Source organism: Heterodontus francisci, unplaced genomic scaffold (genome assembly GCF_036365525.1).
Source record: "Heterodontus francisci isolate sHetFra1 unplaced genomic scaffold, sHetFra1.hap1 HAP1_SCAFFOLD_1314, whole genome shotgun sequence".
Taxonomy (NCBI): domain Eukaryota; kingdom Metazoa; phylum Chordata; class Chondrichthyes; order Heterodontiformes; family Heterodontidae; genus Heterodontus; species Heterodontus francisci.
In genome coordinates this window covers 30,178-102,266 of record NW_027142051.1, presented here as the reverse complement: position 1 = coordinate 102,266, position 72,089 = coordinate 30,178, and the positions used below count along the sequence as shown (strand labels likewise).

The following is a 72,089-nucleotide window of genomic DNA, read 5'->3' as shown; positions in this document are numbered from 1 at the left end:
AGTGGATAATATTCCAGTTAATTGTTAAATTAGATGTCATCACTAATACACAGGTGATAATATTCCAGTTAATTGTTAAATTAGATATCATCACTAATACACAGGTGATAATATTCCAGTTAATTGTTAAATTAGATATCATCACTAATACACAGGTGATAATATTCCAGTTAATTGTTAAATTAGATTTCATCACTAATACACAGGTGATAATATTCCAGTTAATTGTTAAATTAGATATCATCACTAATACACAGGTGATAATATTCCAGTTAATTGTTAAATTAGATATCATCACTAATACACAGGTGATAATATTCCAGTTAATTGTTAAATTAGATATCATCACTAATACACAGTGATAATATTCCAGTTAATTGTTAAATTAGATATCATCACTAATACACAGGTGATAATATTCCAGTTAATTGTTAAATTAGATAGTCATCACTAATACACAGGTGATAATATTCCAGTTAATTGTTAAATTAGATATCATCACTAATACACAGGTGATAATATTCCAGTTAATTGTTAAATTAGATATCATCACTAATACACAGGTGATAATATTCCAGTTAATTGTTAAATTAGATATCATCACTAATACACAGGTGATAATATTCCAGTTAATTGTTAAATTAGATATCATCACTAATACACAGGTGATAATATTCCAGTTAATTGTTAAATTAGATATCATCACTAATACACAGGTGATAATATTCCAGTTAATTGTTAAATTAGATATCATCACTAATACACAGGTGATAATATTCCAGTTAATTGTTAAATTAGATATCATCACTAATACACAGGTGATAATATTCCAGTTAATTGTTAAATTAGATATCATCACTAATACACAGGTGATAATATTCCAGTTAATTGTTAAATTAGATATCATCACTAATACACAGGTGATAATATTCCAGTTAATTGTTAAATTAGATGTCATCACTAATACACAGGTGATAATATTCCAGTTAATTGTTAAATTAGATATCATCACTAATACACAGGTGATAATATTCCAGTTAATTGTTAAATTAGATGTCATCACTAATACACAGGTGATAATATTCCAGTTAATTGTTAAATTAGATATCATCACTAATACACAGGTGATAATATTCCAGTTAATTGTTAAATTAGATATCATCACTAATACACAGGTGATAATATTCCAGTTAATTGTTAAATTAGATATCATCACTAATACACAGGTGATAATATTCCAGTTAATTGTTAAATTAGATATCATCACTAATACACAGGTGATAATATTCCAGTTAATTGTTAAATTAGATATCATCACTAATACACAGGTGATAATATTCCAGTTAATTGTTAAATTAGATATCATCACTAATACACAGGTGATAATATTCCAGTTAATTGTTAAATTAGATATCATCACTAATACACAGGTGATAATATTCCAGTTAATTGTTAAATTAGATATCATCACTAATACACAGGTGATAATATTCCAGTTAATTGTTAAATTAGATATCATCACTAATACACAGGTGATAATATTCCAGTTAATTGTTAAATTAGATATCATCACTAATACACAGGTGATAATATTCCAGTTAATTGTTAAATTAGATATCATCACTAATACACAGGTGATAATATTCCAGTTAATTGTTAAATTAGATATCATCACTAATACACAGGTGATAATATTCCAGTTAATTGTTAAATTAGATATCATCACTAATACACAGGTGATAATATTCCAGTTAATTGTTAAATTAGATATCATCACTAATACACAGGTGATAATATTCCAGTTAATTGTTAAATTAGATATCATCACTAATACACAGGTGATAATATTCCAGTTAATTGTTAAATTAGATATCATCACTAATACACAGGTGATAATATTCCAGTTAATTGTTAAATTAGATATCATCACTAATACACAGGTGATAATATTCCAGTTAATTGTTAAATTAGATATCATCACTAATACACAGGTGATAATATTCCAGTTAATTGTTAAATTAGATATCATCACTAATACACAGGTGATAATATTCCAGTTAATTGTTAAATTAGATATCATCACTAATACACAGGTGATAATATTCCAGTTAATTGTTAAATTAGATGTCATCACTAATACACAGGTGATAATATTCCAGTTAATTGTTAAATTAGATATCATCACTAATACACAGGTGATAATATTCCAGTTAATTGTTAAATTAGATATCATCACTAATACACAGGTGATAATATTCCAGTTAATTGTTAAATTAGATGTCATCACTAATACACAGGTGATAATATTCCAGTTAATTGTTAAATTAGATATCATCACTAATACACAGGTGATAATATTCCAGTTAATTGTTAAATTAGATGTCATCACTAATACACAGGTGATAATATTCCAGTTAATTGTTAAATTAGATATCATCACTAATACACAGGTGATAATATTCCAGTTAATTGTTAAATTAGATATCATCACTAATACACAGGTGATAATATTCCAGTTAATTGTTAAATTAGATATCATCACTAATACACAGGTGATAATATTCCAGTTAATTGTTAAATTAGATATCATCACTAATACACAGGTGATAATATTCCAGTTAATTGTTAAATTAGATATCATCACTAATACACAGGTGATAATATCCAGTTAATTGTTAAATTAGATATCATCACTAATACACAGGTGATAATATTCCAGTTAATTGTTAAATTAGATGTCATCACTAATACACAGGTGATAATATTCCAGTTAATTGTTAAATTAGATATCATCACTAATACACAGGTGATAATATTCCAGTTAATTGTTAAATTAGATGTCATCACTAATACACAGGTGATAATATTCCAGTTAATTGTTAAATTAGATATCATCACTAATACACAGGTGATAATATTCCAGTTAATTGTTAAATTAGATGTCATCACTAATACACAGGTGATAATATTCCAGTTAATTGTTAAATTAGATATCATCACTAATACACAGGTGATAATATTCCAGTTAATTGTTAAATTAGATGTCATCACTAATACACAGGTGATAATATTCCAGTTAATTGTTAAATTAGATATCATCACTAATACACAGGTGATAATATTCCAGTTAATTGTTAAATTAGATATCATCACGAATACACAGGTGATAATATTCCAGTTAATTGTTAAATTAGATATCATCACGAATACACAGGTGATAATATTCCAGTTAATTGTTAAATTAGATATCATCACTAATACACAGGTGATAATATTCCAGTTAATTGTTAAATTAGATGTCATCACTAATACACAGGTGATAATATTCCAGTTAATTGTTAAATTAGATGTCATCACTAATACACAGGTGATAATATTCCAGTTAATTGTTAAATTAGATATCATCACTAATACACAGGGGATAATATTCCAGTTAATTGTTAAATTAGATATCATCACTAATACACAGTTGATAATATTCCAGTTAATTGTTAAATTAGATATCATCAGTAATACACAGGTGATAATATTCCAGTTAATTGTTAAATTAGATATCATCACTAATACACAGGTGATAATATTCCAGTTAATTGTTAAATTAGATATCATCACTATTACACAGGTGATAATATTCCAGTTAATTGTTAAATTAGATGTCATCACTAATACACAAGTGATAATATTCCAGTTAATTGTTAAATTAGATATCATCACTAATACACAGGTGATAATATTCCAGTTAATTGTTAAATTAGATATCATCACTAATACACAGGTGATAATATTCCAGTTAATTGTTAAATTAGATGTCATCACTAATACACAGGTGATAATATTCCAGTTAATTGTTAAATTAGATATCATCACTAATACACAGAGGATAATATTCCAGTTAATTGTTAAATTAGATGTCATCACTAATACACAGGTGATAATATTCCAGTTAATTGTTAAATTAGATATCATCACTAATACACAGGTGATAATATTCCAGTTAATTGTTAAATTAGATATCATCACTAATACACAGGTGATAATATTCCAGTTAATTGTTAAATTAGATGTCATCACTAATACACAGGTGATAATATTCCAGTTAATTGTTAAATTAGATGTCATCACTAATACACAGGTGATAATATTCCAGTTAATTGTTAAATTAGATATCATCACTAATACACAGGTGATAATATTCCAGTTAATTGTTAAATTAGATATCATCACTAATACACAGGTGATAATATTCCAGTTAATTGTTAAATTAGATATCATCACTAATACACAGGTGATAATATTCCAGTTAATTGTTAAATTAGATATCATCACTAATACACAGGTGATAATATTCCAGTTAATTGTTAAATTAGATATCATCACTAATACACAGGTGATAATATTCCAGTTAATTGTTAAATTAGATGTCATCACTAATACACAGGTGATAATATTCCAGTTAATTGTTAAATTAGATTATCATCACTCATACACAGGTGATAATATTCCAGTTAATTGTTAAATTAGATATCATCACTAATGCACAGGTGATAATATTCCAGTTAATTGTTAAATTAGATATCATCACTAATACACAGGTGATAATATTCCAGTTAATTGTTAAATTAGATGTCATCACTAATACACAGGTGATAATATTCCAGTTAATTGTTAAATTAGATATCATCACTAATACACAGGGGATAATATTCCAGTTAATTGTTAAATTAGATATCATCACTAATACACAGGTGATAATATTCCAGTTAATTGTTAAATTAGATATCATCACTAATACACAGGTGATAATATTCCAGTTAATTGTTAAATTAGATATCATCACTAATACACAGGTGATAATATTCCAGTTAATTGTTAAATTAGATGTCATCACTAATACACAGGTGATAATATTCCAGTTAATTGTTAAATTAGATGTCATCACTAATACACAGGTGATAATATTCCAGTTAATTGTTAAATTAGATGTCATCACTAATACACAGGTGATAATATTCCATATAATTGTTAAATTAGATGTCATCACTAATACACAGGTGATAATATTCCAGTTAATTGTTAAATTAGATGTCATCACTAATACACAGGTGATAATATTCCAGTTAATTGTTAAATTAGATGTCATCACTAATACACAGGTGATAATATTCCAGTTAATTGTTAAATTAGATGTCATCACTAATACACAGGTGATAATATTCCAGTTAATTGTTAAATTAGATGTCATCACTAATACACAGGTGATAATATTCCAGTTAATTGTTAAATTAGATGTCATCACTAATACACAGGTGATAATATTCCAGTTAATTGTTAAATTAGATGTCATCACTAATACACAGGTGATAATATTCCATTTAATTGTTAAATTAGATATCATCACTAATACACAGGTGATAATATTCCAGTTAATTGTTAAATTAGATGTCATCACTAATACACAGGTGATAATATTCCAGTTAATTGTTAAATTAGATGTCATCACTAATACACAGGTGATAATATTCCAGTTAATTGTTAAATTAGATGTCATCACTAATACACAGGTGATAATATTCCATTTAATTGTTAAATTAGATATCATCACTAATACACAGGTGATAATATTCCATTTAATTGTTAAATTAGATATCATCACTAATACACAGGTGATAATATTCCAGTTAATTGTTAAATTAGATATCATCACTAATACACAGGTGATAATATTCCAGTTAATTGTTAAATTAGATATCATCACTAATACACAGGTGATAATATTCCAGTTAATTGTTAAATTAGATATCATCACTAATACACAGGTGATAATATTCCAGTTAATTGTTAAATTAGATATCATCACTAATACACAGGTGATAATATTCCAGTTAATTGTTAAATTAGATATCATCACTAATACACAGGTGATAATATTCCAGTTAATTGTTAAATTAGATATCATCACTAATACACAGGTGATAATATTCCAGTTAATTGTTAAATTAGATATCATCACTAATACACAGGTGATAATATTCCAGTTAATTGTTAAATTAGATATCATCACTAATACACAGGTGATAATATTCCAGTTAATTGTTAAATTAGATATCATCACTAATACACAGGTGATAATATTCCAGTTAATTGTTAAATTAGATATCATCACTAATACACAGGTGATAATATTCCAGTTAATTGTTAAATTAGATGTCATCACTAATACACAGGTGATAATATTCCAGTTAATTGTTAAATTAGATGTCATCACTAATACACAGGTGATAATATTCCAGTTAATTGTTAAATTAGATGTCATCACTAATACACAGGTGATAATATTCCAGTTAATTGTTAAATTAGATGTCATCACTAATACACAGGTGATAATATTCCAGTTAATTGTTAAATTAGATGTCATCACTAATACACAGGTGATAATATTCCAGTTAATTGTTAAATTAGATGTCATCACTAATACACAGGTGATAATATTCCAGTTAATTGTTAAATTAGATGTCATCACTAATACACAGGTGATAATATTCCAGTTAATTGTTAAATTAGATGTCATCACTAATACACAGGTGATAATATTCCAGTTAATTGTTAAATTAGATGTCATCACTAATACACAGGTGATAATATTCCAGTTAATTGTTAAATTAGATGTCATCACTAATACACAGGTGATAATATTCCAGTTAATTGTTAAATTAGATGTCATCACTAATACACAGGTGATAATATTCCAGTTAATTGTTAAATTAGATATCATCACTAATACACAGGTGATAATATTCCAGTTAATTGTTAAATTAGATATCATCACTAATACACAGGTGATAATATTCCAGTTAATTGTTAAATTAGATATCATCACTAATACACAGGTGATAATATTCCAGTTAATTGTTAAATTAGATATCATCACTAATACACAGGTGATAATATTCCAGTTAATTGTTAAATTAGATATCATCACTAATACACAGGTGATAATATTCCAGTTAATTGTTAAATTAGATATCATCACTAATACACAGGTGATAATATTCCAGTTAATTGTTAAATTAGATATCATCACTAATACACAGGTGATAATATTCCAGTTAATTGTTAAATTAGATATCATCACTAATACACAGGTGATAATATTCCAGTTAATTGTTAAATTAGATATCATCACTAATACACAGGTGATAATATTCCAGTTAATTGTTAAATTAGATATCATCACTAATACACAGGTGATAATATTCCAGTTAATTGTTAAATTAGATATCATCACTAATACACAGGTGATAATATTCCAGTTAATTGTTAAATTAGATATCATCACTAATACACAGGTGATAATATTCCAGTTAATTGTTAAATTAGATATCATCACTAATACACAGGTGATAATATTCCAGTTAATTGTTAAATTAGATATCATCACTAATACACAGGTGATAATATTCCAGTTAATTGTTAAATTAGATATCATCACTAATACACAGGTGATAATATTCCAGTTAATTGTGAAATTAGATATCATCACTAATACACAGGGGATAATATTCCAGTTAATTGTGAAATTAGATATCATCACTAATACACAGGGGATAATATTCCAGTTAATTGTTAAATTAGATATCATCACTAATACACAGGTGATAATATTCCAGTTAATTGTTAAATTAGATATCATCACTAATACACAGGTGATAATATTCCAGTTAATTGTTAAATTAGATATCATCACTAATACACAGGTGATAATATTCCAGTTAATTGTTAAATTAGATATCATCACTAATACACAGGTGATAATATTCCAGTTAATTGTTAAATTAGATATCATCACTAATACACAGGTGATAATATTCCAGTTAATTGTTAAATTAGATATCATCACTAATACACAGGTGATAATATTCCAGTTAATTGTTAAATTAGATGTCATCACTAATACACAGGTGATAATATTCCAGTTAATTGTTAAATTAGATGTCATCACTAATACACAGGTGATAATATTCCAGTTAATTGTTAAATTAGGTATCATCACTAATACACAGGTGATAATATTCCAGTTAATTGTTAAATTAGGTATCATCACTAATACACAGGTGATAATATTCCAGTTAATTGTTAAATTAGATATCATCACTAATACACAGGTGATAATATTCCTGTTAATTGTTAAATTAGATATCATCACTAATACACAGGTGATAATATTCCAGTTAATTGTTAAATTAGATGTCATCACTAATACACAGGTGATAATATTCCAGTTAATTGTTAAATTAGATGTCATCACGAATACACAGGTGATAATATTCCAGTTAATTGTTAAATTAGATGTCATCACGAATACACAGGTGATAATATTCCAGTTAATTGTTAAATTAGATGTCATCACTAATACACAGGTGATAATATTCCAGTTAATTGTTAAATTAGATGTCATCACTAATACACAGGGGATAATATTCCAGTTAATTGTTAAATTAGATGTCATCACTAATACACAGGGGATAATATTCCAGTTAATTGTTAAATTAGATGTCATCACTAATACACAGGTGATAATATTCCAGTTAATTGTTAAATTAGATATCATCACTAATACACAGGTGATAATATTCCAGTTAATTGTTAAATTAGATATCATCACTAATACACAGGTGATAATATTCCAGTTAATTGTTAAATTAGATGTCATCACTAATACACAGGTGATAATATTCCAGTTAATTGTTAAATTAGATATCATCACTAATACACAGGTGATAATATTCCAGTTAATTGTTAAATTAGATGTCATCACTAATACACAGGGAATAATATTCCAGTTAATTGTTAAATTAGATATCATCACTAATACACAGGTGATAATATTCCAGTTAATTGTTAAATTAGATATCATCACTAATACACAGGTGATAATATTCCAGTTAATTGTTAAATTAGATGTCATCACTAATACACAGGTGATAATATTCCAGTTAATTGTTAAATTAGATATCATCACTAATACACAGGTGATAATATTCCAGTTAATTGTTAAATTAGATTCTTTTTTCTTTTTCTTTTGGGCCTCCTTATCTCGAGAGACAATGGATACGCGCCTGGAGGTGGTCAGTGGTTTGTGAAGCAGCGCCTGGAGTGGCTATAAAGGCCAATTCTGGAGTGACAGGCTCTTCCACAGGTGCTGCAGAGAAATTTGTTTGTTGGGGCTGTTGCACAGTTGGCTCTCCCCTTGCGCCTCTGTCTTTTTTCCTGCCAACTACTAAGTCTCTTCGACTCGCCACAATTTAGCCCTGTCTTTATGGCTGCCCGCCAGCTCTGGCGAATGCTGGCAACTGACTCCCACGACTTGTGATCAATGTCACACGATTTCATGTCGCGTTTGCAGACGTCTTTATAACGGAGACATGGACGGCCGGTGGGTCTGATACCAGTGGCGAGCTCGCTGTACAATGTGTCTTTGGGGATCCTGCCATCTTCCATGCGGCTCACATGGCCAAGCCATCTCAAGCGCCGCTGACTCAGTAGTGTGTATAAGCTGGGGATGTTGGCCGCTTCAAGGACTTCTGTGTTGGAGATATAGTCCTGCCACCTGATGCCAAGTATTCTCCGAAGGCAGCGAAGATGGAATGAATTGAGACGTCGCTCTTGGCTGGCATACGTTGTCCAGGCCTCGCTGCCGTAGAGCAAGGTACTGAGGACACAGGCCTGATACACTCGGACTTTTGTGTTCCGTGTCAGTGCGCCATTTTCCCACACTCTCTTGGCCAGTCTGAACATAGCAGTGGAAGCCTTACCCATGCGCTTGTTGATTTCTGCATCTAGAGACAGGTTACTGGTGATAGTTGAGCCTAGGTAGGTGAACTCTTGAACCACTTCCAGAGCGTGGTCGCCAATATTGATGGATGGAGCATTTCTGACATCCTGCCCCATGATGTTCGTTTTCTTGAGGCTGATGGTTAGGCCAAATTCATTGCAGGCAGACGCAAACCTGTCGATGAGACTCTGCAGGCATTCTTCAGTGTGAGATGTTAAAGCAGCATCGTCAGCAAAGAGGAGTTCTCTGATGAGGACTTTCCGTACTTTGGACTTCGCTCTTAGACGGGCAAGGTTGAACAACCTGCCCCCTGATCTTGTGTGGAGGAAAATTCCTTCTTCAGAGGATTTGAACGCATGTGAAAGCAGCAGGGAGAAGAAAATCCCAAAAAGTGTGGGTGCGAGAACACAGCCCTGTTTCACACCACTCAGGATAGGAAAGGATATAAATTAGATATCATCACTAATACACAGGTGATAATATTCCAGTTAATTGTTAAATTAGATATCATCACTAATACACAGGTGATAATATTCCAGTTAATTGTTAAATTAGATATCATCACTATTACACAGGTGATAATATTCCAGTTAATTGTTAAATTAGATGTCATCACTAATACACAGGGGATAATATTCCAGTTAATTGTTAAATTAGATGTCATCACTAATACACAGGTGATAATATTCCAGTTAATTGTTAAATTAGATGTCATCACTAATACACAGGTGATAATATTCCAGTTAATTGTTAAATTAGATGTCATCACTAATACACAGGTGATAATATTCCAGTTAGTTGTTAAATTAGATGTCATCACTAATACACAGGTGATAATATTCCAGTTAATTGTTAAATTAGATATCATCACGAATACACAGGTGATAATATTCCAGTTAATTGTTAAATTAGATGTCATCACTAATACACAGGTGATAATATTCCAGTTAATTGTTAAATTAGATGTCATCACTAATACACAGGTGATAATATTCCAGTTAATTGTTAAATTAGATGTCATCACTAATACACAGGGGATAATATTCCAGTTAATTGTTAAATTAGATATCATCACTAATACACAGGTGATAATATTCCAGTTAATTGTTAAATTAGATGTCATCACTAATACACAGGTGATAATATTCCAGTTAATTGTTAAATTAGATATCATCACTAATACACAGGTGATAATATTCCAGTTAATTGTTAAATTAGATATCATCACTAATACACAGGTGATAATATTCCAGTTAATTGTTAAATTAGATATCATCACTAATACACAGGTGATAATATTCCAATTAATTGTTAAATTAGATATCATCACTAATACACAGGTGATAATATTCCAGTTAATTGTTAAATTAGATGTCATCACTAATACACAGTGTATTATCTATTTAATTGTTAAATTGGACATGATAACTAAAACAGTGTCTAAAATATCCCACTTAATTTTGACGTTACATGTCATCCCTAATCCACAAGAGTTCCCCAAAAGCTGGTTTGGGAATTAGGGGTACACTTTTTATTGCAAGTTGGGGCTTCCCCACAACCTGGCACATGTGAACAGTTTTACAGAACTCCACCACATCTTTGTAGAGTTGTGGCCAGTCAAACTGCTGTCTTATGCAGGCTTGGGTTTTTCTGATGCCGACATGTCCAGCCATTGGAATTCCTGGGTTATTCTCTGTATTTCCTTATGGTACCTGGGCAGAACCACTATCTGGTGAACCACTGTCCACTCTTCATCCGCAGGTCTCTAAGGAGGTCTCCACTTCCTCATCGTCACCTCATTCTTTAAATAGTCACACTCTGGAACTCCCTCTGCTTCTGTTTAACTTTAGACTGTCTTTGCTAACTTTTTAAACATTGGGTCAGCTTGCTCAGCCTCGACCAAGGAAGATCTGTTTAACACATCCTTTTTGTCCTCTGAATTCCCAAAGAAGGTTTCAGATAACTAGATAGGAGGGTCATCAGTCTGCAGTGTCAGTTCATCCTCCTCTGATGGAGCTTGTTTGACCATGGACCATCACAACACAAAGGCAGGAAAAATGTCAGTGGCCTTCTCCTGTAACTGCTCTGTCTCTCTCATCTATTTTAGTCTCTTGAAAACCACTGGAGAAGCTAGCACCTTCACCCTGACCAGATCATTACCCAGGAACAGGACCACCCTGTCTACAGGTAAATTAGGGACAATCCCCAGGGTTACCAGTCCTGAAACAAAGCTGCACTCTAGGTATATTCGATATGGAGTCCTGGGCATTTACCTTCCCCAATACTGATGACTAATACTTGAGCGTTCGATGCCCTCTCTGGGGGAGAGTTCATGCATTTTCCCAGCAGGAGGGAATGGGTGGCCCCTTTATCCCAAGTATGGCTTTGGGCTTACTTGCTGCATTCGAGGGGTATTTGGTCACTTTTCCTTAGGATACAAAATCCTGCTATCTCGCAGGGATTTTCTTAAATTTTCCAGCACTCTCTGTGTTGGGCATACTGGGTCTTACTGCCACAGTTAAAGTCACAGCCTGGTCTTCTGTGTTTCCCATCAGGGCCCCATTTCCTGAACTGGTCTGGTGTATCCTGATTAATCCGACAGATTTTCACTGTAACGTCCAGCAGTCAGCTCGGAGGTGATTGTTACAGTGGAAACACACAGGCTTTTGGGCGTCACTCCTGTTCTCAGCATTGTCTGCTCTGGCCTAAGGAGGACCCGTTGTGTTTCCACCTCTCCCTTCTTGCTCATGGCTGTTTTACTTTATTCGTTCATGAGATGTGGGCGACGCTGGCTAGGCCAGCATTTATTACCCATCTGTAATTGCCCTGGAGAAGGAGTTGGTGATCTGTCTTCTTGAACCGCTGCAGTCCATGTCGGGTAGGTACACCCACAGTGCTGTCAGGAAGGGAGTTCCAGGATTTTGATCCAGCGACAGTGAAGGAACAGCGATATAGTTCTAAGTCAGGATGGTGTGTGACTTGGAGGGGAACTTGCAGATGGTACTGTTCCTATGAATTTGCTGCCCTGTCCTTCCAGGTGGTGGAGATCGCGGGTTGGAAGGTGCTGTCTAAGGAGCCTTGGTGCGTTGCTGCAGTGAATCTTGTAGATGGTACATACTGCTGCCTCTGTGCATTTATGGTGGAGGGAGTAAATGTTTGTAGATGGGGTGTGACAATCTGGAGCGTTGCTTTGTCCTGGATGGTGTCGAGCTTCTTGAATGTTGTTGGAGCTGCACACATCCAGGCAAGTGGAGAGTATTCCATCACACTCCTGACTTGTGCCTTGTAGATGGTGGACAGGCTTTGGAGAGTCAGGAGGTGAGTTACTCGCTGCAGAACTCCAAGCCTCTGACCTGTTCTTGTCACCACTGTATTTATATGGTTACTCCACAAGCAAATGGACCGCTGGGTGTAGCACTACCTAGAACTGTACTCCAGGGAGAATGTTGTCACTGAGACTGCCTTCAATGCAGCCCAGTCTCTGCCAGTCATGGTTGAGCTGGACGTACAGCCAACAAAATCGGAATCAGTGATGCCATTGATTCTCTAGCCAGCGGAAAAGCCCCTGGGAAGGACGGAATTACCCCTGAAATCATCAAGACTGCCAAGACTGCTATACTTTCAGCACTCTACGAACTGCTTTGCCTCTGCTGAGATGAGGTAGCAGTCCCACAGGACGTGCGCGATGCCAATATCATCACCCTCTAAAAGAACAAATGTGACCACGGTGACAGCAGCAACTACCGTGGAATCTCCTTGCTGAGCATAGTGGGGAACGTCTTCGCTCGTGTCGCCTTAAACAGGCTCCAGATGCTGGCTGAGCGTGTCTATCCTGAGGCACAGTGTGGCTTTCCAGCAAAGAGATCCAACATTAACATGCTATTCTCCCTTCGCCAGCTACAGCAGGAATGCCGTGAACAACAGATGCCCCTCTACGGTGTTTTCATTGATCTCACCAAAGCCTTTGACCTCGTCAGCAGACGTGGTCTCTTCAGACTATTAGAAAAGATTGGATGCCCACCAAAGCTACTAAGTATCATCACCTCATTCCATGACAATATGAAAGGTAAAATTCAGCATAGCGGGGCCTCATTAGAACCCTTTACTTTCCTGAATGGCGTGAAACAAGGCTGTGTTCTCGCACCTACACTGTTTGGGATTTTCTTCTCCCTGCTGCTCTCACATGCGTTCAAGTCTTCAGAAGAAGGAATTTTCCTCCACACAAGATCAGGGGGCAGGTTGTTAAACCTTGCCCGTCTTAGAGCGAAGTCCAAAGTCCGAAAAGTCCTCATCAGGGAACTCCTCTTTCCTGAAGACGCTGCATTAACATCTTATACTGAAGAGTGTCTGCAGAGACTCATCGACAGGTTTGCAGCTGTCTGCAATGAATTTGGCCCAATCATCAGCCTCAAGAAAACGAATATAATGGGACAGGACATCAGAAATGCTCCATCCATCAATATCGGCGACCATACTCTGGAAGTGGTTCAAGAGTTCACCTAACTAGGCTCAACTATCACCAGTAACCTGTCTCTCGATGCAGAATTAAACAAGCGCATGGGAAAGGCATCCACTGCTATGTCCAGACTGGCCAAGAGAGTGTGGGAAAATGGCGCACTGACACGGAACACAAAAGTCCAAGTGTATCAGGCCTGTGTCGTCAGTACCTTGCTCTATGGCAGCGAGACCTGGACAATGTATGTCTGTCAAGAGCGACGTCTCAATTCATTCCATCTTCACTGCCTCCGGAGAATCCTTGGCATCAGGTGGCAGGACCGTATCTCCACCACAGAAGTCCTCGAGGCGGCCAACATCCCCAGCATATACTAAGCCAGCGGCGCCTGAGATGGCTTGGCCCTGTGACCCACATGGAAGATGGCAGGATTCCCAAGGACACATTGTGCAGCAAACTCGTCACTGGTACCAGACCCACCGGCCGTTCATGTCTCCACTTTAAAGACGTCTGCAAACGCGACATGACGTCCTGTGACATTGATCACAGGTCGTGGGAGTCAGTTGCCAGCGATCGCCAGAGCTGGTGGGCAGCCATAAAGGCGCGGCTAAAGTGTGGTGAGTCGAAGAGACTTAGCAGTTGGCAGGAAAAAAGACAGAAGTGCAAGGAGAGGGCCAACTATGTAACAGCACCGACAACCAATTTTATCTGCTGCACCTGTGGAAGAGTTTGTCACTCTAGAATTGGCCTTTATAGCCATTCCAGGCGTTGTTTCACAAACCACTGACCACCTCCAGGCACTTATCCATTGTCTCAGAGACAAGGAGGCCAAAGAAGGAGTTCAGTTGCTGGTCCGTGGTAACCCCAGGATGTTGATAGTGGGGGATTCAGTGATGGTAATGCAAATGTATGTCAAGGGGAGATGGTTAGATTCTCTCTTGTTGGAGATGATCATTGCCCAGCACTTGTGTGGCGCGAATGTTACTTGCCACTTAGCAGCTCAAGCCTGGATATTGTCCTAGTGTTGCTTGTTTTCTACACGGACTGCTTCAGTATTTGAGGAGTCACCAATGGTGCTGAACATTGTGCAATAATCAGCGAACATCCCCACTTCTGACCTTATGATTGAAGGAAGGTCATTGATGAAGCAGCTGAAGACGGTTGGGCCAAGGACACTACCCTGAGGAACTCCTGCAGTGATGTCCTGGAGCTCAGATGATTGACCTCCAACTCTAATCCTGTTATATTTTTCAGGTTCACGTGCAAAATGGTTGGCACATGGTTTAGGATTTCGGCTTTCCTAGCTTTTGGATGGATAGTAATCCCTTACTGCTCAGTTCTGTACAGAAATGTAGTTAGGCCACACTTACAATATTGCGTGCAATTCTGGTCGCCACACTACCAGAAGGACGTGGAGGCTTTGGAGAGGGTACAGATGAGGTTTACCAGGATGTTGCCTGGTCTGGAGGGCATTAGCTATGAAGAGAGGTTGGATAAACTCGGATTGTTTTCACTGGAACGACGGAGGTGGAGGGGCGACATGATAGATGTTTTCAAAGTTATGAGTGGCATGGACAGAGTGGATAGTCAGAAGCTTTTTCCCAGGGTGGAAGAGTCAGTTACTAGGGGACATAGGTTTAAGGTGAGTGGGGCAAAGTTTAGAGGGGATGTGCGAGGCAAGTTCTTTACACAGAGGGTGGTGAGTGTCTGGAACTTGCTGCCGGGGGAGGTGGTGGAAGCAGGTACGATAGCGACGTTTAAGAGGCATCTTGACAAATACATGAATGGGATGGGAATAGAGGGATATGGTCCCTGGAAGTGCAGAAGGTTTTAGTTTAGGCAGGCATCAAGATCGGCGCAGGGTTGGAGGGCCGAATCGCCTGTTCCTGTGCTATACTGTATTTTGTACAATCCTCAACTCTTCAACGAATAGGGCATTTAACCTGCCCCAAGTTACTTCACTCTGGGTTAGGAAGGTACTGCCTCAAATGTGGACATTTTAATACTCCAGCAGTGAAAAACCCATTAAAACTTTATTGAAGTTTTTGAAGTTTTGCTAGGGAACCATTTGGTTCCCCATTCCCAATTTCCCAACTGTCTTTGGTTTTTGATCCCAGATGCGAGCCCCAAATTTATGTTACACTTCAGGTGAGGAGGGGTCGAAAGGCTCCCGTCTTGTCGCTCTCCTTGTTCGATGCCACAGGCTTTATTCCTTTTTAAATAGTGCATGTGTTTACCAATTCAGTGAGTGTTTAATACTTCAAGTGCTAGGATCATAAAAGAATCAATCAGGCAGGTTTTCTTTAGTTTAAACAAGAAAGAGGTTATTTTATTGTACTGAAAATCAAATACCGATTGAAGTAAAATAGTAAACTCTGCTTCAACTTTCATACACACACACACACACACACACACACACACACACACACACACACACACACACACACACACACACACACATCACACGGACACACAAATAGGTTACAGAGTGATGGAGAATAGTTTGGGTTGGATTAGAGTCCAGAAGAAATAAAACTAATGTACAGTTTGTGGGGTCTTGTAATTCATTTTTCCTCTGACTGAATTCATGGTTCCAAAGTCTCTGCCTGGTAGAAGTGGACATGCAGCTGGTCCGCCTGGTTCAGGGGTTTCTTGGAGACAGTAATGCTCAGTGGCTTTCTTCCTCGGTCTCTGTAGCAATGGTGGACTTGGATGTTCTGCAGTCACAGACAGATTACAACATTTACAATGTTACCTGGGGAGAGAAAGAGAGCGTAAGACAGCCCAACCAGGGTCTTGCATGGGTTAGCTTGCAAAGCTTGTCTGCTGTGTGTAACAAAAAGTTACAAGTTTACATAGACTGGGGTAGGGGGGAGGGAGGCTGTCACATGGTCTATCAGTACCTTTCTTCCTTTAATGAGTTTCAAAGTCTAAGAATCCCAAGTCTCTCTCAAATTATATTGTAAATGTTTCTCCTGCAGGTACGTCTCCGCGAGTAAATGCTGCAAGATGGCTTTGAATGTCTTGCTAATGAGGGTGATCCCAGATAATCTACTCAATTGTTCAAAACATTGTCGTGGGTGGGAGCTTTGAAGACATACATCTCCACTTCGATGTCCTGGAATGTGAGGTATTTCAATGCAAATTGTGGTGGCCATCTTGACTACCAGCTTTTTAAATGTTAAATGCAGGATTCCAGCTTTCCAATTTCAAAGTTTAATGTTGGTTTCCAACCAGTGAATTAAAAATTCTCATTCAGCATAGCATGTTTTCTTGGCAGGAGGTATTAGAAAGGCGTGCTGCACTTCAAGATGTTAATACAAAAAGAATCCTGGTTGCTGTGGGAAATAAGAGTGGAAATTGTGAAGGAACGAACCATAGTTTTCCTTACACACAGGGATGGTGCCAAAGGACTGGAGAATTGTAAATGTTACACCATTGTCCTAAAAAGAGTGTAAGGACAAGCCCAGCAAATAGAGGACAGCCAGTTAAACCACGGTGCTGGGAAAGCTTTTAAAACAATAATCCAAAACAAAATTAACTGACTGGGACAAATGTGGATGAATTTAGCCTCACCAAAGCCTTGTTTCAATGCAGCAAGACACCCTTTCTCCTGTATTTCAATCCTCTCGCTATGAAGGCCAACATACCCGGGGACTGCTGGGTAGGGGAAAACTATTTATTTGGGCAGTTTTAAAATCTTTGTCTTTTGCGAGGAGCAGCCTTGATAGAACGGGGTGCGGAGCGGACTTTCAGCTGAGCGGTCAATTTCAGTAAGTTACAAGTTAATCCCTTTTTTGTTTCGGAGGACCGGGGACTGCTGGGTAGGGGAAAACTATTTATTTGGGCAGTTTTAAAATCTTTGTCTTTTGCGAGGAGCAGCCTTGATAGAACGGGGTGCGGAGCGGACTTTCAGCTGAGCGGTCAATTTCAGTAAGTTACAAGTTAATCCCTTTTTTGTTTCGGAGGACCGGGGACTGCTGGGTAGGGGAAAACTATTTATTTGGGCAGTGGCAGTACCCGAGACACTACACGTGTAGTGTCTCCCACCCACCCTCCTCCTCTAACCAAAAAAAAAAGGACTCTAGGGTGTTGATAAGGTAAGCTTTTTATTTAAAACTTCAGTCCGTCGGATTGCTAAGCGAACAAGTTTTGACTTTTTTTTTTTCGTTTGGTTTTTCAGTAGATTTATTGGGAATCTAGAATAGTGGGAATGGAGGTAAAGGCAGTTGTATGTTCCTCCTGCAGAATGTGGGAGGTAGGGGTCGCCAAGAGTGTCCCTGCTGACTGCATCTGTGGGAAGTGCACCCAACTCCAGCTCCTCGCAGACCGTGTTAGGGAACTGGAGCTGGAGCTGGATGAACTTCGGATCATTCGGGAGGCGGAGGGGATTATTGACAGGAGTTATAGGGAGGCAGTCACACCTCAGGTAAAAGAAGTAGGTAGATGGGTTACCGTCAGGGGAAGGAAAGGGAACCAGCAGGCAGTGCAGGGATCCCCTGTGGCCGTTTCCCTCAACAACAGGTATACCGTTTTGGATACTGTTGGGGGGGACGACTTACCAGGGGTAAGCAATGGGGTGCAGGTCTCTGGCACAGAGTCTGTCCCTGTTGCTCAGAAGGGAAAAGGGAAGAGGAGCAGAGCATTAGTCATTGGGGACTCCATAGTTAGGGGAACAGATAGGAGGTTCTGTGGGAACGAGAGAGACTCACGGTTGGTGTGTTGCCTCCCAGGTGCCAGGGTACGTGATGTCTCCGATCGTGTTTTTGGGATCCTTAATGGGGAGGGGGAGCACCCCCAAGTCGTGGTCCACATAGGCACCAACGACATAGGTAGGAAGAGAGATGGGGATTTAAGGCAGAAATTCAGGGAGCTAGGGTGGAAGCTTAGAGCGAGAACAACCAGAGTTGTTATCTCTGGGTTGTTGCCTGTGCCACGTGCTAGCGAAGAGAGGAATAGGGAGAGAGAGGAGTTGAACACGTGGCTGCAGGGATAGTGTAGGAGGGAGGGTTTTGGTTTCCTGGATAATTGGGGCTCTTTCTGGGGTAGGTGGGACCTCTACAAACAGGATGGTCTTCACCTGAACCAGAGGGGTACCAATATCCTGGGGGGGAGATTTGTTAGTGCTCTTCGGGGGGGTTTAAACTAAATCAGCAGGGGAATGGGAACCTAAATTGCAGTGCCAGTGTACAGGCTGTTGAGAGTAGTGAGGTAGGGGATAAGGTTACAGGGACGCAAGAGGGCACTGGCAAGCAAGAACTTGGTTTAAAGTGTGTCTACTTCAACGCCAGGAGCATCCGGAATAAGGTGGGTGAGCTTGCAGCATGGGTTGGTAGCTGGGATCCTGATGTTGTGGCCATTTCGGAGACATGGGTAGAGCAGGGGCAGGAATGGATGTTGCAGGTTCCGGGATTTAGATGTTTCAGAAAGAACAGAGAAGAGGGTAAAAGAGGGGGGGGGTGTGGCATTGTTAATCAAGGAGAGTATTACAGCGGCATAAAGGACGTTTGAGGACTCGTCTACTGAGGTAGTATGGGCCGAGGTTAGAAACAGGAGAGGAGAGGTCACCCTGTTGGGAGTTTTCTATAGACCTCCGAATAGTTCCAGAGATGTAGAGGAAAGGATAGCGAAGATGATTCTCGACAGGAGCGAGAGTAACAGGGTAGTGGTTATGGGGGACTTTAACTTTCCAAATATTGACTGGAAATACTATAGTTCGAGTACTTTAGATGGGTCTGTTTTTGTCCAGTGTGTGCAGGAGGGTTTTCTGACACAGTATGTGGACAGGCCAACCAGGGGCGATGCCACATTGGATTTGGTACTGGGTAATGAACCCGGCCAGGTGTTCGATTTAGATGTAGGTGAGCACTTTGGCGATAGTGATCACAATTCGGTTAGGTTTACCTTAGCGATGGGCAGGGACAGGTATATACCGCAGGGCAAGAATTATAGCTGGGGGAAAGGAAATTATGACGCGATTAGGCAAGATTTAGGATGTGTAGGATGGGGAAGGAAACTGCAGGGGATGGGCACAAACGAAATGTGGAGCTTATTCAAGGAGCAGCTAATGCGTGTCCTTGATAAGTATGTACCTGTCAGGCAGGGAGGAAGTTGTCGAGCAAGGGAGCCGTGGTTTACTCAAGAAGTTGAAGCGCTTGTCAAGAGGAAGAGGGCGGCTTATGTTAGGATGAGACGTGAAGGCTCAGTTAGGGCGCTTGAGAGTTACAAGCTAGCCAGGAAGGATCTAAAGGGAGGGCTAAGAAGAGCAAGGAGAGGCCACGAGAAGTCATTGGCGGATAGGATCAAAGAAAACCCTAAGGCTTTCTATAGGTATATCAGGAATAAACGAATGATAAGAGTTAGAACAGGGCCAATCAAGGATAGTAGTGGGAAGTTGTGTGCGGAATCAGAGGAGATAGGGGAAGCGTTAAATGAATATTTTTCGTCAGTATTTACAGTAGAGAAAGAAAATGTTGCCGAGGAGATTACTGAGATACAGCCTACTAGGCTAGATGGGATTGAGATTCACAAGGAGGAGGTGTTAGCAATTTTGGAAAGAGTGAAAATAGATAAGTCCCCTGGGCCAGATGGGATTTATCCTAGGATTCTCTGGGAAGCCAGGGAGGAGATTGCAGAGCCGTTGTTGTTGATCTTCAAGTCGTCATTGTCGACAGGAGTAGTGCCGGAGGACTGGAGGATAGCAAATGTTGTCCCCTTGTTCAAGAAGGAGAGTAGAGACAGCCCTGGTAATTATAGACCTGTGAGCCTTACTTCGGTTGTGGGTAAAATGTTGGAAAAGGTTATAAGAGACAGGATTTATAATCATCTTGAAAAGAATAAGTTCATTTGCGATAGTCAGCACGGTTTTGTGAAAGGTAGGTCGTGCCTCACAAACCTTATTGAGTTTTTCGAGAAGGTGACCAAACAGGTGGATGAGGGTAAAGCCGTGGATGTGGTGTATATGGATTTCAGTAAGGCGTTTGATAAGGATCCCCACGGTAGGCTATTGCAGAAAATACGCAAGTATGGGGTTGAAGGTGATTTAGAGCTTTGGATCAGAAATTGGCTAGCTGAAAGAAGACAGAGGGTGGTGGTTGATGGCAAATGTTCATCCTGGAGTTTAGTTACTAGTGGTGTACCGCAAGGTTCTGTTTTGGGGCCACTGCTGTTTGTCATTTTTATAAACGACCTGGATGAGGGTGCAGAAGGGTGGGTTAGTAAATTTGCGGATGACACGAAGGTCGGTGGATTTGTGGATAGTGTCGAAGGGTGTTGTAGGGTACAGAGGGACATAGATAGGCTGCAGAGCTGGGCTGAGAGATGGCAAATGGAGTTTAATGCGGAGAAGTGTGAGGTGATTCACTTTGGAAGGAGTAACAGCAATGCAGAGTACTGGGCTAATGGGAAGATTCTTGGTAGTGTAGATGAGCAGAGAGATCTTGGTATCCAGGTACATAAATCCCTGAAAGTTGCTACCCAGGTTAATAGGGCTGTTAAGAAGGCATATGGTGTGTTAGCCTTTAATAGTAAGGGGATCGAGTTTCAGAGCCACGGGGTCATGATGCAGCTGTACAAAACTCTGGTGAGGCCGCACCTGGAGTATTGCGTGCAGTTCTGGTCACCGCATTATAGGAAGGATGTCGAGGCTTTGGAGAGGGTGCAGAGGAGATTTACTAGGATGTTGCCTGGTATGGAAGGAAGATCTTACGAGGAAAGGCTGAGGGACTTGGGGTTGTTTTCGTTAGAGAGAAGGAGGAGGAGAGGTGACTTAATAGAGACATACAAGATAATCAGAGGGTTAGATAGGGTGGATAGTGAGAGTCTTTTCCTCGGATGAGGATGGCAAACACGAGGGGACATAGCTTTAAGTTGAGGGGTGAAAGATATAGGACAGATGTCAGAGGTAGTTTCTTTACGCAGAGAGTAGTAGGGGCGTGGAACGCCCTGCCTGCAACAGTAGTAGACTCGCCAACTTTAAGGGCATTTAAGTGGTCATTGGATAGACATATGGATGTAAATGGAATAGTGTAGGTCAGATGATCGGCGCAACATCGAGGGCCGAAGGGCCTGTACTGCGCTGTAATATTCTAATTCTAATTCTAATTCGAATACCATTTTCCTCCTTAACTGCCTGCTGAACCTGCATGTTTACTTTCAGCAACTGGTGCACAAGGACACCCAGGTCTCACTGCACCTCCCCCTCTCCAAAGTTATCGTCGTTCAGACAATCTGCCTTTCTGTTTTTGACACCAAAGTGGATAACTTCACATTTATCCACATGATACTGCATCTACCATGTATTTCCCACTCACTCAACCTGTCCACATCACACTGGAGCTTCTCTGCATCCTCCTCACAGCTCACCCTCCCACCCAGCTTTGTGTCATCTGCAAACTTGGATATATTACATTTGCTCTTACTGTTTGTTTCCTGTCTGCCAACTAGTTCTCTATCCATGTCAGTACCATACCCCCAATCCCATGGGATTTAACCTTTGCACGCTAATCTCCTGTGTGGGACCTTATTGAAAGCCTTATTAAAATCCAAATACAACACATCCACTCGTTCCCTCTTATCTATTCTATTAGTTACATCCTCAAAAATTCCAGTAGATTTGCCAAGCATGATTTCCCTTTCCTAAATCCATGCTGACTGTGTCCGATCCTGTCACTGTTTCCCAAGTGCTCTGTTATTACATATTTTATAATGGACTCTAGCATTTTCCCCACTACTGATGTCAGGATAACCCCTCTATAATTCACTGTTGTCTCTTTACCTCTTTTTTTAAAATAGTGAGGTTACATTGTCTACCCTCCAATCCATTGTAACTGTTCCAGGATAGAATTTTGAAGACTGACCAGCAATGCATCTACTATTTCTGGAGTCACTTGCTTAAGTGATCAGACCCACCGGCCGTCCATGTCTCCGTTATAAAGACGTCTGCAAACGCGACATGAAATCGTGTGACATTGATCACAAGTCGTGGGAGTCAGTTGCCAGCATTCGCCAGAGCTGGCGGGCAGCCATAAAGACAGGGCTAAATTGTGGCGAGTCGAAGAGACTTAGTAGTTGGCAGGAAAAAAGACAGAGGCGCAAGGGGAGAGCCAACTGTGCAACAGCCCCAACAAACAAATTTCTCTGCAGCACCTGTGGAAGAGCCTGTCACTCCAGAATTGGCCTTTATAGCCACTCCAGGCGCTGCTTCACAAACCACTGACCACCTCCAGGCGCGTATCCATTGTCTCTCGAGATAAGGAGGCCCAAAAGAAAAAGAAAGAACTTGCTTAAGTACTTTGGAATGTAGATTATCAGGCCCTGGGGATTTATCAGCCTTCAATCCCATCAATTTACCCAACACCATTTCCCTATTAATACTGATTTGTGTCCTCATTTGAGAAGAAAGAACCAAAGTATGTATTTAATTGTTCTGCCATTTCTTTGTTCCCTATTACTTCCAAACAGCATTTGATGAAGTGTCACTTAACAGGCTTGTCGATAAAGATAAAGCCCATGGAATAAAAGGGACAAAGTTGTCTGCATGACAGGAAGCAGAGAGAGGGGGTGAAAGGTTGTTGTTAGAACTGGAGGAAGTTTCCCCCAGGGGTCGTTACTAGGTCTGTAACTTTTCATGATCTATTTTAGCCACTTGGACTTGAGTGTAGATTAGAGATACAGCACTGAAACAGGCCCTTCGGCCCACCGAGTCTGTGCCGACCATCAACCACCCATTTATACTAATCCTACACTAATCCCATATTCCGACCACATCCCCACCTGTCCCTATATTTCCCTACCACCTACCTATACTAGGGGCAATTGCTAATGGCCAATTTACCTATCAACCTGCAAGTCTTTGGCATGTGGGAGGAAACCAGAGCACACGGAGGAAACCCACGCAGACACAGGGAGAACTTGCAAACTCCACACAGGCAATACCTAGAATTGAACCCGGGTTGCTGGAGCTGTGAGGCTGCGGTGCCAACCACTGCGCCACTGTGCCGCCCTGTAAATAGCACAATTGTAAATTTTACACTTGCCACAAAACCTGGAAGTGTATTGCACAATGAGGATGATATTGACAGACATCAAGTGGATATAGACAGACTGATGGAATGGACGTACACATGGTAGATAAACATTAACAGAAACGCAAAATGATACATTTTTCATAGGATGGACAGGAGAGGCAATGGAAAATAAAGGGTGTAATTTTAATGGGGGTGCAGCAGAAGTTTGGATGCATGTGAATAATTCTATGGCAGGGCATGCAGATAAGATTGTTAAAAATGACATGCTGTGTGACTGTTACAAAGACAAACTATCCCTCCTTGTCTTTCACAGACGTACTGGAGCCTGTTACAATGTTGGTGTCTTCCTCCCACACCTCTCCACAGTCGTCCAGCCAGAAGGAACTACTATTACCTTCTTATTATTTCATGGTAAGTGGGCGCCGCTGCCTGGGCCAGCATTCATTGCCCATCGCTAATTGCTCTTGAGAAGGTGGTGGTGAGCTGCCTTCTTGATCCAACTGGTGCAGGTACACCCACAGTGCTGTTAGGAAGGGATTTCCAGGATTTTGACCCAGTGAGAGTGAAGGAACAGCGATATAGTTCCAAGTCCGGATGATGTGTGACTTGGAGGGGAACTTGCAGTGGTGATGTTCCCATGCATCACTGCCCTTGTCCTTCTTTGTGGTAGAGGTCGCGGGTTTGGAAGGTACTGTTTAAGGAGCCTTGGTGCGTTGCTGCAGTGCATCTTGTAGATGGTACACACTGCTGCCCCTGTGTGCTGGTGCTGGAGGGAGTCAATGACACGCCAACTACAATCAATCAATCAAGCAGGGCTGCTTTGTCCTGGATGGTGTTGAGTTCCTGGAATGCTGTTGGAGCTTCACCCATCCAGGCAAGTGGGGAGTATTCCATCGCACTCCTGATTTGTGCCTTATAGATGGTGGAAAGGCTTTGGGGAGTCAGGAAATGAGTTACTCGCCTCAGGATTCCTAGCCTCTGACCTGTTGTAGCTGCAATTCAGCTTCTGTTCAATAATAACCCCTAGAATGTTGATAGTAGAGGATTCAGTGATGATAACGCCATTGACTGTCAAGGGGAGATGGTTAGATTCTCTCTTATTGGAAATGTTCGTGTCCTGGCACTTTTGCAGCATGAATGCGACTTGCCACATATCAGTTTTGGGTGCATCTTGGTTTGCAAGTACGTAGTTCCTTGGAAGTGGCAACACAGGTAGACAGCGTGGTGAAGAAGCCATTTGGCTTGCCTTCATAGGTCGAGGCATTGAGTACAAGAGTTGGGACGTTATGTTACAGTTATACATAACGTTGGTTGGGCCGCATTTGGAGTACTGTGTGCAGTTCTGGTCGCTGCACTACAGTAAAGATGTGATGAAGCTAGAGAGGGTTCAGAAATGATTCACAAGGATGTTGCCTTGTTTGGAGGGCTTGAGTTATAGATAGAGATTGGATAGGCTGGGTCTGTTTTCCCTGGAGCGAAGGAGGCTGAGAGGGGACATGTTAGAGGTATATAAAATTCTGAGAGGCATAGATAAAGTAGTTGGCCAGAGTCTGCTTCCATGGTGGGGGCGACTAAATCTAGACGGCATAGAATTAAGGTGAGAGGGACGAGGTTTAAAGGGGATCAAAGGGGTAAATTTTTCACACAAAGAATAGTGGGTATCTGGAATGAGCTGCCTGAGGAGGTGGTGGAGGCAGGAACAGTAGCGACAGTTAAGAGGCATCTGGACAGGTACTTGAATGAGCAAGGCATAGTAAGATATGGAATTAATGCAGGCAGGTGGAATTAGTATAGATAGGCATCATGGGGTGACTAAATCTGAGGGGGGAGCTGATAGAAGTATAAAAAATTATGAGGTGCATAGATAGGAAGAAACTTTTTTTTTCCCCCTTGGCGCAAGTGTCAATAGCCAGGGGGTAGAGATTTACAGGAAGGGGCAGGAGATTTAGAGGGGAATTGAGTAAAACAAATTCACCCAGAGGGTGGTTGGAATCTGGACCACACTGCCTGAAGGGATGGTAGAGGCAGGAACCCTCATAACATTTAAAAAGTATTTGGAGAAGCACTTGAAATACCATAGCATACAAGGCTATGGGCCAAGTGCCAGAAAATGTGATTAGAATGGATAGGTGCTTGATGGCCAGCATGGATATGATGGGCCGAAGGGTCTGTCTATAGTCTGTATAACTCTATGGCTGTACAAAATGAGTGGAGTTGAAGGAGAAGTTGATCAATGTGTGAACAATTTCAGCCAGGCAGAGGAGGGTGGTAGTGGATGGGGACTGGATGGGCCTCTGTTCAAGGAAGAAGCAGAGAACCCTAAGACCGTCCTGGTGGGGGATGGAAGGTGCAGATACATTGGACGTCCATCATGAAGAGGAACTGGAAAAAATTCAAAATGACGTAGTGCGTCCGAAGAGTCACGGATGTAGGTGGAAAGAAACTGGACGAGGGGAGAAAAATACGACTCAAGATAGGAAGTAATAAGTTCAAGTGGGGCAGGAACAGGCTGAAACAATGAGTCTGCTGGGATTGTCCTGTTTGTGGATTTTAGGAAGGAGGTAGAAGTGGGTTGCCCGTGGTTGTGGGACTGTGAGGTTGGAAGCTGTAGCGGGAAGATCTCCAGAGGAGATGAGCTCAGTTACAGTCCTGTGGACAGCAGCTTGATGTTCGCTGATGGGTTCATGGTCGAGAGGGAAGTAGGAAGAAGTGTCTGAGAGTTGATGCTGAGCCTCTGCAAGGTAGCAGTCGGTACGCTGGACAACAACAGCACCATCCTTGTCTGCAGGTTTGATCACAATGTCGGGATTAGACTTGAGAGAACGGAGTGCAGCAAGTTCAGAGGGGGACAGATTAGAGTGAGTGAGGGGAGCAGAGAAATTGTGATGGCCGATGTTTCACCGACATTTCTCAATGAAACGATCAAAAGTGGTTAAGAGGCCAGAGGGAGGGGTCCAGGTGGAGGGAATATACTTGAGCTGGGTGAGTGGGTCCACTAGTCGGGGTGGGTGTAGGACTCCTGGTCAAGGAAGTGAGGCAGGAGGTGATATGATGGAAAAGAGATCAACAGCATGCCGAGCGTGAATTTAATTAAGGTGGGAGTGTAAGGGGATATAACTGAGTCCTTTGCTAGGTACAGATCATTCGGTGACAGAGGGGGGGAGGTGCACCTGTTTAAGAATAAGGGATCACCCATTTAATACAGCGATGAGGAGACATTGTTTCATCTCAAAGGGTCGAGAGTCTTTGGAATTCTCTTCCTCAAACGGCAGTGGAAGCAGAGAATTTGAAATTTTTTAATGCAGAACTGGATAGATTTTTGATCAGCAAGGGAGTGAAAGGTTACCGGGGGTAGATGGAAATGTGAAATAATCAGTTCAGCCAGGAACTTATTGAATGGTGGAGCAGGCTCGAAGGGCCGAGTGGCCTACTCCTGCTCCTACTTCGTGTGTTCATATATAAATATATGTTGTTGTTGTTATTGATGGCTTTGGAACAGCTCTGTATACTCACCCCAGCCTGAAAAACAATCTATTTTCTGTGCCTTAGCCAATTGGATGTTCACACAACCACTTTGATCATTGGGTTCAGTTTTCCGAAGAAGTCGATTAAATCGCTCTTGATCAAACACCTTCTGAAAGTTTATATACATAACACCAGCTGTACAACCCTCATCAATCCCCTATATTACTCCATCAAATAAATCCTTCAAGCTTGTTAGATACAATTATGTCTTTAACATGTTCATGGTAGTTGACATTTATAAACCCTTGTTTTTCAAAACAGCAGGTATCTGTATCCTGGTTGATGGTTGAAATTTCCCCACCAGGGACGTTAAACTGACTGGTCAGTAAATACAGGGCTTAGTCCATATCTCCTTTTTTTAAACAATGTCTAACATTTACAACCATCCAGTCTCCTGTCATCACTCCAATATCCAAGAAGTATTGGAAGCTCCTGGCCAGTGCCTCTGTTATTTGCACCTTTCCTTCCCTCAACAACTCTCATACATCCCATGCAGACCATGTAAATGTTCTGCTTTATTGTGGTACAAAAAGGGTTGGATTGAAAGGGGTTAACTGAACCTGTTTGTTCAGTGACTGTAATTAATGTAATCCATGGACTCTAATTGCGTCACTGGAGGGTTTCCTTCTTCTATTAATACAGGACTCCTTTTAATGTGTTCTTCCATCATGTCTGCAGGAGCATCACCCCCGCACTAACAGGGATCAGTGGCTCCAGTGAGATGGAGAGGATAGATCAGAATCTGAGAACAATAGATTGGAATGTTACAAAAATGGACAGGAGTTTATCCCATTGGTTTGATTATCTTACTGCGGATGATTATTGGATAACATTGGCGCATCGGATCCACTGGGCACTGATGCTGATTCAACACATTTATTATCCCATCCTCGCTATTGTTGGTGTCCCTGGTAAGTCTCTCTATCCAGCTATTAATTCTAGAAACCATGATTAACTGTTTTACTGTTCTTAACAACGACCACCTTCAAAATATCGTCCTCCATGTGAGCCCATTTGCTGCATAAACTCTGGTCTGTGTCTTTGTCAAATCTACTATTCCAATGCTGTCCTGGTTACTCTCCCTGTTACAAACCACCATAAACCACAGTCTGTACAAAACTCTGCTGTCTATATCCTAATTCATACTAAATCTCATTCATGCAACATCCCTGAACTCAGTGACCTACATTGTTTTTTGTAGGATAGTATACAAAAAGAAATAAATGGGGTGTGGATGAAAGGTACCACAATAATTATGGGTGAGTTTAATCTACATGTAGATTGGGCAAATCAGATTGGCAAAGGTAGCCTAAACAATTATCACATTGAGTGTATTCAGGACAGTTCCTTAGAGCAGCACGTTCTGCAGTCAACCAGAGAGGATAATGTTCAATGAGACAGGATTAATGAAGAACCTCCTAAAAAAGGAGTCTTTAGACGACAATTATCATAACATGATAGCATTTCAATGTTCAGATTGAAGGGAAAACTGTGGGTCTAAGACTAGTTTTAAAAAAAAAACCTAAATAAAGGTAATTATAAGGATATGAAGGCATAGGTGGCAAAAGTGAACTTGGAAACTAGGTTAAAAGGTAGTACAGTAGAGATGCAGTGGCAGATTTTTAAGGAGATACTTACTAACTCTCAGCAAAGATGTATCTCAATGAGAAAGAAAGGCTCTTGCAGAAGGTTGCATCATACGCCGCAAAATAATGAAGTTAAGGATAATATTGAATTGAAAGAAACACGACAAATCTGCAAAGATTGTTGGTGGGTGAGAAGATTGGACAGATTTTAAGAACCAGCAATCAATGATAAAAAAGAGGGAAAGGTAGAGTGTGGGAGAAAGCCAACTAGTAATCTAAAAATAGAGGATAAGAGTTTATACAAGTATTTAAATAGGAAAATAGAAACTAAAATTAGTGTTAGTCCTCTAGAAAGTGAGTTTGCAGAATTAATAATGAGAAACAAGGACATGGTGGAGGTGTTGAACAGCTATTTTCTGTCTGTTTTCATTGTAGAAGACATAGCAAACCTTCCAAATATACCTAAATCAAGAGGCAAAAGGAAGTGAGGAACTTAAAACAATCACTATGACCAGAGAAAAGAGGATACTGGGAAAACTATCACACCTAAAGGCTGATAGGACCCACCATCCGTGGATAACGAAAACAGCTAAAGATAGTATCAAACTTAAAGATAAAGCATTTAGCGGTGCAAAGATGGGTGGCAGGGCAGAAGATTAGACAGAATATAAAAATCAGCAAAGAACAACTAAAGATTGATAAGGAAGGAAACATTAGAGTACGAGGGAAAGCTGGCTAGAAATATAAAGACAGATAGGAAGAGTCTCTATAGATATTTAAAGAAGAAAAGAGTTAACAAAGTGAGCATTAGTCGGACAGAAAGTGAGTCAGCGAAATTAATAATGGAAAACAAGGAGATAGCAGATGAATTGAGCAGATATTTTGCATTAATCGTCACTATTGAGGATGCAAGTAACATCCCAGTATTAGCTGTAATTCAGGAAATGGAAGGGAGGGAGGGAGAAACCCAAGAAAATTACAATCACCAGGGAAGTGATACTGAACAAATTGTTGGAGCTGTGGAATGACAGTCCCCTGATCCTGAAGAGTGACTAGTGAGATAGTCGATGCGCTGGTTTTGATTTTTCAAAAATCCCTAGATTCAGAGAAGGTTTAATTCGATTGGTAAATAACGAACTCCTTTATTCAAAAAGGGAGAGAGACAGAAAGCAGGAAACTACAGGCCAGTTAGCTTAACATCTCTCTTAGGAACAATGTTAGAAGCTATTATTAGATATGTAATAGAGCATTTAGAAAAAGTCAAGGTAATCAGGCAGAATCAACATGGTTTTCTGAAAGGGGAAATCATGTTTAACCAATTTATTGGAGTTCTTTGAAGAAGTAACATGTGCTGTGGATAATGGGGAACTGGTGGATGTACTGTACTTAGATTTCCAGAAGGAATTTGATAGAGTGCCACATCAAAGGTTATTGTGAAAAAGAAAATATCATGGTGTAGGGAGTAGTATATTGTCATAGATAGAAGATTGGCTAGCTAACAGGAAATAGAGAGTAGGCATAAATGGGTCATTTTCTGGTTGGTAAGATGTAATGAGTGGTGTGCCACAGGGATCAATGCTGGTGACACAACGTTTTATAATTTATATAAATGACTTGGATGAAGGGACTGAAGGTATGGTTGCTAAATTTGCTGATGAAACAAAGAGAGGTCGGAAGGTAAGTTGTGAAGAGGATATAAGGAGGCTACAAAGGGATATAGATAGGTTATGTGAGTGGGCAAAGATCTGGAAAACGGAGTATCATGTGGGAATCGTGAAATTTCCCATTTTGGCAGGAAGAATAAAAAAGAAGTGTATTATATAAATGGTGAGATTGCAGAACTCTGAGATGCACAGGGATCTGGGTGTCCTAGTGCATAAATCAAAAAAGGTTAGTATGCAGGTACAGCACGTAATTAGGAAAGCTAATAGAATGTTACCATTTATTGCAAGGGGAATTGAATACAAAAGTAAGGAGGTCTTGCTACAGTTATACAGGTAATTGGTGAGACCACATCTGGAGGACCGACTATTGTATTGATCTCCTTAGTTAGGGAAGGATGTAAATGCGTTGGAAGCAGTTCAGGGAAGGTTTGCGAGACTAATACCTGGCATGGGCGAGTTGTCATATGAAGAAAGGGTGGGCAGGCCAGGGTTGTACCTGCTGGAGTTTAGAAGAGTAAGAGGTGACTTGATTGACACATAAAAGATCCTGAGGGGTCTTGACAGGGTGGATGTGGAAATGATGTTTGTTCTTGTTGGAGAATCTAGAACTCGGGGTCACTGTTTAAAAATAAGGGTTGCCCATTTAAGACAGAGATGAGGAGATTTTTTTTCTGAGGGTCATGAATCTTTGGAACACTTTTCCTCAAAAGGCGGTGGAAGCAGAGTCTTTGAATATTTTTAAATCAGAGGTAGATAGATTGTTGATAAGCAAGGAGGTGGAAGGTTAGTGGGAGAAGCTGGGATTGTGCAGCCGAGGTTACAATCAGATCAACCATGATCTTATTTAATGGCGTAGCAGGCTCGAGGGCCCGTGTGACCTACTCCAGCTCCTACCTTGCATATTTGTCTGTCCAGTCCAGTCCCCAGGACCAGAAGGCCTGCGTCCAGGGGTCCTAAGGTAAGTATGGTCGATAAATGTGCTGACGACATCAAGATGGGACGGAAAGTACGTGGTCAAGATGAGGTAAAGTGTTTGCAAAGGGATACAAATAGGTTCAGTGAGGTCGCAAAACTTTGGCGGATGGAGTACAATGTGGTAAGATGTGAACTTGTTCACTTTGGCCGGAAGAATAGAAAAGCAGTATACTATTTAAATGTAGAGAGATTGAAGAACTCGGTGGTACAGAGGGATCTGGGTGTCTGGGTACATGAATCTGAAAGAGTTAGTATACAGGGACAGCAAGTGATTCGGAAGGCAAACGGAATGTTAACGTTTATTGCAAAGGGAATCGAGTATCAAAGTGGGGAAGTTTTACTGCAGCTGTGCAGGGTCTTGGTGAGACCACATCTGGAATATTGTGTACAGTTTTGGTCTCCTTATTTGATCAAAATGAAATTATTGCATAAGAAGCAGGTCAGCAAAAGTTAACTTGACTCATTCCCTGAATGAAGGGGTTATATTATGAAGACATTTTTTAACGGTTTGGAGTTTAGAAGAATGAGATGTGTCTTATTGAAGCTTATCAGATCCTGAGGGGACTTGATAGAGTGGATACCGGGAGGATGTTTCCATTGTGGGGGAGACTGGAACAAGGGGATAAAGTTTAAAAATAACAGATCAGTCATGTCCTTATTCGAATGGTGGAGCAGGCTCAACGGGTCTAATGGACTCCTCCTGCTCCTCAGTTCTATCTTCATATGTCCAAAAACACCTCAATTTTAATATTCTCACTCTTGTGATCAAATCCCTCCATGTCCTCACCCCTCTGATTATCCCAATCCCCTGTCCATTTCCAATATTCCTGAAACTTGTTCATCTTAAAGTCTTTTTATAATTCCCTTTTTAAACAGAGTTTCTTTCCCTCTGTCTCTCTCCCTGACCACACATTTCATCTCTCCAGCTCTACTGGTGCTGTGGAAGTTTGGATCCATAGAATAGTGTGGGCTGCAGTGCCGGTCACATCCAGTACATTGCACAGGACACCCATGCTGGCCGGGGTGATAGCGTGGGTGTAACGTGTGTGTGTCTGTAGTATGAGGAGGGGTCTGAATATGCTGTTCATCAGCCATTCCCACAACTGTGACGTACGTCTTTGAAACTTGACCTGGACATGTCCACTGACCGCCTGTGTTAGTCACTCTCAGCTGAACATGCATTCAGCAGCACGAGGAAATCCCTATAATGTTATTTCAAAGGACCAGGCATCCAACTTACAGGTGAGGGGCTTTTGACTTACTTCTGCTCGTATAAAGTTGGTGGAGGTGCTGTGGATGATTTTCTGGAGGTTGTGTTGTGAGCTGCTGCAGGCATTCAGGGAGGACAGAGGATTTGGTGACCCAACACTGGACCAGGTATGGGGACTGTAGTTACTGTGTCTCTGGGTCTACTGTAGCTACTGTGTCTCTGCAACAAATGGAGCAGAGGCTGCAGAGAGGGGAAGCTCTGTAAAGAGGGAGGAGGAGGGGTCTCTTCCCTACCCAGCCCGGGTTTTCCAAGCACTAAAGAGCAGTGGTCCTAATACCGAGCCCTGGGGAACACCACTGCATACTCCCATCGAGTCTGAACAACAACCTTTCACCACTTCTCTCTGTTTACTGTGCATTAGACAATGTTATATCCAAACTGTCACTGTCCCTTTAATCCATAGGGTTCAATTTTCCTAACATGTCTATTGAATGTGACTTCATGAAACACCTTTTGAAAGTCCATATCTATAACTTCAATGACAGGCAGATTGGTGAGGACGAGGTCAAATATATTTTTCACTCTGGTTGGTTACCTCACCGCCTGCTCCAGACTCAGTCTGGCAGCCACGTCCTTTCGGACTCTGCCAGCTCAGTCAGTACTGATGCTACCGAGTCACTCTTGGTGATGGATATTAAATTCCCTTACCCAGGGTACATTCAGTGTCCCTGCTACCCTTAGTACTTCCTCCAAATGGTGTTCAACATGGAGGAGTACTGACACATCAGCTGAGGGAGGGCGGTAGTTGGAAATCAGCAGGAGGTTTCCTTCCCCATGTTTGACCTGATGCCATGAGACTTCATGGGGTCCTGAATCAAGGGTCTGTCCTGTTTCTGGGGTGTAGACATACCTTGGAATGGGAATGCTTGTGTCTGGGACATTATAAGATATAATTCGGTGAGGATGAATTTGTTTTCTGCAACTTGACTAGTCTATGCGACTGTTCTGCCAATTTTTGCACAAGCCTCCAGTTGTTACCAAGGAAGACTTTGCAGGGTCGACAGGGCTGAGTTTGCCTTTGTCGTTTTTGGTGCCTAGGTCGATACCAGGTGGTCCATCCAGTTTCATTGCTTTATTTGGCTTTTCTACAACCGAGCAGCTTACTCCTCCATTTCATAAACAACCACATTGCTGTGGGTCTTGAGTCACATGTAGGCCAGACCAGATTAGGATGGCAGATTTTCTTCCATAAGGGACATGAGTGAACCAGATGAATTTTTACAACAATTGACAATGTTTTCATGGTCACCATTAGAATAGATATTTTAATTTCAGAATTTTACTAATTGAATTCAAATTTCACCATCTGCCGTGGTGGGACTTGAACCCATGTCCCCAGAGCATTAGCCTGGGCGTCTGGGCCACTAGTCCAGTGGCATTGCTACTCCACCGTCACCTCCCTGTGGTTCAGTTTCGGGGGTGGGGCAGAGCTTTAACACTGGTATAATTCCCTCAAAGCCCCTCTTCACAGCTTCTAACCCTTCACTAATTCTGGTATTTCCTGACGGTAAATCGTTTTGGTCCAGGATTTGTTCTAATTTTCTCCACATCTAATGTACAGTGTCAATGCCTCCTGTTCCCAGAGTAACTGATTGTACAGGATGCAACTATTCTCCTGACAAACTTCAATTTCCTTCTGTAACCTATCTATCTGTTCCTTCAATTGGTTGTGTTTGTTTTATTTAACTGTGATGTGCACAGATGATCCCCATTGTCCAACTTATCCCAGCACTTTATTTTAGCTAAAAGTTGCATTTCTGGATGTTCTCATAAATTCTCCTGAGGATGAAATCGTAAACCACACTGGACTTCTCCAAAATTCTTAGGAAGTCAGTTATTCCAGGTGCGACTGTTTTTCTCTGTCAGGAAACTGATCAACTATTCCCTGTGATATACCAACAACATTATGCATCTGACTTTATTTCTTCCAAGTTCTCTCAAGGTTCCATCCTCGCTGTTAGCAATGATCACACACATTTCACCGAGTATAAACTCTCTCCCTCTCTCTCTGTCTCAAAGTTTCCTACCCGGTCCCAGTGATGATCACTCATGCCCAACTGAGATTATAATTTCTCACAAACCCAAGTAAACCAGGCCTCTGAACCCAATCTCTGTGATCCCTCTCCTAGACCTCTGTAAGATCAGATCATGTGTCACAGATCATCCAAAAGTAGGTCGAGGAGACACAAGCAGTTTATTGCGGATTGACAGTTCAAATACAAAACAAAATCAGAACAGATAGTGTAGGCATCTGACCTGTGACAGGTGAGAATGGTTTGTTATCCTCGATTGGATAGATGGAATGGCATGATCTCTGCTGTCTGACCTGTGACAGGTGAGAATGTTTTTTTTATCCTGGATTGGATGGGTGGAATCTTATATTATCATATTATAGTATTCTATTCTGGGGATGTGAGTATCACTGAGAAGGCCAGCATTCGGTCCCCATCCCAAATTGCCCTTGAGTTGCCCTTTGCTTTTTTACAGGTGTACCGAAAACTGACTGGACCTGACCAGCATGCATTGTGCAGGCCAAAAGGGTGTATCTGAGATAAAGTAACCTGTTAACAGCTACAAGCTGCTTTACAGATTAACAGAGTTACTCGTGGAAGAAAACACTTTTAGTCTGAGTGATGTTTGAAAAATAAACAGAACGGTGATACATATCACATCAAAACTAATTAAGAGACCTACTTCAAAGTTCTATTTCACTTTGATGCCAATTTAGAACTTCACAAAGGTTTTGCATACACAAAACCCTGCAGACATGTATTTTATTTTTTTATTTTATCTTTATGTAGAGATACAGCACCGAAACAGGCCCTTCGGCCCACCGCGTCTGTGCCGACCAACAACCACCCATTTATACTAACCCTACAGTAATCCCATATTCCCTAACACCTCCCTACACTAGGGGCAATTTACAATGGCCAATTTACCTATCACCTGCATGTCTTTGGATGTGGGAGGAAACCAGAGCACCCAGCGAAAGCCCACACAGACACAGGGAAAACTTGCAAACTCCGCACAGGCAGTACCCAGAATCTAACACGAGCCCCAGGAGCTGGGAGGCTGCGGTGCTTACCACTGCGCCACCCCATGTTGGACATGTTGTCTGGAAACACAAAGAAAAGAGATTGGCGTGACTGAATATGTTTTAAAATGTTAATTCAGCTGGTCTAAGTTTTACAAACTGTCATTGATTGATGATGCCAGTGCCTGTCTTCTTAGAAATGAGAATAAACTAGAAATTCTCTAAGAAACAGTTTGTAAGACATCAGGAATGCAAGGGATTTGGATTCTTTCATTGTCCTGTGGTTTAAAATATGTATGTAACCAGGAAGGAAAGCTGCTATTGGTTTTACTGATATCAGTCCCGGGGCATCTGTAACATCCACAAGGGGTGATGAAATTACTGAAGGAAATGTAAACACATGCTCACCATCAAGGCAGTCTCTTGTATCACAGTTTGAACAAAGAATTAGACATCTCATTGGACAACTGTAGCTTACGGTGGATTTTAATAGGGCAGTGTGATCTTATCAATGAAACATCCAGCCCACCTTGGTATGAAAGGTGTAAAGATTATTGTAAATGGTGATTCAGTGATAAGGTCGAGGAGCTTGGTCAGTTACTGAACGAATAGCACAAATCCTTGTAACATGTTTGTGACTAATGAGTGTATTGCTAACAGGTGCATTGTGAATGGGTATTTTGTATAATTGTTAACTAGTAGTATTCCTACTCAATCTCGTAGAGTCATTGGTGCTCAATTTGAGCTTTGAGTGCTGTACCGTTATTTCCTGTCATTCTCATGTTCGAACCACAGAGTAACCAATCAAAAAATCACAATTTATAAACAACAATTGTTTAGATATGTGGATATGAGGCTTCACATTTTCATTCCCAGGAATGTCGACACAAAGACCTGTGTCCAGAGTTATGTCCTTGACCAGTTAACGACCCCTATGAAAAACTCTGGAATACAATTCCTGCCTCTTTGTTGTCCATTCATAATTATCCTTAACAACTGAGTGACTTGCTAGGCTATTGCAGAGGACAGTTAACAATGAACCTTGTTAACATTGAGTTACATGTCGACCAGATTAGGTAAGGATGGCAGATCTCCTTCCCTAAAAGACATTAGTGAATCAGATAGATTGTTATAAAAATCAATTATAGTTTCATGCAACATTACTGAGTTCAGCTTTCAATTCCAGATTTGATGTTATTGATTAATTGAATGTATTAATTAAATTCCACCAGCTGTCACTGCCTCTCCACCTCACGTTCCTCCCAGAAGACACTACTGAAAACCTTCCTCTATGACCAATCTGTTGGTCATCTGACCTCATAATCTCCTGTTGTTTCACGTGTCATACTTTCCTTTATAATGCTCCTGTAAAGCACCTTGTGATGTTTTATTACATTAAAGGCATTATGTAAATAAAGGTTGTTGTTGACATTTACCAGACATGGCTTGTTTTACTATATCCTTGCTGCTTGTCGTTTTTTGTCCATTCGAATCCTATATCCACTTGAGATAATTCAATATATTTACGTTTACAACCTCGCTATTGTTGGTGCCCTGGTAAGTCACTCTATAAAGATTTAATTCTCTAATCCATTTTTACCTATACTACTGTTCTTGCCATTGACTCTTCCCTTCTTGCTGCTGTTGTTATCCCTGGTGAATCTCTATCTCCAGCTATTAGCTGTCAAACCATTGCTAATGGTATTACAGTTCTTGTAATGAACTCTCTCATCTTTGCTGCTGCTGCTGTCTCTATTTCCCACTGGAGATCTGTAAACACTGATTCACTGAAATACTGTGATAGAGTCATACAGTCGTACAGCATAGAAACAGGCCCTTCGGCCCACCGCGTCCATGCCGACCAGAATGCCTATGCATACTAATCCCACCTGCCTGAGTTAATGCCATATCCCTCTATGCCTTGCTCGTTCAAGTACCTGTCCAAATGCCTCTTAAATGTTGCTACTGATCCTGCCTCCACCTCGTCCTCAGGCAGCTAATTCGAGATATTCTTTATGTGAAAAATTTACCCCTTTACGCCCCTTTAAACCTCCTCCCTCTCACCTTAAATATATGTAATTTTAGTCACCCCTACTATGGGAAACAGACTATGGCTATCTACCCTATCTATGCCTCTCATAATTTTATATACCTCGACCATGTCCCCTCTCAGCCTTCTTCGCTCCAGGGAAAACAGACCCAGCCTATCCAATCTCTATCTATAACTCAAGCCCTCCAAACAAGGCAACATCCTTGTGAATTATTTCTGAACCCTCTCTAGCTTAATCACATCTTTCCTGTAGTGTGGCGACCAGAACTGCACACAGTACTCCAAGTGCGGCCTAACCAACGTTATGGACAACTCTAGTGTGACGTCCCAACTCTTGTACTCAATGCCTCGGCCGATGAAGGCAAGCATGCCATACACCTTCTTCACCACCCTGTCTACCTGTGTTGCCACTTTCATCGAACTATGTCCTTGCACCCCAAGGTCTCTCTGCTCAGCAACACTCCCCAGGGCCCTGCCATTCACTGTATATATCCTGCCCTTGTTTGACCTCCCAAAATGCATCACTTCACACTTGTCTGCATTATATTCCATTTTCAAATCCCTTGACCACCTCCCAGTTGATCTTTCTCCTGTTGTAACCTTAGACAACCTTCTTCACTGTCCACTATACCACCAATTTTGGTGTCATCTGCAAACTTACTAATCATGCCCCTTACAGTTACATCCAAGTCATTAATATATATGACAAACAACGGAGTGCCCAGCACCGATCCCTGCGGCACACTACTGGTCACCGGCCTCCAATCTGAAAAACAACACTCCACTACCAGTCTCTTCCTTCTGTCACTAAGTCAATTTTGTATCCAGTTGGCCAGCTCACTCTGGATCCCATGTGTTCTAACCTTATGTACCAACCAACCATGCGGGACCTTGTCAAAGGTGTTGCTAAAGTTCATGTCGACAACATCCATCGGCCTGCCCTCGTCAATCATCTTTGTCACCTCCTCAAAAAACTCAATCAAATTCGAGACATGATTTCCCACACACGAAGCCATGCTGACTATCCCTAATCATACTTTGCCTTTCCAAATGCATATAAATCCTGTCTCTCAGAATCCCTTCCAATAACTTTCCCACCACTGATGTAAGGCTTGTAGTTCCCTGGTTTATCCCTGCTGCCCTTCTTAAATAAAGGCACAACATTAGCTATCCTTCAGTCTTCTGGTACGTCACCCGCGGCTAACGATGAATCAAAATGTTCTGTAAATTATTTTTTTGGAAGACTGAAGCCAGTGCCATTGGTATCCATCACAAACTCCATCTCCTATCTGTGAAACACATACCCCTCCCTGGACAATTTATGAGGCTGAAACAGACTGTTGACAGCCACTGTGTTCTATTTAAACCTAAGCTGAATTCATCTCCATATTCTCTCCATCAACAACCCTGCCTACTACCACCTCTGAAATATCACCCGTCTCCACCTCTGCCTCACTCTATCTGCTGCATAAATCCTCATCTGTGCCTTTGTTAAATCCGCACTTGACTATTGCAATTCTATCCTGGTCACGTTCCCAGGTATAAACCTCAATCAACCACAACCCATCCAGAACTCTGCTGCCTGTGTTCTAACTCACACCAAATCCCGATCACCCATCACCTCTGTGCTCACTAATCTACATTGGCTCCCGGTCTGGCAGCACCTTAATTTTAATCTTCTCATTCTTTTGTTTGAATCCCTCCATGGTCTCACCCTTCCAATTAGTCCCAATTCCCCTCTCAGAGAACAGTACAGCGCAGTACAGGCCCTTCGGCCCTCGATGTTGCGCCGATCTGTAAAACCATCTGACCTAAACTATTCCATTTTCATCCATATGTCTATCCAATGACCACTTAAATGCCCTTAATGTTGGCGAGTCTACTACTGTTGCAGGCAGGGCGTTCCACGCCCCTACTACTCTCTGAGTAAAGAAACTACCTCTGACATCCGTCCTAGATCTATCAACCCTCAACTTAAAGCTATGTCCCCTCGTGTTTGCCATCACCATCCGAGGAAAAAGACTCTCACTATCCACCCTATCTAACCCTCTGATTATCTTATATGTCTCTATTAAGTCATCTCTCCTCCTCCTTCTCTCCAACGAAAACAACCTCAAGTCCCTCAGCCTTTCCTCGTAAGACCTTCCCTCCATACCAGGCAACATCCTAGTAAATCTCCTCTGCACCCTTTCCAAAGCTTCCACATCTTTCCTATAATGCGGTGACCAGAACTGCACGCAATACTCCAGGGGCGGCCGCACCAGAGTTTTGTACAGCTGCAGCATGACCACTTGGCTCCGAAACTCGATCCCCCTACTAATAAAAGCTAACACACCATATGCCTTCTTAACAGCCCTATTAACCTGGGTGGCAACTTTCAGGGATTTATGTACCTGGACACCAAGATCTCTCTGCTCATCTACACTACCAAGAATCTTCCCATTAGCCCAGTACTCTGCATTCCTGTTACTCCTTGCAAAGTGAATCACCTCACAAGTTTCCGCATTAAACTCCATTTGCCATCTCTCAGCCCAGCTCTGCAGCCTATCTATGTCCCTCTGTAACCTACAACATCCTTCGGCACTATCCACAACTCCACCGACCTTCGTGTCATCCGCAAATTTACTAACCCACCCTTCTACACCCTCATCCAGGTCATTTATAAAAATGACAAACAGCAGTGGCCCCAAAACAGATCCTTGCGGTACACCACTAGAAACTAAGCTCCAGGATGAATATTTGCCATCAACCACCACCCTCTGTCTTCTTTCAGCTAGCCAATTTCTGATCCAAAGTACTAAATCACCTTCAATCCCATACTTCCGTATTTCTGCAATAGCCTACCGTGGGGAACCTTATCAAACGCCTTACTGAAATCCATATACACCACATCCACGGCTTTACCTTCATCCACCTGTTTGGTCACCTTCTCAAAAAACTCAATAAGGTTTGTGAGGCACGACCTACCCTTCACAAAACCGTGCTGACTATCGCGAATGAACTTATTCTTTTCAAGATGATTATAAATCCTATCTCTTATAACCTTTTCCAACATTTTACCCACAACCGAAGTAAGGCTCGCAGGTCTATTATTACCAGGGCTGTCTCTACTCCCCTTCTTGAACAAGGGGACACCATTTGCTATCCTCCAGTCTTCCGGCACTATTCCTGTCTACAATGACGACATAAAGATCAAGGGCAAAGGCTCTGCAATCTCCTCCCTGGCTTCCCAGAGAATCCTAAAATAAATCCCATCTGTCCCAGGGGACTTATCTATTTTCACACTTTCTAAAATTGCTAACACCTCCTCCTTGTGAACCTCAATCCCATCTAGCATAGTAGTCTGTATCTCAGTATTCTCCTCGACAACATTTTCTTTCTCTACTGTAAATACTGACGAAAACTATTCATTTAACACTTCCCCTATCTCCTCTGATTCCACACACAACTTCCCACTACTATCCTTGATTGGCCGTAATCTAACTCGAGTCATTCTTTTATTCCTGATATACCTATAGAATGCCTTAGGGTTTTCCTTGATCCTATCCGCCAATGACTTCTCGTGTCCTCTCCTCGCTTTTCTGAGCCATCCCTTTAGATCATTCCTGGCTAGCCTTCACGTCTCATCCTAACATAAGCCTTCTTCTTCCTCTTGACAAGCGCTTCAACTTCTTTAGTAAACCACGGCTCCCTCGCTCGACAACTTCCTCCCTGCCTGACAGGTGCATACGTATCAAGGACACACAGTAGCTGCTCCTTGAATAAGCTCCACATTGCGATTGTTCCCATCCCCTGCAGTTTTCTTCCCCATCCTACGCATCCTAAATCTTGCCTAATCGCATCATAATTTCCTTTCCCCCAGCTATAATTCTTGCCCTGCGGTATATACCTGTCCCTGCCCATCGCTAAGGTAAACCTAACCGAATTGTGATCACTATCACCAAAGTGCTCACCTACATCTAAATCTAACACCTGGCCGGGTTCATTACCCAGTACCAAATGCAATGTGGCATCGCCCCTGGTTGGCCTGTCTACATACTGTGTCAGAAAACCCTCCTGCACACACTGGACAAAAACTGACCCATCTAAAGTACTCGAACGATAGTATTTCCAGTCAATATTTGGAAAGTTAAAGTCCCCCATAACAACTACCCTGTTACTCTCGCTCGTGTCGAGAATCATCTTCGCTATCCTTTCCTCTACATCTCTGAAACTATTCGGAGGTCTATAGAAAACTCCCAACAGGTTGACCTCTCCTCTCCTGTTTCTAAACTCGGCCCATACTACCTCAGTAGACGAGTCCTCAAACGTCCTTTCTGCCGCCGTAATACTCTCCTTGATTAAAAATGCCACCCCCCCCCACTTTTACCATCTTCTCTGTTCTTTCTGAAACATCGAAATCCCGGAACCTGCAACATTCACTTCCTGTCCCTGCTCTACCCATGTCTCCGAAATGGCCACTACATCGAGATCCCATATTCCCATATTCCTGCAAATCTTTTACAATCAAGTCTAATTCCATGTCTCCTTTCAAAGTGAATTTCCTTCCCTCTCTATCACTCCGTGGTGTTGATTTTCAGCTCTTACAACACCACTGTTGCCCACACTAAGAAAGTTTAGATCCATAAAATGTATGAGCTGAGCTATCAGCCACTTCCGGCATGGCCAGCACACTGCCTCATGCTGTGCAGAGCTCTAGCCCGAGTGTACATTGCATGCATTAATACCAGGAGGAGTTGTCGAATGTCACGCCAAACTGCTAAAGATTGTTGCAGCAAGGTTAATATCTTGCTTGTCTCCAAGGGGGCGGAGCAAAGCATTCTCCGCTGCGCCGCTTAACGTAACCCTTTTGTTTTAATGGAAAGGAACTAAACTCCCTTTTCAATGTTTTTTGGTATCCTTAGGATTTTCAAACAACAAAATCTTTAGTAACATTATCAACTTCGAAGGAAACCATCTCCATCAGGAAAGACAGCATTTTAGATCAAACTCGAATTGTTTCCAAACTTTTAGCATCTTTTGTAAGAGGTTTCTAATCCAAGGATTTTTTAAATAAAACAAAGATGATTCCAAATTCCAATTGACTGCAATAAATATTTAAAAATCAAAACTGCCCATGTTATATGAGTGAGTCCTATGTCCGGAAATTAAGACTCCCCCAAAACTCGACATGCTAAACTTGAAAGTTCATTGTGGTTGCAAATGACATTTCCAGTTTTTTGTTTTCAATTTAACAGGTTAATTACCCTTAACAGTATTAATTTAATTCAAACTTATTAACTTATAATACTTATTAACTGCACACAGAACAGAATAGCACGTGCTTTTTAAAAAAATTACGTCCTTTTTCTTGTTCTTCAGGCGCCTTTTCAAATGTCTGTAATAAAACCAAAAACTAAAGAAAAAGTTATTTAACATTCTTACAACAAAAGATTTAACACCAGCTCCTTACACAAACTTTAATCTTTCCCATTATCTCCTTTGCTTATCCTTCTCTCCCTTAAAACCAATATCCAATTCCTGACATTTGCTACTTAAAACAGTCAGTAAAACGTGTCTTTAATTTAAACTCCAAAAAAAAAACTGGAACAGATTTTAAACTGGAACTCCAATTCAAGCAGGAGTTGTAAACTTCAAATCGGATTTCTGCCAAACATCTTCAGACCTTCAAGGCTGAAGCTTATCTTTTAGAAAATTGTTCATTGCCTTTTCACAGTTGCAAAACTAACTTTTAAAATCAAAATAAAATTTTAACCTAAAATATAATTCAAGTTTATATCCCATTCCTGGGTGCACAATCTTAAATCGGAATGAACACCCTCAACAATCACTTTTCACACTCGTTCAATTCCAAACAACTTAATAGACTCATGCTTTCAACATTAAAGTCAGACAACAAAGAGTTAACGACAGTCAGTTCTACAGAATACAGGTTTCACAGAACACAAGCTGCACATCCCAGACATTCAATTCATTCATGGACGCTTCCAACAATCACACATTCGAATCAAAGATACAGTAACTTGTTTTAACTCTAAAACATAGTCCTCTGCCATAAACTTAGTGAATACCTTTTTTCCTTTTTTTTTCACTGCCAGCTGGCAGCTAATGGACCCGTCCAGTCCCCACTCGAGCGTCATCTTTTTTCACTGGCCATCCTTATGTAGAACCGTTAGAATCTACTCTCAGAGGTCAGCTTTTAACCTAGCACAACTTGTAGTAAACCGTCTCCTGGCTATCTGTCGGGTCACAAGTCATACAACAAGCTTATGATATATATACGCATACATATATTCCAAACCCTCCTTGACAGTGCCTACGTCTCTTAACGAACTACCTACCACCGTTTGACCATTGTTCAGATCCTGTTCACAAACTTGGCATTCGTTGGTCACGAAACACCACCCGGCCCCGGGATACTCACCCGGTATTCCTGATGGCATCAAGCGACCGCCGAATCCTGTTCTCAAGTTCGGGATCAGGTTTCTGCCAACCCCCCCTTGGGCCCTTCGGGGTTATAGAAGAGCTGACTTACACCTGATCCTGCCGACTACGCCAATTGCTAGTGGGAATGAATCTAGAAGAATCACTCGGCACTCAGGTCTGCACCAATGTCAAACAGTTTATTACACCGGCAGGGAGCAGGTCACTGGGCTGTCCAGATGCCTCTCCACCGAAAAAAGGGAAATCCACAACAGATATACAGTTACTCAGCCCATCCCGGCTGGACATGGTCCAATCATAACGGTTATTGATTCCATACATTACACATATTACCAATTAGATTACTCATTAGGCATCATGTGGCTACATGATCAGCTCGTGCAAGCCCCCTGATCACCATTGATCATCTCAGGCCCCATCAATTATCCTTGAGACTTCCAATTGTCACTTGTAATTGGGCCTGCATTCCTGAGGGTGCTGTGCAGTCTGCAGTTACATTGATAAGAGGGGCTCCCTCGGTGTCTGTGCTGTGCTGTACCAGGCTCAAACTGCAAGCTAAGTAACTTGTCCCACAATGCCTCGGGTCAATACTCCATATTGTTACACAATATGTAGCTATACTTTCAACTTATATATGAGAGTATATATATATATATATATATATTCTCCAGGATTATATTAATCTACTTACTCAAATAACATTTGAACAGTATGATATTTACTGCAGATGCCTCTGTGCTTGGGAATACCCTACAACAGTAGAATGAAGGGTAGGTAGTTAGTTTGATCTTAGAGTAGGTTAAAACTTCGGCACAGCATCGTGGGCTGAAGGGCCTGTACTGTGCTGTACTGTTCTATGTTCTATGTTCTCTAAAATCTGCATAGACATAGTAGACATACGACCCGTGACAGGTGAGAAAGGCTTTCTGGCTATGGATCGGATGTTAGAAGTTATTATTAAATATGTTATAGGCGGGCACGTGGAAAAAATCAAAGTGATCAGACAGAGTCAACATGGTTTTGTGAAAGGGAAATCATGTTCAACCAATTTACTGAAGTTCTCTGAAGAAGTAACATATGAGGTGGATAACGGGGAACCGGTGGATGCACTGTACATAGATTACCAGAATACATTCGATATGGTGCCACATCAAGAGTTATTGCGGAAAATAAAAGCTCATGTTATACAGGGTAACATATTGACATGGATAGAAAATTGGCTAGCTAAAAGGAAAATAGAGAGTAGGCGTCAATGGGTCATTTTCTGGTTGACAGGTTGTAACGAGTGGTGTGCCACAGGAATCAGTGCAGGGGCCTTAAGGTTTTGCAATTTTCATAAATGACTTGGATGAAGGGACCGAAAGTCTGGTTAATAAATCTGTTAATGACACAAAGTTGTGAAGAGGACATAAGGAGGCGTCAAAGGGACATAGATAGGTTGAGTGAGAGGGCAAAGATCTGGCAAATGGAGTATAATGTGGGAAAATATGAAATTGTCCATATGGCAGGAATAATAAAAAAAGCATATTGTCTGAATGGTGAGCGATTGCAGAGCTCTGAGATGCAGAGGGATCTGGGTCTCCTGGTGCATGAATTACATAAGGTTACTCTGCAGGTTCAACAAGTAATTAGGAATGTTAATATAATGTTATCACTTATTGTGAGCGGAATTGAATACAGAAGTAGGGAGGGCATTGTTGAAACCATATCTGGCATGCTGTGTGCACCATTGGTCTTCTTATTTAAGGAAGGATGTAAATGCGTTGGAAGCAGTGGAGAGAATGTTTACTGGACTAATATGGGCGGGCCGTCATATTAGGAAAGGTCGGACAGGCTAGGCTTATATTCATTGGCGTTTGGAAGAGTAAGAGGCGGCCTGATCGAAACATATAAGATTCTGAGTGCGGGACAGAGCAAGTGAGGGCGACAAAGAGAGAAGAAGAGGGAGAGAAATAGAGAGATAGAGATAGAGCTCAGCTCATCTGCTGCTGAAACCCTCATCCATACCTTTTTTAACATGAGACTTGACTATTCTAACACACTCCTGGCTGGTCTCCCACATTCTACTAACTGCAACCTTGTGGTCATCCAAAATACTGCTGCCATCTTCTAATTTACACAAGATTCTGTTCACCCAACATCCCTGTGCTCACTGACCTACATTGGCTCTTGGTCCAGTAACGCCTCATTTTTATTATTCTCCCTCCTGTGATCAAATCCCTCCATGGCCTCATCCATCTGATTATCCCAATACTCTGTCAATTTCCAATATTCCTGGTGCTGTGGAAGTTTGTATTCATAAAATGGTGTGAGCTGCACTGTCGGTCACATCCAGCACATTATACAGGACACCCAGGCTGACCGGGGTGCTAGTGTGGGTGTAACGTGTGTGTGTCTGTAGTGTGAGGAGGGTCTGAATCTGGTGTCAATCAGCCATTCCAGCAGCTTTGATGTACGTCTTTGAACCTTGGTCTGTGCATGTCCACTGACCGCCTATGTTAGTCTCTCTCAGCTGAACATATATTCAGCAGCACACGGAACCCATTCTAGTGTTATTTAAAAGAACCAGGCATCCAACTTGCAGGTGTGGAGTTTTGACTTACTTCTGCTATTGTAAAGTTAGTGGAGGTGCTGCAGATGGTTTTCTGGAGGTTGAGTTGTGAGCTGCTGCAGACATTCAGGGACGACAGAGGATTTGGTGACCCAACTCTGGACGAGGTATGGGGACGGTAGTTACAGTGTCTCTGTGTCTGTAACATGATCAACAAATGGAGCAGAGTCTGCAAATCGGGAAAGCTTTGTACAGAAGGAGGAGGAAGGGGCACTGCCCTACCCACCCTGGGTTTTCCAAGAGCAAAAAGAGCATTGGGCCTAATACCGAGCCCTGGGGAAAACCACTGTATACTCACATCTAGTCTGAACAGCAACCTTTCACCACTTCTCTCTGTTTACTGTTCCTTAGCGAATGCTATATTCACACAGTCACTGTCCCTTTAATCCATAGGGTTCAGTTTTCCTAACCTGTCTATTGAATGTCAATTGATCAAACACCTTTTGAAAGTCCATATATATAACTTCAATCACACCACCCTCATCAACCCTCTACATTGTTTTATCAAAGAACTCCATCAAGTTTACCTCACCACCACCTCTCTCCACTCCTTCACCGTTGTTAAATTATCAGACTGCTTCTCCGACATCCATTACTGGATGAGCAGAGATTTCCTCCAATTAAGTATTGGGAAGACTGAAGCCATTGTTTTGACTCCCCGCTCCAAGTCTGTTCCCTTGCTATTGATCCCATCCCTCTCCCTGGTAACAGTCTGAGATTCAGACAGTTTGTTTGCAAGCTTGGTGTCATATTTGACCACTAAATGAGTTTTAACCTCATTTTCAGGATATCATTACAACCACATATTTTCACCTCAGTGACATCGCCCGACTTCACCCCTGTCTCAGCCCATCTGCTGCTGAAACCTCATTCATGCCTCATCACCTCTCAATGTGATTATTCCAACTCACTCCTGGCTGATCTCCCACATCTACTCTCTGTAAACTTGAGGTGCTCCACAAATTCTGCTGCCATGTCCTAACTCCCTGTTCACCTATCACTGACAGACATTGACTGCTGATTAAGCAATGTCTTTATTTTAAAATTCTCCACCTTGTTTTCCCTCCATGGCATCGCCCTCCATCCTATATATGTAATATCCTCCAACCCCACAACCCTTAAAGATATCTGCATTCCTCTCTTTCTGGCCTCTTGTGTGTACCTGATTTGAATTACTCCACCATTGGAGGCTGCACCTTCAGTTGTTTAGGTGCCAAGCTCTGGAATACTCTCCCTACAGAGCTCCACCTCTCTCCCTTTCTGCCTCGCCACTCACTTTCCTTATTTAAGATACTCCTTAAACCTACCTCTTTCACCAAACTGTTGGTCATCTGACCCAATATCTCCATATATGGCTCAGTATGATACATACAACCCTCCAGTCCCTTGTCGCCAGTCCCATATCCAAGGAGGATTGGAAGATTCTGGCCAGTGCCTCTGCTGTTTCGACCATTCCTTCTCTCAGCAAGTCTTATGCATCCCATCCAGACCGGGTAAATACTCTACTTTATTGTGGTACAAAAGCTGTTGGATTGAAAGGGGTTAATTGAACCTGTTTGTTCAGTGACTGTAATTAATGTCGTTCTTTATGGACCTTAATTGTGTCACTGGAGGGCTTCCCGCTTCTATTGATAAGAGGCTGCTTTCAATGTGTTATCCCAGAGTGTCAGCAGCAGCATCACCGCCGGCAGTAACAGGGAAAAGCAGCTCCAGCGAGAGCGAGGGAGAGGATAGATGAGAATCTGAGAACAATAGATTGGAATGTTAGAGCAATGGGTCAGAATCTGAGAACAATAGATTGGAATGTTACAACAATGGGTCAGAATCTCAGAACAATAGATTGGAATGTTACAACAATGGGTCAGAATCTCAGAACAATAGATTGGAATGTTGCAACAATGGGCAGGAGTTTATCCTTTTGGTTTGGCTATGTTACTGCGGGTTATTCTTGGATGACATTAGCGGATCGGATCTATTACGCACTGAAGATGACTCAATGCTTTTATTATCCCATCCTCGCCGCTATTGGTGTCCCTGGTAAGTCTCTCTATCCAGCTATTACTTCTATGATTAACTGTTTTACTGTTCTTAAGAACGAACATCTCCATAATATCGTCCTCCATGTAAGCCCATTTGCTGCATAAACTCTGATCTGTGCCTTTGTCAAATCTACTATACCAATGCTGTCCTGGTTACCATCCCTGTTAGAAACTGCCATAAACAACAGTCTATCCAAAACTCTGCTATCCATATCCAAACTCGCACAAAGTCTCATTTACCCAACATCCCTGTGCTCAGTGACCTACATTGGTTTCTGTAGAATAAAGTATAATGGAAGAAATAAATGGGGTGTGTAAGAAAGGTGCCACAATAATCATGGGTCACGTTAATCTACACGTAGATTGGGCAAATCAGATTGGCAAAGGTAGCCTGGAAAATTAGTTGATAGAGTTTATTCGAGAAAATTCCTTCGAGCAACACGTTCTAGAGTCAACCGGGAGCAGACTGTTCTGGAACTGGTAATGTGCAGTGAGACAGTATTAATCAAGAACCTCATGGTAAAGGAGCTTCTAGGCGACAATGATCATAACATGATAGAATTTCAACGTTCAGATTGAAGGGAAAACTGTGGTCTAAGACTGTGTTTCTTTACCCAAATTAAGGTAATTATAAGGATATGAAGGCATATTCAAGTAAAGTAAACTGGGAAACTAGAGTAAAAGTTAGAACAGTACAGATGCAGTGGCTGACTTTTAAGGAGATGCTTAGAAACTCTCAGCAAATATATATCTCAGTGAGAAAGAAAGCCTCTTGGAGGAGGTTGCATCATACGTGATTAAATAGGGAAGTTAAGGACAATATTAAATTGAAAGAAACACTGTACAATTCTGCAAATATTAGTGGTAGGTGAGAAGATTGGACAGATTTTAAGAACCAGCAACGAATGACTAAAGAAAATAAGAGTGTAAAAGTATAATGTGGGAGAAAGCTACCTAGCAATATAAACAGAGAGTAAGAGTTTCTACAAGTATTTAAAAAGGAAAAGAGTAACTAAAGTTAGTGTTAGTCTTCTAGAGAGTGAGTTTGGGGAATTAATCATAAGAAACAAGGACATGGAGGAGGGGTTGACCAGATATTTTGTGCCTGTTTTCACTTTAGAAAACTTAGAAAACCTTCCAAAGATACTAAATCAAGAGGCAAAAAGGGAGATAGGAACTTCAAATAATCACCCTCACCAGGGAAAAGGTACTGGGAAAGCTATTACACCTAAAGTCTGACAGGACCCGCCATCCTTGGTGAACTGAAATTGTTAAAGATAGTATTAAACTTAAAGAAAAAGCATATAATTATGCAAAAATCAGTGGCAGGTCAGAAGATTAGGCAGATTATAAACAGCAGCAAAGAACAGTTAAAGATTAATAAGGAGGTAAAAATTAGAATACGAGAGAAAACAGGCAAGAAATAAAAAAGACAGATAGTAAGAGGTTCCAAATATTTAAAGAAGAGTTAACAACGTGAGCGTTCGTCCTATAGAATGTGAGTCTGGGGAATTAATAATGAATAATAAGGATATAACAGGTGAATTGAACATGAATTATGCTTCAGTCTTCACTATAGAGAATACAAGTAACATCCCAGTATTAGCAGTAAGCCAGGAAATGGAAGGGAGGGAGGAACTCAAGAAAATTCCAATAACCAGGGAAGTGGTACTGAGCAAGTAGATGGAGCTGCGGGCTGACAAGTTCCGACGTCCTGATGGGCTTCATTCTGGGGTGTTAAAAGATAGTGGCGAGTGAGATAGTTGATGCATTAGTTTTAATTTTCCAAAATTCTCTAGATTCGGGGAAGGTTCTGTTAGATTGAATATAGTGAATGTAACTCCTTTATTCAAAAAGTAAGAGAGACAGAAAGCAGGAAACTACAGGCCAGTTAGTTTAACATCTGTCTTAGGTAAAATGTTGGAAGCTATTATTAAAGATGATGTAGCAGGGCATTTAAAAAGATCAAGGTAATCCGGCAGAATCAACATGAGTTTGTGAAAGGAAAATCATGTTTAAACAATTTATTGCAGTTCTTTGAAGAAGTAACATGTGCTGTGGATAAAGGGGAACTGATGGATGTACTGTACTTAGATTTCCAGAAGGCCATTAATAAGGTGCCACGTCAAAGGTTATTGTGCAAAATAAAAGCTCATGCTGTAGGGGTAAAATATTGGCATGGAAGGAGGATTGACAGGAAACGGAGACTAGGCATAAATGGGCCATTTTCTGCTTGGAAAGATGTGACGAGTGGTTTGCCACAGTAATATGTGCTGGGGTCTCAACTTTTTACAATTTATATAAATGACTTGGATGAAGGGACTGAATGTATGGTTGCTAAATTTGCTGATGACACAACGATAGGTAGGAAAGTAACTTGTGAATAAGACATAAGGAGGCTGAAAAGGGATATAGATCGGTTAAGTAAGTGGGAAAAGATCTGATAAATGGAGTATAATGTGGGAAAATGTGAAATTGTCCTTTTTGGCAGGTAGAAAAGAAGCATATTTCTATCGTGAGAGATTGCAGAGCTCTGAGATGCGGAGCGATCAGGGTGCCCTAGTGCATGAATAACAAAAGGTTAGTATGCAGTTTCAGCAAGTAATTAGGAAAGCTAATAGAATGATATCATTTATTGGAATGGGAATTGAACATAAAAGTAGGGAGGTTATGCTACAGTTATACAGGACATTGGTGAGACAATATATGTAGTACTGTGTAAAGTATTGGTTTCCTTATTTAAGGAAGGATGTAAATGTATTGGAAGCATTCAGAGAAGGTTGTCCAGACCAATTCCTTGAATGGGCAGGTTGTCTTATGAGAAAAGGTCGGAAAGGCTAGGCTTGTATCCACTGGAGTTTAGAAGAGCAAGAGGCGACTTGATTGAAACATATATGATACTGAGGGTTCTTGACAGGGTGGATGTGGAAAGGATGTTTCCCCTTGTGGGAGAATCCAGAACTAGGGGTCACTGTTGAAAAGTAAGGGGTCGCCCATTTAAGACAGAAAGGAGGAGAACTTTTTTTTTCAGTGGGTCGTGAGTCTTTGAAACTCGTTTCCTCAAAAGGCAGTGGAAACAGAGTCTTTGAATATTTTTAAAGCAGAGGTGGATAGATTCTTGATAAGCAAGTGGGTGATTGGTTATTGGGGGAAGGCGGGAATGTGGATTGAGGTTACAATCAGATCAGCCATGAAGTTAATGAATGGCGGAGCAGGCTCGAGGGGCCAAGTGGCTTACTCCTGCTCCTAATTCGTATGTTTGTATGCTCGTATGACAAGTCCCCAGGATCAGATGGCCTGCATCCAAGGGCATTAAAGTATGTGGCTGCAGAGATAGTGGAGGCATTGATTATAATCTTCCAAAATTCCTTAGATTCTGGATGGATCCCAGCGGATTGGAAAATAGAAAATGTAACACATTTATTCAACAAAGGAGGGAGACAGAAAACAGGAACCTATAGGGCAGTTAGCCTAATATTTGTCATAGGGAGTTGCTGGAATCCATGAATAAGGAGGTTATAACAGCATACCTAGAAAATCATTATGGGACCAGACAGAATCAACATGGTTTTGTGAAAGGGAAATCATATGTAAATTATTTATTAGAGCTCTTTGAGGAAGTTACAAGCAAGGTGGATAAAGGGGCACCTGTAGATGTGGTGTACTTGGATTTCCAAAAGGCACGTAGAGGGGGTTACATATTGGCATGGATAAAGGATCGGATAGCTAAAAGGAAAGAGAGACTAGGGATAAATGGGTCTTTTTTGCGTGGGAAATCAGTAACTACAGGAATCAGTGCTGGGGCATCAACTATTTACAATCCATATCAATGACCTGGGTGCAGGGATAGAATGTGTGGTAGCTAAATGTGCCGATGAAAACAAGATGGGAAGGAAAATAAGTCGTCAAGAGGAAGCAAAGAGTTTACAAAGGCATATAAATAGCTTAAGTGAGATTGGCAAAAATTTGGCAGATGGGTTATAATGTGATAAAATGTGACCGTGTCTACTTTGGCAGGAAGACTAGAAAAGCAATATACTATTTAAATGTAGAGAGAAAGCAGAACTCGGTGGTACAGTGGGATCTGAGTGTCCTGGTACATGAACCAGAAAGAGTTAGTATACAGGGACAGCAAGTGATTAGGAAGGCAAATGGAATGTTAGTGTTTATTGCAAAGGGAATCATGTATAAAAGTGGGGACGTTTTACTGCAGCTGTGCAGGGCTATAGTGAGAACTCATCAGGTGTACTGTGTACAGTTTTGGTCTTCTTATTTGATAAACATGATACAATTGCGTTAGAAGCCGGTAAGACAAAGTTCACTTGATTCATTGAGCGATTGAACGGTTTATTTTATGAAAAAAGGTTGAACAGGTTGTGCTATTGGATTATGAAAGAATAAGAGGTGATCTGAGTGAAACATGGAATATCCTGAGCGGACTTGATAGTGGACTTGTTTCCTCTTGTGGAGGAGACTGGATCTAAGGGATACAGTACAACAATAAGAGTTCAGCCATATTAAGCCATGATCTTATCGAATGGTGGAGCAGGCTCAAAGGGCCGAATGGCCTAGTCGTGCTCCTGAGTCCCATGTTCCTATGTCCAGTAACACCTCAATTTGAATATTCTCACTAGTATGATCAAATCCCTCATGCCCTCACCCCTCTGATTATCTCAATCCCCTGTCCATTTCCAATATTCCTGAAACTTGTTCATCTTAAAGTCTCCTTTTAATTCCTTTTTTAAAGTGACTTGCTTTCCTTCTGTCTCTCTCCCTGACCACACATTTCATCTCTCCAGCTCCACTTGTGCTGTGGAAGTTAAAATCCATAAAATGGTGTGAGCTGCACAGCCGGTCACATCCAGCACATTGTACAGGACACCCAGGCTGGCCGGGGTGCTAGCGTGGGTGGAACGTGTGTGTGTCTGTAGTGTGAGGAGGGGCCTGAATATGGTGCCAATCAGCCATTCCGGTAGCTTTGATGTACGTATTTGAAACTTGGTCTGTGCATGTCCACATGTCAACCTGTGTTAGTCACTCTGAGCTGCACGGACATTCAGCAACCCTCCAGTGTTATTTAAAATGACCAGGCATCCAACTTACAGGTGAGGGGCTTTTGACTTACTTCTGCGATTGTAAAGTTAGTGGAGGTGCTGTGGATGGTTTTCTGGAGGTTGTGTTGTGAGCTGCTGCAGACATTCAGGGAGGACAGAGGATTTGGTGACCCAACACTGGATGAGGTATGGGGACTGTAGTTACAGTGTCTCTGGGCCTGTAACACGACCAACAAATGGAGCAGAGGCTGCAGAGAGGGGAAGCTCTGTACAGAGGGAGGAGGAGAAGGCTCTGTCCTACCCAACCCGGGTTTTCCAAGAGCAAAAAGAGCAGTGGTCCTAATACCAAGCCCTGGGGAACACCACTGTATACTCCCATCCAGTCTGAACAACAACCATTCACCACTTCTCTCTGTTTACTGTTCATTAGCTAATGTTATATCCACACAGTCACTGTCCCATTAATCCATGGGTTCAGTTTTCCTAATCTGTCTATGGAATTCCACTTGAACAAACACCTTGTGAAAGTCCATATCTATAACTTCAATCACACCACCCTCATCAACCATCTCCATTGTTTTATCAAAGAACTCCATCAAGTTTACCTCACCACCATCTCGCTCCAGTCCTCCACTGTTGTTAAATTATCAGACTGCTTCTCCGACATCCAGTACTGGATGAGCAGAAATTTCCTCCAATTAAATATTTGGAAGACTGAAACTATTGTTTTTACTGCCCCACTCCAACTCTGTTCCCTTGCTTTTACTTCCATTTCTCTCCCTGGTAACATTCTGAGATTCAGACAGTCTGTTTACAACCTTAGTGTCATGTTCGGGAGAACATTAATAGGCAGATGCACAAATGTGGGTTAATTAAGGAAAATCAACATGGATTTGTTCAGTGAAAATGGTGTTTAACGAACTTGCTGGAGTTATTTGAAGAGGTATAAAGGAAGCTTGATGAGGGCAATGTTGTTAATGCGGTGTAAATGGAATTCCAAAAGACATTTGATAAAGTGTCACACAACAGACTTGTGAGCAAAGTTATGGCTCATCAACTAGAAATGACAGTAGCAACATGAAACTAAATTGGTTGACTGACAGGGAACAGAGAGAAGTGATTAATGGATGCTTTTCGGGCTGGAGAAGTGTTTGTAGTGGAATCAAAACAAAATGCTGCCGATGCTGGAAATCTGAAATAAAAACAAAACGTACTGGAAATACTCAGCAAGTCTGGCAACATCTGTGGAGAGAGAAGCAGAGTTAATAAAAACAGCAAGTGCTGGAAATACTCAGCAGGTCAGGAAGTATGTATGGAGAGAGAAGCAGAGTTAATGTTCCAGGTTTGTGATTTTTCATCAGAACTGGCAAAGGTTAGAAATGTAATAGGTTTTAAGCAAGTAAAGCAGGTGTGGGGCTGTAAACACGAGGACATAAATGTGGGCATTAGAGCAGTGGTGGGGATGGAGGGTGTTGAAATGACAAGCGAGTGGAAGCTCGGGATCATGCTTTGGGACTGAGCGGAGGTGTTCCACAAAGCGCTCACCCAATCTGTGTTTGACCTGCTGTGGTGTTCCAGTGAACATCAACGCCAGCTCGAGGAACAGCACCTCGTTGTCCGATTAGGCACTCTACAGACTTCCGGACTGAATATTGAGTTCGATAATTTCAGAGCATGACTGGCCCATTTTATTGTTAAATGTTTGATCAGTTTTTTTACCATGTCCCAGTCTTAAACTGGGATTTTTTATGTTGGTGCTTTTAGCTAGGGCTGTTCATTATTCTATCATTTAATACCCTCTCTGCACTAACGCTTTGTCTTTCACCACACCACAAGCACACTCTCTTTGCCTTTGCTCCATGACCTCCACGTCAGTAAATCTCTCAGACCCTCTGTTCCATCAACACCCCTTTAGTTCTCTTTTTCCCCACCCCTGCTTTATTTAATTAAAAACTATTACATTTCTAACCTTGGCAGTTCTGATGAACCGTCACAGATGTGAAACGTTAACTCTGCTTTTCTCTCTCCCCAGATGCTGCCAGACCTGCTGAGTATTTCCAGCACTTTCTGTTTTTATTTAAGATTTGTAGTGGAGTTCCCCAGGAATCAGTGTTGGGACCCTTTCTCTTCCTGATATATATTAATGACCTAGACCTTGGTGTACAGGGAACATTTTTAAATTTTGCAAATAATACGAAACTTGGAAGCATTGTGAACTGAGAGGAGGATAGTATATAACTTCAAAAAGACATAGACAAGCTGGTTGAATGAGCAGACAGGTGGCAGATGAAGTTCAATGTGGAGAAATGTGAAGTGATTCATCTTGGTAGGAAGAACATGGAGAGACAATACAGAATAAAGGGTACAATTCTAAAGGCGGTGCAGGAGCAGAGGGACCTGGGTGCATATGTGCGTAGGTCATTGAAGGTAGCAGAACAGGTTCAGAGAGAGCGGTTAATAAAGCATACAGAATCCTGGGCTTTATTAACAGCAGCATGGAATACAAGAGCAAGGAGGTTATTTTGAACTTGTATAAGACACTAGTTCAGCCTCAGCTGCAGTATTACGTCTAGTTCTGGGCGCCACACTTCAGAGAACGTGAAGACATTGGAGAGTGTGAAAAAACATTCAGAAGAATGGTTCCAGTGATGAAGAATATCAGTTATGAAGATAGACTGGAGAAGTTGGAACATTTTCCTTAGAGAAGAGAAAGCTGAGAGGAGATTTTGAAAAGCTATTCAAAATTATGAGCTGTCTGGACAGAGTGGATAGGGAAAACTGTTCCCATTCCTGAAAGGATCGACAACGAGAAGGCAAAGAATGAAGGTAATTGGTAAAAGAAGCAGCAGTGACATGAGGAAAACTTTTTCACACAGCGAGTGGTTAAGGTCTGGAATGCACTGCCTGAGAGTGTGGTGGAGGCAGATTCAATCGAGGCATTCAGGAAGAAATTGGATAGCTGTCTGAAAAGGAAGATTGTACAGAGTTACAGGGAGAAGGCAGGGGAGCGACACTAGAGGAATTGCTCTTTTGGAGAGCCAGTGCAGACACGATGGACTGAATGGCCACCTTCTGTGCTGTAACAATTCTGTGATTCTGTGACATTCGACCACAAAATGAGCTTCCAACCTTATATTCGTGCCATCACTATGACCACCTACTTCCACCTCAATAACATTTCCCGACTTCACCCCTGTCTCAACTCATCTGCTGCTGAAGCTCTCACACATTCTTTCATTACCTGTAGACTAGACTGTTCCTATTCATTCTACCACATTCTACTATCTGTAAACTTGAGGTCATTTAAATCTCTGCTGCCTGTGTTTTAACTCAAAACAAGTCCCATTCCCCAATCACTGACCTACATCAGTTCACAGTCAAGCAGTCAGTCTTGATTTTAAAATTCTCAACCATGTTTTCAAATCCCTTCATGGCCTTGCTCCCTACTATCTCTGAAGTCTCCTCCAGCCCCACAGTCCTCCGAGATATCTCTGCTCCTCTAATTCTGGGCTCTTGTGCATCCCTGATTTTAATTACTCTACCATTTGTGGCCACACCTTCAGTTGCCTTGGCCCCAGCTCTGGAATATCCTCCCTTTACAGCTCCACCTCTCCACCTCGCTTTTATCCTTTAAGAAACTCCTTTCAGCCCTGCCTTTTTGCCACGCTGGCAGCACCTTAAGTTTAATATTCTCATTCTTGTGTTTGAATCTCTCCATGGCCTCACCCCTCCAATTAGTCCCATTCCCCTACACATTCCTACATTCCTACAAGTCTTTTGCCTGAAAGTCATTTCTCCATTTCCCCCTTTAAATAACTGCTTGAAAAGGCACGGTTTGAAAATTAAGGGTCGCACTTTTTGGGCAGAGATGAGGAGATTTATTTTTCTCTCTCAGAGGGTCAGGTGACTTTGGAACATTCTGCCTCTGAAGGTGGTGAAGGCGGGTTCATTGAATAATTTTAAGGTTGAGGTAGATGGATTCTTGTTAGGCAAGAGAATCAAAGGTTATCAGGGGTAGATGGAAACACAAACATATCAGCCATGATCTTAATAAATGGGCTGAATGGCCTACTTCTGCTCCTAATACATACAATCCTTTGGTCGTTCTCGCTGTATCTACCCCTAGCCATGCTTTTCAGCTGTCGAGCACCACTAGGCCCAACGCCATAAAAGCTTGGATCCATAAAATGTTAACAGCAGAGCTGCCAGTCACTTCCAGTGCTCCATGCTGGGCAGGGGTCTAGCCCCGGTTCACCAAGCATGTGCAGGTAGTGTGAAGAGGGGCCTGAGTATGGTGTCTATCAGCCATTCCAGCAGCTTTGATATACATCTTTGAAACTTGGTCTGTGCATGTCCACTGACCGTCTGTATTAGTCACTCACAGCTGAACATACATTCAGCAGCACGAGGAACCCCCTCCAGTGTTATTTAAAAGGACCAGGCATCCAGGGAAGCTCTGTAAAGAGGGAGGAGGAGGGGGCTCTACGCTACCCACCCCGGGTTTTCCAAGAGCACTATTCCTACCGGAACCTAACCCAGGAGCAGTGTGTGAAGTGACTCTGATTCAATAAGGAGGTGGTCATAGAGACGTGTTAGCTCCTGTAACACGACCTGGAGCCTCACAGCAGGGTGAGGACGGAGTTGTCAGTGGCTGTTAATGTCTCAGTTTCATTGAAATAGGCAGGAGGATGAGACATATTAAACATAGATTCACAGAGAGTGATAGAGTCATTTATGTAACAGAAGGAGGCCATTTGTCCCATCGAGTTCACACTGGCTCTCCATGGAGCAATCCAGTCAGTCCCACTCCCCCTTTCAATCACTGTAGTAAATTCATTTAGTTTAGTTTAGAGATACAGCACTGAAACAGGCCCTTCGGCCCACCGAGTCTGTGCCGACAATCAACCACCCATTTATACTAATCCTACACTAATCCCTTATTCCTACCACATCCCCACCTGTCCCTATATCTCCCTACCTAGTATAGGGGCAATTTACAATGGCCAATTTACCTACCAACCTGCAAGTCTTTGGCATGTGGGAGGAAACCGGAGCACCCGGAGGAAACCCACGCAGACACAGGGAGAACTTGCAAACTCCACACAGGCAGTACCCAGAATTGAACCCGGGTCGCTGGAGCTGTGAGGCTGCGGTGCTAACCACTGCGCCACTGTGTCAAGTGTCCATGAACTCTCTCTTGAAATCATTGGTTGTCTCTGCTTCCACCACACTTGTGATCAGTGAGTTCCAGATCATTAATACCCGCTGTGTCAAAGAAGTTTCCACATATTCCTCCTGCATCTCTTGTCCAAAACAAACAACAAAGAACTGTACAGCACAGAAACGGGCCATTCGGCCTTCCAAGCCTGCGCCGATCTTGATCTCTGTTTAAACTAAAACCTTCTTCACTTCCGTGGACCGTATCCCTCTATTCCCATCCTATTCATGTCTTTGTCAAGATGCCTCTTAAACGTCGCTATCGTACCTGCTTCCACCACCTCCCCTGGCAGCAAGTTCCAGGCACTCACCCCTGTGTAAAAAACCTGCCTCGCACATCCCCTATAAACTTTGCCCCTTGTACCTTAAACCTATGTCCCCTAGTAACTGACTCTTCCACCCTGGGAAAAAGCTTCTGACTATCCACTCTGTCCTTGCCACTCATAATTATGTAAGCCTCTATCATGTCGCCCCTCCACATCCGTCGTTCCTGTGAAAACAATCCGAGTTTATCCAACCTCTCCTCGTAGCTAATACCCGCCATACCAGGCAGCATCCTGGTAAACCTTTTCTGTACCCTCTCCAAAGCCTCCACATCCTTCTGGTAGTGTGGCGACCAGAATTGCACGCAATATTCCAAGTGTGGCATAACTAAGGTTTTGTACAGCTGCAGCATGACTTGCCAATTTTTATATTCTACGCCCCGACTGATGATGATAAGTATGCCGTATGCCTTCTTGACTACCTTATCCACCTGCGTTGCCACTTTCAGTGTCCTGTGGACCTGTCCACCCAGATCTCTCTGCCTGTCAATACTCCTAAGGGTTCTGTAATTTACTGTATACTTCCCACCTGTATTAGATCTTCCAAAATGCATTACCTCATATTGCTCCGGATTAAACTCCATCTGCCATTTCTCCACCCGAGTCTCCAACTGGTCTATATCCTGCTGTATCCTCTGACAATCCTCATCATTATCCGCAACTCCACCAATCTTTGTGTCATCCGCAAACTTACTAATCAGACCAGCTACATTTTCCTCCAAATCATTTATATATACTACAAACAGCAAAGGTCCTAGCACTAATCCCTGCGGAACACCACTTGTCACAGCCCTCCATTCAGAAAAGCACCCTTCCAATGCTACCCTCTGTCCTCTATGACCGAGTCAGTTCTGCATCCATCTTGCCAACTCACCTCTGATCCCTTTTGTATCAGTCTGCCATGAGGGACCTTTTCAAAGGCTTTACAGAAGTCCATATAGACAACATCCACTGCCCTTCCTTCAACAATCATCTTTGTCACTTCCTCAAAAAACTCAGTCAAGTTAGTGAGGCACGACCTTCCCTTCACAAGACCATGCTGCCTCTCGCTAATAAAGTCCATTTGTTTCCAAATGGGAGTAAATCCTGTACCGAAGAATCCTCTCCAGTAATTTCCCTACCACTGACGTAAGGCTCACCGGCCTATAATTTCCTGGATTATCCTTGCTACCCTTCTTAAACAAAGGAATATCATTGGCTATTCTCCAGTCCTCTGGGACCTCATCTGTAGCCAATGAGGATACAAAGATTCCTGTCAAGGCCCCAGCAATTTCCTCCCTTGCCTCCCTACGTATTCTAGGGTAGATCCCATCAGGCCCTGGGGACTTATCTACCTTAATCTTTTCCAAGACGCCCAACACCTCCTCCTTTAAGATATCGACATAACCCAGACTATGTACACTCCCTTCTCTATACTCATCATCTATCCAGTCCTTCTCTTGGGTGAATACTGAGGCAAAGTATTCATTTAGCACCACGCCCATTTCCTCTGGATCCACGCATAGATTCCCTCCTCTGTCCTTGAGTGGGCCAACCCTTTCCCTGGCTACCCTCTTGTTCTTTATATACGGATAAAAAGCCTTGGGATTTTTCTTCATCCTGTTTGCCAATGACTTTTCATAACCTCTTTTAGCCCTCCTGACTCCTTGCTTTGTTCCTTCCGACTTTCTTTATATTCCTCAAGGGCTTTGTCTGTTCCCAGCCATCTAGCCCTTATGAATGCTTCCTTTTTTTTTGACAAGGCTCACAATATCCCACGTTATCCATGGTTCCCGAAACTTGCCAAGCATGTCTTTCTTCCTCACAGGAACATGGCGGTCCTGGATTCTAATCAACTGACGTTTGAAAGACTCCCACATGTCAGATGTTGATTTACCCTCAAACAGCCGCCCGCAATCTAATTCTTCAGATCCTCCCTAATATTGTTATAATTAGCCTTCCCCCAATTTAGCACCTTCACCCGAGGACTACTCTTATCCTTATCTACAAGTACCTTAAACCTTATGGAATTATGATCACTGATCCCGAAATACTCCCCTCCGGAGACTTCGATCACCTGGCCGGGCTCTTTCCCCAATACCAGGTCCAGTACGGTCCCAATCTCGTTGGCCGATCTGCATATTGTTTGAAGAAGCGCTCCTGGATGCCCCTTACAAATTCTGCCCCATCCAAGCCCCTAGCACTAAGTGAGTCCCAGTCAACATAAGGAAAGTTAAAATCATCCACCACAACAACCCTGTTGCCTTTACACCTTTACACCTTTACAAAATATGTCTACCTATCTGCTCCTCTGTCGCCTGCTGGCTATTGGGAGGCCTGTAGTAATTCCCCAGCATCGTGAATGCACCCTTCCTATTCCTGAGCTCTACCCATATTGCCTCGCTGCATGACCCCTCCGAGGTGTCCTCCCGCAGTACAGCTTATTCACCACACTCCATGCTTTCACATACATGCACATTAACCTTCACGTAAATGTTATTACTTTCTCCCATTCTCTGATCCCACCTAATAACATTCTGAACCCTGCTATAGTGCTATCCAACTCTTCCCCTATTCTGTGCACCTTGGAATTACTCTCTGATGTTTACTCCTGGTTCCCACACCCCTGACAATTTCGTTTAAACCCTCGCCAATAGCACTAACAAATCGCCCCACAAGGGAATTAGTTCCAGCTCTGTTCAGGTGTAAATCGTCCAGCCTGTACAGATACCACATTCTCCATAATTGGTCCCAGTGTCCAGGAATCTCAACCTCCCCGCTTCTGCAGCATCCTTCCAGCCACACATCCATCTGTGCCATCCACCTATGTCTCTACTCACTCGCATGGTGTACTGAGAGTAATCCGGAGATTACGACTTTGAAGTCCTGCTTGCTAACTTCTTTCCCAGCTCCCTGAATTCTGACTGCAGGACAACCTCCCTCTTTCTGCCTCTGTCGTTGCTTCTGATGTGGACCACGACTGCTGGCTGTTCACCCTCCACCTTCAGGATGCTCTGCAGCCGCTGGAGTGATATCCTTGACCCTGACCCCAGGGAGGGAACACACAATCCTGGATACACATCTGCGGTTTCAGAAAACATTGTCTATCGAATTTCCTATCACTATCAACTTTCCAGTCTTCCCTGTAACCCCGCCCCCCCCCCCACCCCGGCACCAGTACAGCTGAGACAGCCCTGGTACCATGGCCTTGCCTGTGGCTGCAGTCCCCAGATGAACCATCAGTATTGAATACTGGTTGGAGAATGAGATGCAGTCAGGAGTCTCCTGTGCTACCTGCTGATTCTTCTTGACGTGCTCTCCTCAAATTACTCAACCTCACATATACACTACAGTGACATCCATGGTCACACCATCTGCAGCTTGTACATCATCCCAGACAGCAGGATGAGGGGGAGGTGAGAGTTAAGTAGGGACATAAGGCAGGAACATAACATCATCCTGAATGCTCTCGCTGATGCCGGATCCTACGGGAACTGTCACAGCCGGTCCCATGATGTGGAGAAACATCTCCTCCCTCAGGCTCAGGGGTGAAGGAATGTCTGCTCCTCGCTGGATCACTGCTGCTCCCTGTGATTATTGGCCACCTTGTCCAGTAAGAGGGAGGTCAAAATGCCAGTGATTGTATTGCACTGTGTTTGTGTGATGTGCCTGCCATAGTTGAATAGCTGGAGGTATGTGGAGGGTGGGTGTGAATCTGGTATCAGTGGAATGTGTGGAGGGTGAGGTGGAGTATGTGATTGTGAGGTGTGAGCCCTGAGTGTTAGGGACTGCTGATGGGTGAGTGATGGGGGTGTGGTACATTGAGCAGTGGGAGAGGTTGGTGATGTTGGGGGTAGGAGATGCCATTCGGAGATGAATTCACTGACATTGACCGCCAGTGTGAGCTCATTAAACGTCTTCTGGGTCTTCTGCCAGGTCGTCGGGGCCATGCTTCTTGCATTGACCTCCCTGATCACCTGCTCCCATTCCCTTCGGAGGGCGTTCCTTGAGGGTCTCCACCCCACCCCACAGAAGCATGGCCTCTCTCCTCCTGTCACCCACCATGACTAAGGCCTCCAGCACTACATTCGTGAGCCGCAGTGCCCTCTCTCTGTCCTAGTATCCCATTTACCATGTCTACAATTGCAGCATTCACAGTCAGCAGCAGCAGGCTCCTGTGATTCAGTGCCACCTCCCTTTCGAGGGACAGACTACCTTTAAGAGCGGAATCCTGGCAAACATCTGCCAGACCCACACACAGTCAGGTCCCTCTTCAGCGTGCAGACAGACAGCAGCGCAGTCACCCTCAGGGACATGTAGAATTCGTGGAAATGTGGAGGCAGCAGGACGTTTGTATGTCACCTGTCAGAATAGGAACGGGTACGGGAAGATCATGACCCCTCTGCCCAAAAAGTGATGCAAACCCGATGTTCTTGCTCTTTCTATTTCCCTTTCCCTCTTTCACACTGTTTCTCTCTCTCTCTCTATCTTTCTCCCTCTCTCTTCACTCTCTGTCACTTGTTCATAGAATCAGAGATTGATGCAGCATAGAAGGAGGTTATTCGGCCCTTTGTCTCAGTGCTGTCTCTTTGAAACAGCTGTTTAATTCGTTCCTCTCCCCTCCTCTTTCCCCAGATTCCTGTTTATTTTCTTTTTCCTTTTCAAGTATTTGTTAAATTCCCTTTTGAAAGATCTTATTGAATCTGCTTCCACCATGTTTTCAGGCTGTGAATTCCAGATCCCAACAACTTGCTGTGTAAGAAAACTCTTCGCATTTCACCTCTGGTTCTTTGTCAATTATCTTCAATCTGTGTCTTAGTAATACTAAACTTTCATACACTGGGAACAGTTTCACATTAATTACCCTATCAAAACACTTCATGATTTTGAATTCTATTTGAAATCTCCCCTTACCTTTCACTGCTCTAAAGAGAACAATCCCAGCTTTTCCAATCTCTCCACGTAACTAAATTCCCAGATCCATGGTACCATTCTAGTAAATCAGCTCTGTATCTTCACTAAGTCCTTGACGTCCTTATCAAAGTGTGGTGATCAGAATTGGACACAATTCTCCAGCTGGGACCTAACCAATGATCTATAAAAATCAGCGTTTCCTCCTGAATTTTATTACTCTGTGCTGAGTGTATAAAGCCAAGAACACTACATGTTACCTTCAAAGATCTGTGTGTGTACACCCCAGTTCTCTCTAACCCTGCACACAGTTTATAATGGTACCATTTAGTTTATATTGTTCCTCCACATACTTCCTACCCAAATGTCTCACTTCACACTTCACTGAGTTAAATTACATGTGCCATGTTCCTGCCCATTTCACCAGTCAATCTCTGTCTTCCTGAAGTCTGTTACTCTCCTTCACACTGCTTATTAACATTTGTGAGTTTCGTGCCATCTCAAAACTTTGACATTATCCCCTCTGTACACAAGCCCATTGCTTTAACATACAGCAACAGTGATCCCAACAGTGACCCTGGGGAACCCCACTGTGCTTCCCTCCAGACTGAACAATAACCATTCTCCACTACTCTCTGCTTTCTGTCACTTAACTAATTCCCTGCAGGCTGCCATTGTAAATTTAAAAAAAACTTCAATTTATGTAGCGCCTTCATGACCACTGCATGTCCAAAAGCGATTTACAATCAGTGAGTGCTTATTAAACCCTAGTCACTATTGTAATGTAGGAAAGATGGCAGAATATTTCCGCACAGCAAGATCCCACAAGCAGCAATGTGATAATGATCAGATCTTTAACATCCACCCGAGAGGGCAGATGTTGGTTTAATGTTTCATTCGACAGACGGTACATCTGACAGTGCAATACTCCCACAGTAATGTCACTGCAGTGTCAGCCTTGATTCTTGTGATCAAGTCCTGCAGAGACACTTGATCCTAGAAGCTTGTGAGTGAAAGGGGAGAGAGATACAAACTGAGCCACTGCTGTCATTGGTCCTTTAATCCCATGTGTTTCTAATTTGGTAACACGGCTGTTATGTGGTACTTTATCAAACGCCTGTTTAAAGGATAGGAATATTAGGAAAGTAGAGGCAAGAACAATCATAGAAACATAGAATAACATTGCACTGAAGAAGGCCATTCGGTCCAACATGTCAGTGCTGGCCCTTTTGAAGATCTTCCAGTTAGTCCCACGCACTGGCTCTTTTTTCAATTCATTCATGGGATTTGGGCCTCACTGGCTTGGCCAGCATTTATTGCCCTTGTTGCCCTTGAGAAGGTGGTGGTGAGCTGCCTTCTTCAACCGCTACAATCCATTTGGAGTAGGTGGACCCACAGTGCTGTTCGGAAGGGATTTTGACACAGCGACAGTGAAGGAAGGGCGATAGCGTTCCAATTCAGGACGGTGTGTGACTTGAAAGGGAACTTGAAGGTGGTGATGTTCCCATGTATTTGCTGCCCTTCTCCTTCTAGTTGGTAGAGGTCGCGGGTTTGGAAGGTGCTGTCTAAGGAGCCTTGGTGCATTGCTGCAGTACATCTTGTAGATGGTACACACTGCTGCAACTGTGCGTCGATGGTGAAGGGAGTGAATGTTTGTAGATGGGGTGGCAATCAAGCGGGCTGCTTTGTCCTGGATGGTGTCGAGCTCCTTGAGTGTTGTTGGAGCTGCACCCATTCAGGCGAGTGGACACTATTCCACCACACCCCTGACTTGTGCCTTGTAGATGGTGGACAGGCTTTGGAGAATCAGGAGGTGAGTTACTCGCCTCAGGATTGCTAGCCTCTGACATGCTCTTGTAGCCACCGTATTTATATGGCTACTCCAGTTCAGTTTCTGGTCAATGGTAGCCCCTAGGATGTTGATAGTGGGGGATTCAGCGATGGTTATGCCATTGAATATCAAGGGGAGATGGTTAGATTCTCTCTTGTTGGAGATGGTCATTGCCTGGCACTTGTGTGGCACGAATGTTACTTGCCACTTATCTGCCCAAGCCATGATATTGTCCAGGTCTTGCTGCATTTCTGCACGGACTGCTTCAGTATCTGAGGAGTCAGGAATGGTGCTGAATATTGTGCAATCATCAGCGAACATCCCCACTTCTGACCTTATTATTGAACGTAGGTCATTGATGAAGCAGCAGAAGATGATTGGGTCCAGGACACTACCCTGAGGAACTCCTGCAGTAATGTCCTGGAGCTCAGATGATTGACCTCCATAAACCACAACCATCCTCCTTTGCACTAGGTATGACGCCAGCCAGCTGAGGGTTTGAGATAATGAGGTAATGAGATCAGGAGCTGAGTGGCTGTAGCGGAACCTAAACTGAGCGTCACTGAGCAGGTTATTGCTAAGCAAGTGCTGTTTGATAGCTCTGCTGATGACAGCTTACATCACTTTACTGATGATTGAGAGTAGGCTGATGGGGCGGTAATTGGCCGGGTTGGACTTGTCCTGCTTTTTGTCTGCAGGACATACCTGGGCAATTCTCCACATTGCCAGGTTGATGCCAGTGTTGTAGCTGTACTGGAACAGCCTGGCTAGGGGCGTGGCAAGTTCTGGAGCACAGGTCTTCAGTACTATTTCCGGAATATTGTCAGGGCCCATAGCGTTTGCAGTATCCAATGCCTTCAATCGTTTCTTGATATCACGGGGAGTGAATCGAACCCTGAGAAACAGTACTGTATTCTCCCCTCCACTTCCAGTCTGAACAATGACTGTTCACCACTTCTCTCTGCTTTCTGTCCCTGAGTCACTGTCAGATCCACACTATCAATGTCACATTAATCCATGTCTTCCATTTCTGATAACAAGTCTATGAAATGTTATTTGTTCACAGGTCTTTTGAAATTCTCTATAAATAAATGGATATACACGAGTAGGGGCGGAACATGTTGGTATGGTTCTTCATGAATACTTTGTATCATCCTTCACAAAAGGGGGGGACGATGCAGATATTGTGTTTAAGGAGGAGGAGTGTGAATTATTGGATGTGATATACATCGGGAGAGAGGAAGTATTAATGGGATTAGCATCCTTGAAAGTTGATCCATCACCATGGCTGGTTGAAATGTAACCTAGGCTGTTAAAAGAGGTGAGAGTGGAAATAGCAGAGGGTCTGACCATCATTTTCCTGTCATCACTGGATACAGTGTAGTGCCAGAGGATTGGTGAATCGTTAACATTGTACCTCTTTAAAAAGGGAGCAAAGGATAGACCAAATAATTGCAGGCCAGTCAGTCTAACCTCAGTAGTGGGCACATTATTGGAATCTATTCTAAAAGACAGGATAAAGTGTCAAGTAGAACAGCACAGGTTAATCACGGATAGTGAGCTTGGTTTTGATAAGGGAAGATATTGTTTGACCAAATTGATTGAATTTTGCGAAGAAGTAGCAAGGATGATAGATGAGGGTAGTGCAGTTGATATGGTCTACATGGATTTTGACAAAGCCTTTGTCAAGTTCCCATGTGGCGTACCAGTTAAAAAAATAAAATCCCATGGAATCCAGGGAAAATCAGCAAGTTGGATGCAAAATTGGCTCAGTGACAGGAAACAAAGGGTGATTGTTGACGGGTGTTTCACTGACTTGAGGCCTGTTTCCAGTGGCGTTCCACAGGGCTCAGCACTGGGTCGCCTGCTTTTTTGTACTATATCTTAACGATTTGAACGTAAATGTAGGGGGCATGATCAAGATGTGTGCAGATGGCACACAGATTGGTCATGCGGTCGATAGCGAGGAGGATAGCTGTCGGCTGCAGGAAGATATTGATGAGAGAAAAGTGACAAATGGAATTCAACCTGGATAAGTGTAAGGTGATGCAATTGAGGAGGTCAAACAAGGCAAAGGGATAGACGATTAATAGGAAAATACTGAGACGTGTAGAGGAAGTGAGGGACCTTGGAGTCAATGTCCACTGATCCCTGAAGGTAGCAGGTCAGGTCGATAAGGTGGTGAAGAAGGCATATGGAATCCTTTCCTTTATTAGCTGAGGTATAGAAAACAAGAGCAGGGAGGTTATGCTGGAACTGTATAAATCATTGGTTAGGTCACACCTGAGTACTGTGTGCAGTTTTGGTCACCTCATTACACAAAGGATGTAATTTCACTAGAGAGGGTATGGAGGAGATTTATGAGGATGTTGCCCGGACTGGAAAAATGCAGCTCTCAAGAAAGATTAGATAGGCTGGGGTTGTTCTACTTGGAACAGAGGAGGTAAAGGGAGATCTGATTGAAATGGGCATAATTTTGTGGGGTCTGGATAGAGTGGAGGTGAAGTAGTCTATTCACCTTAGCAGAGGGATCAGTGACTAGAGGGCAGTGACTTAAAGTGATTGGCAGAAGGATTAGCGGGGAGTTGAGGAAAAACTTGTTCACCCAAAAATACAAAATTGGCTCAGTGGCAGGAAACAAAGGGTCATTGTTATAATAAAAGCAAAATACTGCAGATGCTGGAAATCTGAAGTAAAAACAAGAAATGCTGGAAATACTCAGCAGGTCTGGCAGCATATGTGGAGGGAGAAGCAGAGATGATGTTTCAGGTCAGTGAAGAAGGGTCAGTGACCTGTAACGCTAACTCTGCTTCTCTCTCCACAGATGCTGCCAGACCTGCTGAGTATTTCCAGCATTTCTTATTTTTATGAAAGTGTAATTGTTGACGGGTATTTTACTGACCGGAGGACTGCTTCCATTGGCATTCCACAGGGTTCAGTTCTGGGTCCCCTGTTTTTAGTGAAGTTCTAGAGCTTACTGCCTGTAAGGATAGTTGAGGCAGAATACCTGCACTCATTCAAAAGGAGTCTGGATGTTAAACTCAAGTGTATAATCTTCAGGGATATGGATCAAATGCTGGAAGGTGGGATTAGAATAGGTGGATCATGTATCGACTGGCACAGACACAATGGGCTAAGTGGCCTCTTTCTGTGTCTTAATTTTTTTATGATTATATTACATGAAACACACTATCCTCAGTAACACTCACAGTTACGTCCTGAACGAACTCGATCAAGATTATCAGAAATGATTTTCCATTAACCTATCCATGCTGCTTGTCATTTATTAACCCATGTTTTTACAAGCAAGATATATTTTTGTGCTGGGTTATGACCTCTAGAATTTTCCAACCACCAACGTTAGACTGATAGTTACAGGGTTTATCCAACCTCTACTTTTTTAAACAGTGTAACATTTACAACCCTGCAGTCCTCTGGCATCACTCCCATATCCAAGGAAGATTGAAAGATTCTGTCCAGTGCCTCTGATATTTCCACCATTCCTTCCCTCAGTAACTATCATACATCCCATCCAGACTGGATAAATGTTGTACTTTACTGCGATACAAAATATCTTGGATTGAAAGGTGTTAACTGAACCTGTTTGTTCAGTGACTGTAATTAATGTCAGTCTCCATGGACCCTAATGGTGTCACTGGAGGGTTTCCCTCTTCTATTAAGAAGGGACTCCTTTCAATGTGTTATCCTATAGTGTCAGCGGGAGCATCAACCCCGGCACTAACAGAGATCAGCGGCTGCAGAGAGAGGGAGAGGATAGATCAGAATCTGAACAATAGATTGGAATGTTACAACAATGGGTCAGAATCTGAGAACAATAGATTGGAATGTTACAACAATGGACAGGAGTTTATCCGATTGGTTTGGCCTGGTTACTGCAGATTATTATTGGATAACATTAGAATGGCGGATCTTTTATGCTCTGAAGATGATTCAATTTATTTACTATCCCATCCTCGCTATTATTGGTGTCCCTGGTAAGTCTCTGTATCCAACTATTGGATTCATAAACCATATTTCACTGATTTAGTGTTCTTGTCATTTAAATCGTGAGAAGACTGAAACCATTATCTTCAGTTTCTGTCACAAACTCCATTCCCTGTCCATGATCTACATCCCCCTCACTGGCCATTGTCTGAGGTGGAACCAGGAAGTTTACAACCTCTGGTATCTATTTAATGCTGAGCTGAGTTCATCCCCATATTCTCTCCATCCCCAACCCTGCCAATTGTTATGGCAAGGTGAGGAGGGGTCAAAGTCGCTCGGCTTTATTTGATCACAACAGTGTTTGTCCTTTATAAACGGTGAAGATGCTTAACGTCTCAGTGAGTGTTTTACATTTTACCTTTCGTATGATGATGAAGGAATTGATTGGACAGGTTCTCTTGAGTTTAAACATGAAAGAGGTGAGTTTATGATACTTAACAATATAAAACCGATCTAAATAAAATTATTAAAATAAATAGAACACATTTATGCGCACACTCACACAGGAATCACACAGAAATACATTACAGAGTGAGAAGTAAATTTGTGGTTGGATTGGAGTCCAGAATAAATATATTTTTTTAAACTCATTCTGTGAGGTTTGACCATTCCGTCGTCTTCCTGCAGAAGTTGTATCCTTGAAGTCTTTTTCTGGTCAATGTGCAGTTTGTGGCTGGTCCACATGGCTCTGGGAATTCTTTGAGGCAAACTTGTAGGTGGCTTTCTTCCCCTGGTTACTCTGTCTGTAGCAATCTGTAGGCTTGGAGGGCCCATATTCGCATGTGGTTTTCAAATTTGTGATGTTATGTGGAGAGGGAGATGGAGAGAAAGGGAGGGGTGTGGGGGGAACACAGCCCTCCTGCTTCAGCTCATTTTGAATCACTGACTTGTCTGTTTTTGTCCAGGGAAAACTCTCAGCTTTCGCAGGGATAGACAGTCTCCAGTCTGACTCAGTGTATTCGCTGGACTGTTACAATGAGATTCAAGGTTAGGACCTTCTATCTCCCCAGGGCTCAGGATACCAGTATTTACTCTTGGAGGAGTTTGCTCTTTCAAAGTCAATGTGTCAGGATGGCCTTGTATGCCGTGTTCATGAATATAATCTCAGGTAATTCAATCACTGGAGCAAGCCAATGATTTGGGTCCAGGCTCATCAGACATGTGTCTCCTGTTGTAGGATTTAGAATGTGAAAAGGTGTGTCAGATGCCAATTGCGGTGGCCATCTTGGCTGCCAGTTTTTTCAAGGATAACGGCAAG

General features: G+C 41.8%; 1 long non-coding RNA gene across 1 annotated transcript; it reads left to right on the top strand.

Moving 5' to 3' along the window:
* The first annotated feature begins 11,937 nt into the window (after window positions 1-11,937).
* Window positions 11,938-37,727, top strand: LOC137366374 (uncharacterized). The gene is made up of 5 exons (XR_010973347.1): window positions 11,938-12,019; window positions 17,267-17,415; window positions 24,627-24,724; window positions 28,517-28,749; window positions 37,600-37,727. It is a non-coding gene; the product is annotated as an uncharacterized lncRNA (long non-coding RNA).
* The last annotated feature ends 34,362 nt before the right edge of the window (window positions 37,728-72,089 follow it).